At 43.5% G+C, this 60,948-nt stretch overlaps 10 protein-coding genes across 20 annotated transcripts in view; 5 read left to right on the top strand and 5 right to left on the bottom strand.

The window, feature by feature from the left end:
• The first annotated feature begins 3,982 nt into the window (after positions 1–3,982).
• Positions 3,983–6,102, top strand: LOC100121747 (splicing factor 3A subunit 3). Its single transcript, XM_001606221.6, has 2 exons — positions 3,983–4,362; positions 4,442–6,102. Exons 1-2 carry the CDS (start codon positions 4,150–4,152, stop codon positions 5,729–5,731), a joined length of 1,503 nt encoding a protein of 500 aa, XP_001606271.1. The 5' UTR covers positions 3,983–4,149; the 3' UTR covers positions 5,732–6,102.
• Positions 5,951–6,889, bottom strand: LOC100121768 (cytochrome c oxidase assembly protein COX20, mitochondrial). Its single transcript, XM_001605324.6, has 2 exons — positions 6,686–6,889; positions 5,951–6,425 (listed from the first exon to the last, which is right to left on the bottom strand). Exon 2 carries the CDS (start codon positions 6,418–6,420, stop codon positions 6,085–6,087), a length of 336 nt encoding a protein of 111 aa, XP_001605374.1. The 5' UTR covers positions 6,421–6,425; positions 6,686–6,889; the 3' UTR covers positions 5,951–6,084.
• Positions 6,860–15,916, top strand: LOC100121803 (GPI transamidase component PIG-S). Of its 2 annotated transcripts, none has more exons than XM_016990031.3 (6): positions 6,860–7,230; positions 13,100–13,339; positions 13,619–13,822; positions 14,224–14,616; positions 14,806–15,454; positions 15,784–15,916. In XM_016990031.3, the coding sequence occupies exons 1-6, from the start codon at positions 7,179–7,181 to the stop codon at positions 15,875–15,877; spliced, it is 1,632 nt and encodes a 543-aa protein (XP_016845520.1). In that variant the 5' UTR covers positions 6,860–7,178; the 3' UTR covers positions 15,878–15,916. The 2 variants fall into 2 exon arrangements, with proteins under 2 accessions (XP_016845520.1, XP_031786772.1); XM_031930912.2 differs by lacking the exon at positions 6,860–7,230 and adding an exon at positions 11,409–13,031.
• LOC100121785 (protein I'm not dead yet) lies at positions 7,248–12,835 on the bottom strand. 3 transcript variants are annotated; one of them, XM_001605340.6, is made up of 10 exons: positions 11,160–11,422; positions 10,106–10,204; positions 9,818–9,977; positions 9,304–9,569; positions 9,104–9,218; positions 8,971–9,026; positions 8,770–8,895; positions 8,371–8,700; positions 7,915–8,293; positions 7,248–7,849 (listed from the first exon to the last, which is right to left on the bottom strand). In XM_001605340.6, exons 2-10 carry the CDS (start codon positions 10,156–10,158, stop codon positions 7,598–7,600), a joined length of 1,737 nt encoding a protein of 578 aa, XP_001605390.2. In that variant the 5' UTR covers positions 10,159–10,204; positions 11,160–11,422; the 3' UTR covers positions 7,248–7,597. The 3 variants fall into 3 exon arrangements, with proteins under 3 accessions (XP_001605390.2, XP_008216939.1, XP_008216934.1); XM_008218717.4 differs by lacking the exon at positions 11,160–11,422 and adding an exon at positions 12,722–12,835 and having other exon boundaries at positions 7,259–7,849; XM_008218712.4 differs by having other exon boundaries at positions 7,259–7,849; positions 11,165–11,421.
• An 85-nt stretch (positions 15,917–16,001) lies between the features above and the next one.
• LOC103317982 (ER membrane protein complex subunit 3) lies at positions 16,002–17,418 on the top strand. The gene is made up of 3 exons (XM_008218769.4): positions 16,002–16,328; positions 16,408–16,664; positions 16,744–17,418. The coding sequence occupies exons 1-3, from the start codon at positions 16,180–16,182 to the stop codon at positions 17,115–17,117; spliced, it is 780 nt and encodes a 259-aa protein (XP_008216991.1). The 5' UTR covers positions 16,002–16,179; the 3' UTR covers positions 17,118–17,418.
• LOC100121839 (deaminated glutathione amidase) lies at positions 17,204–19,035 on the bottom strand. 2 transcript variants are annotated; one of them, XM_008218753.2, is made up of 6 exons: positions 18,645–19,035; positions 18,411–18,552; positions 18,175–18,348; positions 17,917–18,120; positions 17,624–17,836; positions 17,204–17,543 (listed from the first exon to the last, which is right to left on the bottom strand). In XM_008218753.2, the coding sequence occupies exons 1-6, from the start codon at positions 18,692–18,694 to the stop codon at positions 17,379–17,381; spliced, it is 948 nt and encodes a 315-aa protein (XP_008216975.1). In that variant the 5' UTR covers positions 18,695–19,035; the 3' UTR covers positions 17,204–17,378. The 2 variants fall into 2 exon arrangements, with proteins under 2 accessions (XP_008216975.1, XP_008216983.1); XM_008218761.2 differs by having other exon boundaries at positions 18,193–18,348.
• Positions 19,036–19,758: 723 nt separating this feature from the next.
• Positions 19,759–25,125, bottom strand: LOC100116941 (HBS1-like protein). Its single transcript, XM_008218779.4, has 10 exons — positions 24,644–25,125; positions 24,483–24,548; positions 23,974–24,270; positions 23,857–23,898; positions 22,108–22,358; positions 21,718–22,034; positions 21,421–21,650; positions 21,148–21,346; positions 20,875–21,080; positions 19,759–20,787 (listed from the first exon to the last, which is right to left on the bottom strand). Exons 1-10 carry the CDS (start codon positions 24,684–24,686, stop codon positions 20,333–20,335), a joined length of 2,106 nt encoding a protein of 701 aa, XP_008217001.1. The 5' UTR covers positions 24,687–25,125; the 3' UTR covers positions 19,759–20,332.
• A 5,353-nt stretch (positions 25,126–30,478) lies between these two features.
• Positions 30,479–40,390, top strand: LOC100121856. Of its 7 annotated transcripts, none has more exons than XM_032596206.1 (14): positions 33,403–34,288; positions 35,732–35,875; positions 35,998–36,099; positions 36,493–36,563; positions 36,652–36,761; positions 36,836–37,050; positions 37,169–37,277; positions 37,445–37,539; positions 37,644–37,707; positions 37,796–37,874; positions 37,952–38,182; positions 38,567–38,672; positions 38,908–39,136; positions 39,210–40,390. In XM_032596206.1, the coding sequence occupies exons 3-14, from the start codon at positions 36,047–36,049 to the stop codon at positions 39,348–39,350; spliced, it is 1,503 nt and encodes a 500-aa protein (XP_032452097.1). In that variant the 5' UTR covers positions 33,403–34,288; positions 35,732–35,875; positions 35,998–36,046; the 3' UTR covers positions 39,351–40,390. The 7 variants fall into 7 exon arrangements, with proteins under 7 accessions (XP_031786809.1, XP_031786815.1, XP_032452096.1 ...); XM_032596208.1 differs by having other exon boundaries at positions 33,829–34,288; positions 37,952–38,092; XM_031930949.2 differs by lacking the exons at positions 33,403–34,288; positions 35,998–36,099 and adding an exon at positions 30,479–30,997.
• A 756-nt stretch (positions 40,391–41,146) lies between these two features.
• LOC100117013 (cysteine--tRNA ligase, cytoplasmic) lies at positions 41,147–44,784 on the top strand. The gene is made up of 9 exons (XM_001606382.6): positions 41,147–41,362; positions 41,477–41,667; positions 41,785–42,127; positions 42,218–42,358; positions 42,438–42,648; positions 42,870–43,493; positions 43,574–43,779; positions 43,858–44,232; positions 44,316–44,784. Exons 2-9 carry the CDS (start codon positions 41,489–41,491, stop codon positions 44,442–44,444), a joined length of 2,208 nt encoding a protein of 735 aa, XP_001606432.1. The 5' UTR covers positions 41,147–41,362; positions 41,477–41,488; the 3' UTR covers positions 44,445–44,784.
• Positions 44,785–59,075: 14,291 nt separating this feature from the next.
• Kr (kruppel) overlaps positions 59,076–60,948 on the bottom strand; it is a 7,499-nt gene continuing 5,626 nt past the window's right edge. Inside the window, exon 3 of the mRNA XM_031922190.2 lies at positions 59,076–60,948. This exon is cut by the window's right edge and continues 3,014 nt beyond it. The gene's annotated coding sequence lies outside the window, so the exon portion shown is untranslated.

Raw genomic sequence — 60,948 nt, 5'->3', positions numbered from 1 at the left:
AAACGAATGGTTTCTACCCTAGAGAGAGCATCCGCCACTACGTTGTCTGAACCTTTAACGTGTTCAATGCGGGTAGTGAACTGAGAAATGTATCCTAACTGGCGCAAGCGACGCGGAGGAGCTTTCTCGTTGTTTTGTACAAGGGCGTAGATGAGTGGCTTGTGATCGGTAAGAATTGCGAAGTCACAGCCCTCAACAATGTAAGAAAAATATTTCACTGCTTCAAACATTGCAGTGAGTTCCCTGTCGTAGGTGCTGTACAACTGCTGAGCTGGGGTAAATTTTTGAGAAAAGAAAGCTAAAGGTTCCCACTCGTTCGAGAGTGATTTCTGTTCTAGCACGGCGCCCATCGCTACGTCAGAAGCATCTGTCACGAGGCGAAGCTCTGCACCACAGCGAGGATGTACAAGCAAGGAAGCATTGGCAAAATCAGATTTGATTTGCTCGAAGGCTTTGCTGGTTTCTGCAGTCCATTCGATTGGACGCTTGTCATTTTTGCGTGACTCGCGAAAGTAGGCATTAAGAGGGACTTGGGCCTCAGCCGCATGAGGGAGGTTGCGGTGATAAAAGTTCACCATGCCGAGAAAGCGACGCAGCTCAACTACAGTGTTGGGTTTGGGAAAGTTCAACACCGCTTTGACCTTCTCCTGAGTAGGACGAATGCCTTGCGAGTTGATTGAATATCCTAAAAATACAAGTTCCTCAACAACAAATGTACACTTATCGACATTAATGCGCAAACTAAATTTGTTTAAACGTTCGAACACTATACGCAAGTGTTCGAAGTGTTCTTCTACGGATTCTGAGGCGATCAGGATATCGTCAATATAGATGAATACAAATTTCAGATCTCCTAACACTCTGTTGATGTACCTTTGGAAAGTTTGGCTGGCATTGCGCAGACCAAAGGTCATGTACATGAATTCAAATAAACCGAAGGGCGTGATAATCGCAGTCTTTTCAATGTCTTCGGGGGCGATAGGAATCTGATTGAAAGCTTTTAAGAGATCTAGCGAAGAAAAAATTTTCTTTCCATGCAACTCACTGGTACAATCGTATAAGTGCGCTGTAGGGTATTTGTCAGGGACGGTCTGTGCGTTTAGAGCACAGTACACGCCACAAGGACGATAAGATCCATCTTTTTTTAAGGCCATGTGTAACTGGCTAGCGTACGGACCGCTGCCAGGCCTACAGATGCCGGCATCCTGCCAGGCTTTGAATTGAGCTTTCGCTGCTCTGAGCTTTTCCGCGGAAAGTCGACGTGGACGCTCAGAGACAGGAGGGCCTGTGGTATAGATGTGGTGAACAATGTCCGGTTTGAACTGGGGATCATGCGGACCTGAGCCAGTTATTTTCGGAAACTGGGCTAACAGCTGAGCGCATTTGGAGCTGGAAGCTACCGAATGGATTCCGAGAACTGGAACTATTTTGATTAAACCTACGGATGATAGTGACGTAACCGAGTCAACGAGACGACGGTTGCGAATATCTACAGTTAAACCGTAGTGGTATAAAATGTCAGCCCCGATGATCGCATGAGGCACGGACGCGATAACAAAATTCCACGAGATGGGACGGTTTAGACCTAAATCTAGCAATAGGAACGTTTCCCCAAATGTGTCAATAGTCGTGTCATTGGCCGCATAAAGCTTGCGGGATGAGGGTTTTGAATTGACTTTGTAACTGGCTGGCAGAACAGAGATTTCTGCACCCGAATCTATAAGAAACCTGCGACCTGATTTTAGGTCCTTAAGGGTGAGACGTTTCGAACCGGAGGAACCATCCCCTGACGTCTCAGCAAGGAAAGGTTCATTTAGTTTTTTGAAGCCCACTTAGAGTACTCTGTACACCACTTCTTGCATGAAGTGGGACTGTCTGGATACTTTCTGTGTGCAAAACACAGTCCTGATGAATGTCGAGAACTGGAACGCGAACGTGAAGGACGTTTGAATTCGCCTGAATTGGAACCTGATCGATCCTCACCTTTGGAAGCTTTAAACGAGTTTTCTAGCTTTCCTAATCTAGTGGAAACTTTGTCGAAGGAGTCAGCAAGGCGCTTGACTTCTGAAGCTAACGACGCGATGTCTGAGTTGACATTGACCGCCGACAAGCGAGAATCGGACGGTGAGTTCTCAACAATTTTGTCTGCCAAGGTCGCTAATTTGTTGAGATCGCTGATGTCGGACGCGAGAACGATTGCTCTGTGGTTGGGCTGAAGCTGTTCAAGAAAGACAGATCTGATAATTGCGTCATCGCATTTGGCGCCGTCGTCTAAGCTTCTGAGCCTGTTTAAAATGAGTGATGGTTTGCCATCATTAAGGACTTGGCCTTTGAGAAGCCTACGGAGCTTGCTCTCTGCCGAGGCCGCAAAGGAAGAAACTAATCTCTGTTTAATCTGCGTGTAAACGTCAGGAGGTTGGGGATCTGTGAGAGCAATGTCTCTAATGGCAGTCATTGCCTCATGATCTAACGCTGCGATAATGTGATCTGCTTTGGTTCCCTCAACCGTTATGTGCGCGTGACGAAACGAGGCTTCCACCTGTGTAAACCACATGGCTGGATCCGCCTTAATAAACACCGGGAGTTTTGGAGTACGGTACGCCTCAACACGACCGGGTGCCTGGTTCGCAGCAGCCCTGGCCGCATCAAGCTCTGCCTGCAGGCGATCTGCTCTTTCCTCTGATGATTCCGGCATTTTATGGATTGCTACCTATATACGTCGCAGTACGTAGTACAAATTGACCTACTGCACGCACGCAGGCGTATCACAAATGTGAGAAAAGCTAACTTAAAACTAGAACTAACCTTAAATTTACGATCAACGTGCGCAGACGAGATCGTGAACAAGAACGCACGCCCGGTTACAAATTCTTAAAATTAAAACGCCGCTGCGTGAAATTTGCGATGGTTGGGGAACCGCTACTCTAATTAAATTCCGCGAAGAGTGAGCGCTGAGCGCAACCCGCGCGAGCACGCGCCTAACAGCTGCAACCCGTGATGCACGAGCGCCGCGCCTGAACACCGCAACCCGTGAGACGCGAGCGCCACGAGAAAACCGCGCGCTAAAATCCAAGATGGCCGCCCAATTCTCGGAAGCGAACCAAATTCAATTTGAATGAATTCTTGGAATCGAACTTAAAGCTAACACTGAGATACCTTGCGAGAATGCGCTGAAAGCCGCTAACGATGCTTGAAGACTCGTGGATGATGTCCAGGTCGAACTGCTGCGAGATGTGCGCCGCCGACCGACGAGAAGTAGCTGGTAGTGATGCTGCAGGAGATGGCTGCGAGGCAGTCGCCTTGAGAGGCTGACCGCGGCTAAAAAGCCGCTAACGATGATCGGCGAAGCCGGAGAATGCGGTCGCCAGGAGAGGCTGACCGCGGCTTATGATGCCGCTGAAGAGCTGGACGATGATGCTGCACAGGCGGTCGCCTCTAGGCTGACCGCGGCAAGGACGCCGACGAGACGCTGCACTACGTTGCTGCAGGGGCGGTCGCCTTGAAAGGCTGACCGCGGCGTGAACGCCGTTGACGAGGAAGAGCTCGAAGACTGGATAAGGCGGTCGCCTGAGAGGCTGACCGCGGCAACAAGGCCGCTGAAGAAAATGATGAACACGGCAGCGGTGCACGGCGATCGCCTAGCCAGGCTGACCGCGGCAAGAAAGCCGCCGGCGTGGATGATGCAATTCCGGAAAAAGCGGTGCTCCTGGAGACGGCGGGGCGAGAGTCCACTCGCTCGTCTTCTTGAAGTCGGGGTCACCAATGTAGGATTATGCGTCTGGGATGACGATGCCGAGAGTCCTACTCTCTCGAGGATGGGGTCCAGGATGAATAAAGGCCACCAGCTTCCTCTGGAATAACACTTTCTTTTATTAGAATATCCCGTTAGATCAACTGTCTCGAACGTTATGCGGCTCGCAGGCCGCGACATGCGCTCGTTCGTTCTCTCTCTCTCTCTCTAGCCAACATGGCCGACATCCCCACTCCTGGCTTACGCAGGGCTGCCAAGGGAGCTCCCCACACAAGCGCGCATCAATAAAGCCACAACACACGCGCATAACCTCCAAAATCAGAATTCCAAGCAGAGGAGTTTGTAAATTTTGTTTGGTATTAGTTTAGTAGCATTATTGTATCTCCCAACCATCCAGGATGGAGACAATCCTGGAGCAACAGCGTCGTTATCACGAGGAGCGAGAGCGTCTGATGGACGCGATGGTCAAGGAACAGTTGCACAAGAAACCCGGTCACAGGGAAACCATCAACTCCGAGCATCGTCTCAAAATGCTGCTGGATCAGTACATGGAGAGCACCGCTCATCTGCTGGAGCTGTACGAGGACAAGGATGGCCAGCGAAAAGAGGAGGTTTGTTTACAAACTTTGTTTTATACGCAATACGTTTTGTTTCACTTTTCGCACTTGCTAAATACATTCCTTGTTGCAGGTTCAAGCTCTGTCTGGACCAAACGAATTTTCCGAGTTCTACTCGAGATTGAAGTCGATAAAAGAATTTTATCGTCGTCATCCTAACGAAATAAGTGTGCCTATGTCAGTGGAATTCGAGGAATTAGCAAAAATGAGGGAGAATCCCACAGAAGAAACAGCCAACCTTGTTGATTTTACAGACGAGGAAGGTTACGGAAAGTATTTGGATTTGCACGAGTGCTATGAGAAGTACATTAATTTGAAGGGGATTGAGAAGGTTGACTATATCACATACTTGTCTACGTTTGATCATCTGTTTGATATTCCAAAGGACAGGAAAAATGCAGAGTACAGACGGTACGTTGAGACACTGTTGGAATATTTGATGGATTTCTTGGGAAGAGTGAGACCCCTGCTTGATTTGAATGCTGAGTTGGAAGAAGCAAACAAGGATTTTGAAACACAATGGGAAAACAGCACTTTTCCTGGATGGCCCAAAGAGGCAGGTAGTGCTCTGACAAACGTAGGTGCACATTTAGAATTGTCTGCCTTTTCTTCTTGGGAAGAACTTGCATCCCTTGGCTTGGATAGATTGAAATCTGCCCTTATGGCATTGGGATTAAAATGCGGAGGAACACTAGAAGAAAGAGCACAGAGATTATTCAGTACAAAGGGTGAGGCATCCCTTGACCCTAACTTATTAGCTAAGAAAAAACAGAGGAAACCTGGAAAAGGCAAGAATGTTGAAAAACAAAAGGAAATTGCAAGATATGAAGCTCATGTTTACAAACTTGCAGAACTGGTTTCTAGTCAGAGAGTAGCGACAAAAGAAAATGTACAGAGAAAACAAGCCAGGACAGAGGGAGAAAGAGGAGACTCGGATGCTGAGGCAAGTGCCAGTGAGTCTGAGGAGGAAGATGACAATGATGTACCTTACAATCCCAAAAATTTACCACTTGGATGGGATGGCAAACCCATACCCTACTGGCTGTACAAATTGCATGGTTTGAATATTAGTTACAATTGCGAGATATGTGGCAATTTTACTTACAAAGGTCCAAAAGCTTTCCAACGTCACTTTGCTGAGTGGAGGCATGCACATGGTATGAGGTGTTTAGGAATCCCAAACACAGCCCACTTTGCAAACGTCACACAAATAGAAGATGCTCTTGCATTGTGGGAAAAATTGAAGGCTCAAAAGCAAGCTGAAAGGTGGCAGCCAGAACAAGAAGAAGAGTTTGAAGATTCTTTGGGTAATGTTGTGAATCGCAAGACATATGAGGATTTGAAACGCCAAGGACTTCTGTAAATGTGCAAATACTTTCAAAGCGAAGCGACCTATTGGTTACTATCTTGGCATTTTTTGTATTTTATTTCACAAACTGATGTAAACAACTTTGTATCGCTAATATAGTATAAAAAGTTATATGACCATTAGAATAATGTTTTGTAACAAATGATGTTAGCAAAATTTTATATGATTATTATTAGACAGTTTTTTAAAGTCTAAAACAATATGGAACAATAATTAGTTTACTATCGCATTTTATTACTGACATAAACTTGCGTAAACAATAAATTGTAAGTATTACAAATCAAAAATTGAAGTCAACTTATTTACACTTTGTACAAAAACTATATTTAAACAAGAATATCATATAATTATACTTCTTCAAGCATTGGTTTTGTTTTTATAATTTCTTCTTCCTCAGTACCTTCCATAACTGCTGCTTTGTGCATCGCTTGCTGTATCTGTGCCATTTGAAATTTCTGATTCGCATAATTGATTCGGCAATTGGTGTAATAACCAAGTGTAACAACAATATATGATGCAAATCCAAGATGAGATGATAATTTGGGTTTACTGGTCACTAAAAAAGTTAGTAATCCAACGCCAATATAAGACGACATGGAATACAAAAACGATTCTCTGATGCATGGAATTTTCAGGACGTCTCGGCCGAATATTCTGAAACCAGTCTCTTCATTTTCAGTCATGATTCCTACAAAGAAAAAACGAATTTCAATAAGTACTGATGTGTAAAATGTAAAATTGCGACAGAAATCGTTAATAATTATATAAGAAATAGGATCAAAATTTGAAATATTTTGAAGACAAAAATGTTGTGATCAAATTCAAAAAATAATAAAATTTTAATTTTTGTCTTAAAAATTGTGCATGAAGTGAATGCTAAATAGTGAATTTTTCAATGCATCAAAACAGTTTTGCAACTTAAAGAAATTATGCTATTATTAATATTACCGTTTTTCTGCCGCAACAACTATTACAGTTTTAACCTAAAAAACTGTATCGTATAGTCAGCTGCTTGAGCCTTGAAACGCAGCGACGATATACCTATATTATATAGTCCGGATCCGGGCGTTTCTGTGATTCACGTTCCGCAAACACAACGCTCGCGCAGCTCCAGCACTCATCGCACAGTTTCGCGGAATTGACGCGGCTACTGCTAGTAGTGCTGCTTGGGATCAGCTGAATCTAAACAAATCAAAAACACACGTCACAAATAGTGACACATTTTTGATGGTTTGACTAAATTTGCATGAGCTTTATAAAGACGTCGAAAGTACCTCGTCGTTCGGATTGTGTATCGTCGTGAATTATGATTTTCAAAGTGAGAAAGAGATGACAAGACTTTTAACCTAAAAAGTATTCATCTAACGTTAATACCCGTGATATACATTACCAAATTTACAATAATAAGACCGTTGAAGAGGTTAAAAACATAAGTGCAACAATGGCCGAGGAATCGACTGATGGGGTGATCGGACACGACAGTCCCATGGAGAGTAAGTGGACGAAATAATTGCTTATTTTTTCTTTCAAGTTTATTTATCTTTACTGCCTATATGTACACATACACTCTCTTACTCCTTACCTTAGATTGTCAGTCTATCAATGTATAATTTCATATATACAAAAGCGCGGATTGTCGAGTATGTCAATAATCAACACTACCCAATGTACAAATTCGGTAAAACGTTATATAAAAAATATCGTTGGAATGATTCGTATGTATAGACAAGAACGACATTAAGATTCGTACATGATCGTCATCAGACAATAGCGACAGTCTGCGTAAAATACAAAAATAGCGCGTATATATATATAACATGTATGAAAATAAATAGCTAAAGAGGCACATCATCTATCGATTCAGACAGCCCAGGCTGGGAATTCCTGTAAGCCGAAGCTGTAGACACCCCACGTAGCGAACGATGCGGTGGCGACGATGGCCGTGATGATGCTGGGCCCGATACCGGCGATTATGAAGTCCTTCGTCTTGATCTTTCCGGCCGCGCTGACGATGGCGTTCGGGGGTGTTCCCACCGGGAGGTGGAAGGAAAACGAGCAGCCCAGGGCCGCCGGGACCATAAGGTACAGCGGATGAATTTGGATAGCCACGGACTGTGAACGACGAAAAGATTATTGGGAATATCCAAAGTTAAACAGTCCGGCAAAGAGATACTGACCATTTCCGCCAAAACCGGCAGAATTATGTTCGCGACGGCGACGTTGGAGGTGAGCTCGGTGGCCGTCTCGGCGAAGAGGGTGACGACGAAGAGAATCCAAAAGGGATTCATAGTCTTGAGACCGATGAGAGCATGGCCCAACATGCTCGAGAGTCCGGACGACTGGCTGCCAGCGGCTATGGCGAAACCACCGCCCAGCACGAATATCAGGCTCCAGTGCATCTTCTGGTTGATGATCTTCCAGGAGATGAGACTGGGCGAGGGTTTGGTTGGACGTTTGCTCGGGTCGCGGCTGAAGCTGTGCAGGAAGTCCAGTCGAGCGGGTAGTATGAACAGCAGGATTATCAGACCGGCTGCCGATGTCGAGTCCTTCACGGTTCTGTAGCCAAGTATCGAAGCGATAAATTATAGGATGAAGATCGCAGGAGTTTCAAGCAAATAAAGGGTGCGGCTTACAAATTGGTGATGTAAGTAGGCCAACCCCGAATGAAGTCAGGCTTCCTGAAGAACCAGAGGAGCACGATGCTGACGAAGAGGAATCCAACGGAGGACTCGTGCCAGGTTATCGGCCCCAGCTCCTTGTACTTGCTCTCTATCACAGTCGTCGCGATCTTCTCACCCTCGGGGCCGATGTTCACAGCCTTGGCGTCCTCGCTGTTGGGCCTGAACATTCCCATGTACATGACCTGGAGCCAGAGCCAGATGAGGGTACCCATGATCAGCATCGCCGGTACCGCGTACACCATCCACGCGGCGAAGTTGATGCCCGGGCTCTTGGTGAACCGCCTATGTGAATTGCGACGATTGCAATTAACCGAATCATCCTGAGTTTTTCTCTGATAATCCAACACTTACGCCTCGTAGATCCCCTTCATCGTGAGATTCGTACCGCTTCCAACCAGAGTGCCGATCCCACCCAAACTCGAGGCGTAAGCCGCGGCCAGGTAGTAGGACATCGTGAGCTTGGTCGGTCTCTTCGGACTGCGTAAGGATTAGTCAGACTCGTTATATAGTATACAGCTCTTATCTAATTGAATTTCGCGCCGCACTACTCACCTTTCCGACTCCCCTTCCGACTCTTTCTCCTGGACGAACATTACTCCCAGACCTTGCTGGAAATTCAATTGCGCGCGTTACTCCCTAATTGGCCGATAACTCGACGATTATACGATAAGATCGTCATACTCACCGCTTCCAGCTCCGTGAGGACTTTCTCGACGATCGGCAGCATCATCGCCGTGGCCGCCGTGTTGGAGATCCACATGGATATGAACATCGTCACGAAGAACAGGCCCAGGCTCAAGCTATATTCAAAACGAGAGACCTGTGAGATGAGAGCATCGAGAGAGAGAGAGAGAGAGCTGAAAACACGCGATAGATTCGACGTACTTGCGATGGCTGCAACCGATCGTCTTGATGATGAGCAGCGCCACCCTCATGTGCAAGCCCGAGTGTTCAATGGCCACAGCTATTACCAGACTACCCACGAACATCATGGTCGTGTCGTTCATGTAACAGTTGCAGGTCTGAGCCGTGTCCATGACACCCATGAGCGGGTAGAGGAAAATCGGGATGATACCGGTAATCGGTAGCGGTATCACCTCGGTCACCCAGAACATCGCCATCAGCGCGACCGTGTACAGGCACCGAAACATCTGCGGACAGGAGAGAGAAATCATTATTGCTGACGTTCGATCTTTGTTCAACCGCGGCGCGGATATACAAATATCCCGATCCCGATCGATTGACCAATTAATCACGAAAGTCTCTTGTTTGACCAACTGCAATGAGGCTATTAAATCGATCACCTTCATATACGTTTTATATTATTAGTACTGCGACTTTTTTCGAAAATTTTCCACAGTGGCTTCGAAATTTGAATAATCAATTTACATTAATTTACCTTATCGTCGCTCAAGATTATCAGAGGAAGAAGGATAATCGGCCAGACGACGACGATGAGGGACTTCCAGTAAACCGACAGAAAGTTGGAGAGCAGCCCGGAAAAGTTCGCATCATTGATCGCTTTGGGCGACATTGTCGTATTGTTTTCCAGCGAACTCCTATACCGCAAACATATATAATATAGGCTCGGCGTATTGCAGCAGATGTACGATAAGCACACCGACCGCATTACATATACAATAAATACTCGTATATATATATTGAGAGAGAGAGAGAGTATACTAACCCCTTGTTGGACTCGAGGTCCAGGGAACTGCTGTTCGCCGCCTTCGAGGCCATGTCTCGTCGGGCTTTTTGCTCTCCTCAGACGCTCACAGCAGTACGTCTGCGGAAAAAGAAAATTTCGCGCGAGATGCAGCTTTAATACCCCTTCATTACGTCCCGTCATCATCTCTTTACTCCTCCGATGCTCATCTCGCTACTTCATACAATAATAGAATAAAAAGCATTGAACTTGCGGCGAGGGTACGCGTTACGAACGCGCCGCGAAAGTCGCCGTTTTTCAGGATGATTCAGTCTCGTTCTCTTGTAATTTTCATTTGATCGGCCTGATTCCACCGCAGCTAATTGCCGCCTCCGTCTACAGCTCAGCCGCGCACATTTTGTGTAATTACGCGCAAGCGCGTGAGTTTTTCGTGCGTGATTTTCGCCCGCGCCTATGCGTGTCCCGACATAAAAAAAAAAACTGGCCTTTATCGTACGGCTTTCCGGAAATCGCGATTGCGTATACTTATATATAGTATAATACAATATATTAACGCTTCAGAGAATCCGCGGAGATATAAGGGTTTACGGCTTAATCGTACTAGTTGACGTGCGGTGTGTATATTATAGTGCCGATTTGATGAGTTTGGCATTGAGCGATTTTAAAAAATTAAGCTTCTGTTACACGCTTTGTGTTATAGCAGAGCCACTATGGTATGTCGCGCAAGCCGATAGAATGATGTCAAATGATTGACCAATCGAATCATTTAGAAGCAGTATGAATCTTACATTCTTTAATGTGATCGATTGTTTTCTCTCGCGTATCCGGTCTGAAAATATGCAATAGTTTTAATGATCGCGCGACAAGAAAACGCTCTCTTTTTTAAAACAAAGAGTACATTATGATCGGCAGGCGCGCGCGTAGGTGTGCGCGTGTATAAAAATAATGCAATTGCGCCATCGTCTTTTCATTAGAAACGTTCTCCTACTCAGCCAGGCTAATAATTTAATCGCTCAATATCGTCGTTAAAATTTTACCACCACGACCAGTGCTAAAAATCACCAAAAAAACTCACCTTACCACTATCGACACGTGCGCGTAATAATCCAATCCCTCAGCTGGAGTCTTATAACAAAGACGAAGCTTCCCTTCCGCGGCAGGAGAAGAACGAAGAATGAAAATAAAAGAGAAACAACAACCATACAAGCCCCTGGCTCACATGTCTAGTACAGGATTTACTAAAATCGATGGCCGAAAACGCGGCTAATAATCCCCGCGACCGACAGCCTATACCTGCGAGAGTCTAATGCGTCCGTCGCGAGAGCCGTTCGACTACTAGCGTTGTATTCCGCGGAAAAGGCGCGAGCCGTATACGTAAGTGCATATGGCGCGGCTCTCCCTCCCTTGTTGCACTGCTCTCATTGAAGAAACCGACTCGGTATGCGCTCGCACTGCCCCCGACAATGCATCTTCCCTTATTCCTTTGGAGCGAATAGCGACCCTTTTGCGCAAGCGCATGCGCGGTCAAAGTTTCTAGCATAAACGATTTGGCGGCCGGTTATTAAAATACTGGTTTTATCGCGCGACCGTTAAGCGGCTATAAATATACGCACTCGAATTATCCTGCAAGATATCATATACACGCGTATATTTGAAGTATAAATATTGGCTTCTAGATGCAGCCAGAAAATCTGCTGTACACGCGAATGGATTTTAATATAAACGCGCGTTTTTATATATTGGATACTGCACTCGCCTTCTCGGCGAGGAAAACAATTGCGGCTTCAATGAATCTATTTTTCCGAGAGAGCGCCTAATAGAACAGGATTGTTGATAGGCAAAAGTATTTATCCTTGAAAATAGTTATTTTATGCGTGCGTTTATATAAGTATGTAATAGACTTATAGGGAGTCACTGATACGTCAGTCGCTATATCGACTCGTCGTCGATTCCCGCCAATTATTTTGCATACCGAGGCAATGACCCGCGCTGATACTTCGTGTATGCGTATATATAGACGAGTTCTGCGATGTCGGCTTTTTTGAAAATCCCGCGCGCTTTTTCCCCGACTCAAATTCGACGACGAACCGGTGTGAATGAACTTTCGACACACTGTACCGCGGCACGCACACACACATCGTTGCGTTGCAGTGAGCGCGTCTTTTAATGCAAAATTTATTTTTGAACAGTCGATTTATAGATTGCATGTTAAGGAGCTTTGCGCAACATCCTCTTTTTTCTTCTCATTATTCGACTCTCCTCCTTCGCCGACGCGGAGAATCTCTTATTGCAGTATATACTTGGCCAATTACATAAGCCTCGAATCGTGTATATGCAACACACACACACACACGCGCGCGCGCGCGCGCACAATCGCGGCTTAATTGACCGATCGAATTGATTCGCCGGGGCGCGTAAGTGAAGCGTATCGCGTCCCCATCGATCTTCTTCTTGTCGTCGACTCCGATCTCTATAACACTGCTTCGGATTATCTCAATCTCGGTGAATAAAGTCGAAACGAATACAGCGCGCGATTTACGAATGAATATGCAGATCGAGCTACCGCGTTCGAGCGGGCTGCACTATTGTTTGATTTTAAAATCGACTTCGCAAGTTCAAGACACGTTATATACTCACGTATCGCTAAAATATTCTCGTCGCTCTTGACTCGCTGAGCTGATTCTTTTCTCCTTGGGACAGCACTCGGGGCCCGCGATTTTTCGACTTTATATATTTACTTTACATATGCAACGCGTTATCGGCGAAATATTCTCGAGGACTGAGAGGGACGCTTATAGACGAGCCGTATGCGCCAAGAAACGTATCGCGCGCGCTGCTGTGTTAGCGAATTGCAAAACGAGAAAAATAAAACTGGCAAACGCTTATACTGGCGCTCATACTATAGCCGCTGTTGATACTTCCTGCCTGGCGTTCGTCCGCGAGGCTGGTAGTGAAACTGAAAAAGAACGATTCTTTAAAAAAAAATAATCTATCTTTTTTTTTTAAACATAACAGAAAAATGCCGAGTCTACGCGAGCATCTCGTTCGCGGTGCTGCTGCTGGGCATAGGTCTGCCTCTCTGGTGGGAGACGACGGCCGTTCCTCGGGTGCCTCTGCCCTACTCCGGAATCAGCGAGCTAAGTCAGCATCAGCTGCGTATCCATCAACGGCTTCTTCTGGGATGTCTGGAGCCCGAGCGCAGTGGAATTTTCGCCGTCGAGATGATGAGCCGCCTCACGGATGACGGAAAGTCGGGTAAGAAAGAGCCGTTATTCTGTCGTTCGCTCGACAAAAAGAATTGATTTCGTTGCGACCTTATAGGCGGAGAGAGGAAGTGGATCTTTACTTCCGTTGTTGCTGATACATTCGATTGTTGAAATTGTGCGTAACTTACATAGTTGTGGATAAAAATAAGCCAACTTTGCAATATAGAATCGTTAATTTTCTCTCGATTTTCAGAACAGACGCTAAACAGACACAGCCTCTCGTTCGATTTAATATAACAATCTTTATAATAAATGTTTTCCCTATCAGACATCTTCAGGATAAGCCTCTCGCACTTCGCGACGAACAACACGTCGATCGGCCGAGCCAAGAAGATGTCGGACCTGGACAAGGCCGTCCTGGGCTTCGATCTGAAGGAGGGCGATATCCTCGTGCTCGAGGCACCGGAAGCTCTCGGCGAGGACTTCGTGCACGTGACTGCCGGACGGGCGATCTACTTCGGCAGTAAAACCGGTTGGTATTATAACGACTTTTTACTTCCTGCATTGTCGGTTTCAGGAAATCGTCGTTCTTCATCTCTTCGCGAGAGGCTAATTGTCGGCCGAGAAAAAAAAATGAAAATCTCGAGAGGGAGAAATCGTCTCTCCATGAGTATGATGACTTTTCGCGCGTGAACTCTATGTCCGTGGATATTCGATGCAGATTTATGCGTGCGCATATACATATATAGCGAAGAGTTTCTATTGAAGAGACATTTGCATTTCGTCGCCTTGTATACATTGATCGTCAAACAAAAAAAGTCGTGTAAATTCCCGTTACGAAAACCGTGACACCAAGTTTTACGACGTGAAACTGGAAAAAGCCTCGTTAAATTCCCTTATCCAGCCAAGCGTGATGCTCGATATTATTCGCAGACGGAGAAAAGCTCGCCATGGTCTTGCGAAGGTGGCTGATGCGCGACTCGGCGCTGTCCCTGACCCGCAACGCCCTGGCCAAGCCGACCGAGTTCAGCCTCGACGTGGAGAACAGGAGACGCTTCCCCGCGAGTCCGAACTACGACATCCTCCTGACGATAGTCAATCCCGAGCCGGAGAACATCGAGCTCGACTTCGACGTCGAGCGCATCGCTCGTCAGTACATCGAGCCGTTCACTCGGGAGCTCGGTATCGTCGCCAATTTCTCCGTCAAGTCCCAGTCGCTCTACATGATGCCCCTAGGAGTCAAGCCCACGAAGACGCCCGACGGGCATTACGCTCTGTCCGAGAGCTTGCTGCCCCAGATCATTACGCCGCTGGAGAAGAAATTAGGTGAGCTGCTTGCCTCGCTATTACGGAATAATATCTTTTTAATTAAGTCGTGCTGTGCGTTATGTTCTCCTCGTTAAGTTGCCATTAAAACGATGACTTTCCATCGCGCGCGCGCGCGCGCAACAAAGAAACTCGGCGCGTGACTAACTTTTCAGAAAATCTGTATGCAAATTAACGTTTCTCTTCCAGCCTCGCAAGTCAGCCTCTACCCGACCGTCAACCTAGTCATCTACGTGGTGCCCTGCAGCACAGCGCCTCTGCACATCTACCTCCGCAACGGTCGTCGCCACCGAACCAACATCGACCTGGAGACCTTCCACTCGCCCCGTTGGGGTGGCATAACCCTGGTCAACCCTCCGGAGGAGCACTGCCTCAGTCAGGCGAAAGCCGTCGTTCCTCAACAGCAACAGCGGGCTTTCCAACCGGACGAGAAAGCGATCGTCCGGGTGCTGTTGACGCAACTGCGTCTGCTACTGGGCATCACCAACAAGGAGCCGATCGAGGGCGCGAGCATAGCTCCGCTGGAAGGTCTCAAGCCGCGCGACTGGGAACTCGACGAGCTGCTCCGGATTCGCACCGTCGAGCAGTTGACCTCGGCCAAGCTGACGCTCCAGTCGTTGGCGCGGCTGCTGCGCGGAATCAGCAACATCGTCATTACCGATACCGTTGGAGATCGAATCAATGCCGCGCTTAAGCTCATCGAGATCGCGACGAAGCTTCTGGACGATGCCGATCTCGTGAGGGCGTTTTTGGCTAGCAAGGAGGCCTTCTGCGAGGCCGAGGCCGCCTTTACCGATCCGTCGCTGCTCGCGCTGCTCTACTTTCCCGATGATCAGAAGTAGGTTGATTTTTATAAGCTTTAATGTACGGGTCGATGTTTTGGACAAAAGTTTTCCCTGACGAAAATTGGAAATCCCACGAGATGTTTCCATATGTATAAAGCTCTTACGTAAAAATCGACTTGTCATTACGTATAATATTCGACGCATTTGGCGCCTTATAAATGAGTGTTTCGGTCGATCGTTATGTCCAAGTTTAATTAGGCTCATCAAGCCGTTTTATTTATTTCGCAGGTTCGCGGTTTACATTGCGAACTTCCTCTTATAATAATTATGTATACGCTGTCCAGTTCTGACAGCTACATAACGTTTGTTATTTATTTTACAGGTACGCCGTATACATTCCGCTCTTCCTACCAGTCATGATACCGGTACTCTTCTCGCTCAAGAACATCAAGAATTACTTGTTCTGCTCCGATTGATAAAATAAACTTTTTTAACTATGTACATTCGATCGCAAAGTGTGTGTGTATTGTCTTCAAATTCTTGCCCTCCGCCCCCACCATCCACTCGAAATCGTACACGTCATGCGCGCGCAGCTCAGATGCTCAGACGACGCACTCACGGCTCACGCACCGAAATTATGTGTGTCGTCCGTCTGTTGTGCACGTCGCTATAGCCCCCCTATATTACAACGGGAAAAATGGAGTAACTATTTGTGAAGCGTTTTTATCTGTATCGTGATTCGTCACAGTTTTAGTCAATTCTTATCACCGCCGGAATAATGGCCGAGTTACTCTTAGATCCGAATATTCGAGGATGGGTATTCTTGCCCATCGTAGTCATAACCTTCTTAGTCGGAATAATCAGGCATTATGTCTCGATTTTACTCTCCTCCCAGAAGAAAGTCGAGCTTCACCAGGTGCAAGACAGGTAAGAATAGTTTTAATCACTTTGTTTTAACAATTGCTCGTTGCTCGGCTCTTCGGAAATTATTTATTTTTTCTTTTAGTCAAGTAATGATACGCTCAAGGCTGCTCCGAGAAAATGGACAGTACATTCCAAAAACTGCATTCCTCTCGAGAAGGCACTTCTTCAATAACGAGGAAACTGGATACTTCAAGACCCAGAGGCGAGCTCCAGTTTCACAAAATCCAATGACAGATCCCAGCATGATGACTGACATGCTGAAGGGAAACATTACTAATGTCATACCCATGGTTCTCATTGGAGGATGGATCAATTGGATGTTTTCTGGATTCGTAACGAGTTAGTTGAACTATGGCATACTTATCTAGTTACTTCCAATGAATGAGAGTATTTCTAACAATTTTATTTAACTTTACAGCAAAAGTGCCATTTCCTCTAACTCTGCGATTCAAACCCATGTTGCAAAGAGGCATTGAACTGGTGACTCTTGATGCAGCTTGGGTCTCTTCGGCCTCCTGGTATTTCCTCAACGTGTTCGGTCTGCGATCAATTTATACTCTAGTCTTAGGAGAGAACAATGCTGCTGACACATCTAGGCTTCTGCAGGATCAAGTATCAGGAGCTGCAATGTCAATGCCTCCTGATCCAAAAGCTGCTTTCAAGTCTGAGTGGGAAGCATTGGAAATTTGTGAACATAACTGGGCATTAAATGGTGTTGATGCTGATTTGCTTGAATTAAAAAATAGGTGTGATAGCACTGAGGATCTTTACTCTCAAAGCAAATCAAGCTAATAAACTTTGCAACTAAAGGATTTTTGCAACAAAATTCAAAATCGCGTTTATACATCTGTAAGCAAGTGATCATTATTCAACATGAGTACAACGGTGTTTAATAGCAAATTTATTGTACAAAAATATTCACATTTGCATACTATGCAAAACTTATGGAATTCATTTTATACAGTTTTTGGCATGTATGCACTTTATACTTACATTTAGATAATTTCGTTTAATTAAAATCATATTTACATTGAATAAAAAAAAAATAAAATTTTAACCATCCAATGATAACATTGCTGGATACAAATCAGTTCGTCTATGTTGTTCATTCGGCATATTTCTCCTCACTTTATTTACAATGTCCAAGTCAATCTCAGCTACTGCAACACCTTGTTTTTCCATACATTGAGCAACAACAGTTCCCCATGGATCAACTATCTAAAGTTGTCATCGAAAAGAAATTTTGATGAAAATGTGAACTCCTTACTTAATAATACTTCAAATGCAAAATAACATACCATTGCATGACCCCAGCTAACTCTTTTTTTATTGTGGGTTCCAACTTGAGCAGCTGCAATAACATAGCACTGAGTTTCAATAGCTCTTGCTCTTAACAAGACTTCCCAATGAGCTGCTCCCGTTTGATATGTGAAAGCAGAAGGGAATGTCAGAATTTGTGCACCCATATTCCGAAGACATAATGATAATTCTGGAAACCGCATGTCATAGCACTAAAAATATTTGATACACTTGGATAATACATTCTAATACTATTGAAGATGGAGTCAATTCCTAAAGAATTCAAGCTTACAATACTCAAGCCAATTTTTCCTGCTGGAGATGCTACTGGTGGAACAATTTTACTACCCTTTAGAACATAGTCAGACTCCATTAGTCTGACACCCGTTTCTTTATTCTCCATGTCAAATAAGTGTATCTTTCTGTAAATGGAAACTAGCTCTCCCTTATTGTTGATTATGATATGAGCATTTTGGGTTTTTCCTTTCTCTGGAAGCTAAAACTCCGAGATTTTATTAAAAATCGTCATGGATTTATATGTAATTCTTACTTTCGGTTTAAAACATACAGCTTCGTGAACCCCACCAAGAGAAAGCCACATGTCTTCTTTTAAAGCAAGTTCCTTGTAACGTTGCACTATGGAGCCATCCAAAGATTCGGCCATTGACACAGAATCAGCCTTATTATCAGCTAGATAATCACATGCTTCAGGTAAAAATGCAATCTGCAAACATTTTTTATGACAAATGTGCCAAGAAATTTGAATAGAAATGAGAAGATTCCTACACAAGCATTTCTTCGTTTGGCCTCTGCAACTAAATTGCTGACAGCCTCAAAGTTTTTTTCCTTGTCCGATGTAGATGTCATTTGACAGACAGCAACAAGTGGATTTGACATTGTGCTTATCTGTAGCTTTGATATTTTTGGGCTGTAAAATAAAGAAAATATTATTGATGATGAACATGACAACAGATAGTCTTTTTAAATGAAATTCATCAAATAAAAACGTGAATTTATTACTTGAGGTTTTCACACAATTTAAAAGACACCTTCGAACATGCTCGAATCATCCTTCTACTGCTTAATTAATTTTTTTTGCCGTGGAGAAAACTTTGCACTTATAGTGGATAAATATCAGCTGACCTTATCACCTAACCTTAAATTTTGCTATCTTTTGTATAAACATTATTCAAAGACTATCTGATTTACTAAAGTTGATGGTCATAAATTGAACGGTATTTATATTCTACATGTATCAATCTGAGATGAAAATACTGATACAGAATTTTAATCTCCCTTATTGTATTTAATCATTTTGACGATAATAATACCAATTGGAATTTCCCGCAATCAAAATGACATTGTTACCATACCGGGTTTTACGTATTGCCAACCACGAATTCCCAAAACACACATAACGTCATCATCAGCTGCGATTCCATATCAGTTGCTTGTTGTGAACGTAAATACGTGGTCTCATATCATTTGCGAGGAAGTAGTAATTGTTCGCTATCAGTGTTTCGTTGTTTTAAGTGTACTTCCGACTATTAGGTACGTTTTTGATGCAGAAAAGTCGTAGATATACCTACAGGTAACAATGACGGACTCGTCCTATACGGATTCTGCTGTGGTTAGACCATTCCGAACAGTTTTTCGTTTTGTGGGAGCGCTTTTCGACGCTGTTTATTATTTGTAAGTATTTTTACGATTCGTACGAGATGCAAAGCAAATAATTCGTCCATTACGTTCAAATTGCGATTTGTTCTTGATATGAATTATTTATTTTGTAATCATCATTCAACAAAAAATATATAATCTATCATTATAATCAATCACTTATTCGATTCAGTGTTGAATCTTTGATCAATCCAAGTGCAGGGAGGTACAGCAGAGGACGTCTGACAGGGTAAGTTAAAATTGTCAAAATCATAGATTTGATAGTCGAATAAACATGTTCATCTAAAAATTATTGTTTTACAGTTCTGGTCGACCTAGTGGTCCCAGAATAGGCACCCTTCGACCATCAGGCTCTGGTGGAAATGCTCCGAATATGAGCATTGGAGGTTGTCGCAGTTGTGCAATGTGAAGTGGAATCTCATTTGGTTTAATGTAATATAGTGTATTGATATTTGTATTAAAATTATTAAAACGCATAACTTTATTTAATACAAGTAACACCAATATAACTTGTACAACCTTTTATAAATAATTTATCATTTTATAAATAACCATATTTCGTTTATTAAAATGGTTTCAGAGGAAAACAATTTTTTTGTAACCTATATACTCGCGTTTTGTAAAAAATTTAGCTTTGCAAAAGTATGGTAATAAAAAAAAGACTGATATTTATAACAGTGTTTCGACCCTTTTATGTCCAAGTAGTCTAGTAATAGTCTAGAGTATAAAAATCTTGTACTATAGTTTAAATAATATTGGCAACCAAGAATATATTCGTTGGAATTGCTTTTAAATCAAATAATTGTCCAGTATTGCAGTCCAGTATCAGTATAGAAAATAATGAGTCAAATATGTGTCTAAAGAAGTTTCTAGAAATTCATTTCTAACAAGATACTGAACTTGCCAACAAGCAAGGAAATAAATACATTTAAAAAAATCAGTAGTATTTCTTGTGCACAATAGATTGATATAAAAATGTTAGACACAAAAGGATCTCTTCGATATTATTATTAGCTAAGAAGAACAAAGTCTTATTTGATCTTAGTTACAAGCCCGGCAGCGACTGTCGCACCATCGATCCTCAACATGACCCTGCCCAGCTGTTTCACTTCTTTGTGCAGTTCGACACAAATTGGTCGTTGAGTCGTGATTTCCACAATTGCGCTAGAATTCTTTAACAAACATCTAGGCTTCTTTTTAATAACTTCGCCGGTGCTCCTGTTGAGCTGTGCTACAAGTTTACTTATAACTGCGGGTTCGACGAGCGATTGCTGATGCAGTACGACCGGCATACCATTCGTCAGTGGTGTTTTCACAGCGAATATAACAACATGCGCTTGGAAGCAGCTGCTCACCGGGACAGGGTTTTGCGGACTGCACACAATGTCACCGATAGCCAAATTCTGTTGGTCGATACCCGAGAGTATAAGGCTAGCTTGATCTCCCGCAAACGCGTGGCTGGTATTAGTTTCATCTATTTGTATTCCTATCGAGAGTGTTAAAAACAAAAGTTGAGTGTTGCAAAACCGGATCAACGATTACAGCATATAGATGCAGATGGGTTAGTTATTACCTTTGACCACAGCAGGCTCATTGCGAGGTAGGATTAGGATTTTGTCACCGACAGAAACCATTCCAGTTTCCATGTGTCCGAAAACGCTAAAACCAGAGCCGATGTTTTTGAATACATCGTTCACGGAAAACCGGAAGGGTTTATCTACGGGACGTTCCGGGCATTTAAAATTGTCAATGACTTGAATAAGCGTAGGACCAGTGTACCTAAAATATGAAATAAAATTAAAACAAAATCTGAGAGACGGACTAGTGGCTTCAAACGAAAACCTACCAACTGCTAAGTCCTTCCGATTCAGGCTTTGAGACAATGTTTTCACCCGAAAGTCCGCTGCAGGGCACATACGTAACGCTGTCTCTAAATCCTGCTTGTTTCAAAAAGGCACCTAATTTGTTAACGATTTCGTTGTATCTCTCTTTGGACCAATCCACTGTATCGAGTTTGTTGACTACAACCGCTATTTGCGAAACGCCTAAAGAAAAATACCGAAGTTAGAATCCACGTCTCGTATACCAGTACATGTACTGTATTAAACGAAATTCTCACCGAGAGAACGTAGTAATAAAGCGTGTTCCCTCGTCTGTCCTCCCATGTCAAAGCCACTTTCGAATTCTCCTCTGGTAGCATCAACGACTAACAAGGCCACATCCGCCTGGGTAGCACCCATGATCATGTTCGGTATGAAGTCTCTGTGGCCAGGAGCATCGAGAAGCGTGACAGATTTGGTGTTCGTCTCGAATTTGGAGTGACCCACGTCCATCGTAATACCTCGCTCTCTGTTGATTCAAATTCGTACATTTATAATTTCACGATAATAGCAAAAGAAAAAAGATTCGGTCTTACCTCTCTTCGCCAGTTTCATCGAGCACCCAGGCGTAGGCGAAGGATTGCTTGCCGATCTTTTTGCTCTCCTGCTGGTACTTGTGTATGAGTTTGGATGACACCTGGCCGAGGTCGCAAAGCATCCTACCAAGAAGCGTACTCTTTCCAGCGTCGACGTGACCAACGACGATCAGGTGTAGCTGCTCCTTGCATCCTTCTCGTTTGTTCTTGTACACGACGAGAGCATCACGCTTCTCTTCTTGCTTCACGCGCACCTCAACCTGGCTTTCCGAATCCGAAGCCATAGGCGATTCGCTCCTCGATGAACTGCTCTTGCCCTAAAGATAAAATATCGTTACATTAATCATCTCATTGTATAAAATTACTATGTTCATAGAATGTGCCACTTACAATAACTGATCCACCACTCGCCTGTTGCTTCTTGCTCTCTTTGCGAAGGGAAGTGTCCCTCGAAGATGGATCTGGAGAACTCCTTTCGGAAGACGGGCTCTGCGTACGAGGACTTCTCAGCAGATCCACATTTTCTGCGCTGACATCGAAGCCCTTCACTATCGTTTTCGAAGCTGCTGGAACTACCTTGACCGGTGGCATCATCAATTGCGGTACTACCTTGGCTGCCGTGGCACCGCCACTTCTCTTTCCTATCATAAAACCTCATTCGTTTATAATCGACAGTAAATAATATCCTCGTGATTAAAAATAAGTCTATATATTTTTTTAAAAATAATTTCATTACAGTATTGTACAATTAACTTAAATATAGTTCGTTTGCAATAACGCAAAACTTACGTCATATGATTACTTATATAAGAAAAAAAAGTTAAAATAAAATACTAAAAAGTATTTATAACGGTGTATGCATCGTTATGATCACGTCCGATTTCACACGCACGGTTTATTTATCTACAATTCATTCCGTTGCCTTTGTCGACAGCGTCGTCCGTCGAAGTCGCATAAGCACTATCATATCCGGCGAGGGACTGGAGAAGTCGAAATGATCGAGACTGTTCTCCAGAACCTTTACTGACTCTTTTCGTTGATACGGCGTTTTTCTCTCGTACTTTTTGCAAAGTACTTTGCCAAAGGCCGACACTGCTTTTCGCGGATATCTCGCGAGATTTAGAGCACATTCTCTTCTGATCGCCTCAAGAGTGGACTCCGACGGTTTACTAGGCTGTTTATCACACTTTGCTTTTTCTATTTTTACAGCTACTTTAATGAGCATGTCTGCTTTCGCCTTCCCTTCGGTTTTTATTACTTTGTTAGGATCGAATTTTTCTTCGCAATTCAAGTTTGATATGTCCTCTAAAACTAATTTGGATATTTTCGGCATCTCGTCTTTATCGATTTTTTCTTCTTTAACTTTCACGGCGAATTGAGGAAAGACAAAGGGTGTACTGCCAACGTTTTTTTCTGTTTTCACGCTAAAACTAGGAGGAGAACCAAAGGAGGGAATGTTGAATTTTCCCGATTTGGCGTCTTTAGAACCGATGCTAGGAATAATAAAACCAGACGGGGAAGAGCTGTCTTTTTCTTCCGATTTACTTTCGCTCCCACTTGATATCGTTAAATGATGCGCTCTCAAGTCAGCGAGAGACTTAAAAGTGGGCGCTTCAGTCGTACTAGATTGAGTATTTTTCGAAGATATATTTGGTATAATAAAACTTGATGGTGAGCCAATATTTTTCAGTCCTTCTTTTCTCTTATCAACGGATATTTTTAAATGGTGCGCAGTCAAATCGGCCAGAGAGCTAAACGAAGACGTTACGTCAGAATCGATTATTGGTTTATTATCGGCGTCGGTATTTTCTTTCTGGCTTTTGAAAGTCATTTTCGGAATGGCAAATCCCGAGCCCGGCTTTTTTTCAGACAATTTTAAATTATGCGCTGCTAAATCCGCCAGAGAGTTGAACGAAGAAGTCTCTTTAGAGTCAACTTGAGAACTATTCATCTTGTCACGAGTGCTCACGTCCGCTTGATTCGCGACCAACTGACTACTAAGATTAAAGTATTTTTTAAATTTGGAACCTTACCTTACCAACAAAATGATGCGTATCATGAAAAAAGAGAAAAAATATTATCTTAGACTTGTCGTCATCGTTTAATATATAAAATGATTCTAAGCTTGCGCAATCTCACCTGATTGTGCCTCAACCAAATCTTTTTCTGCAGGCTGCTTATCTGAAAGTAATAATTGTTTACTTTACGTGCTGTGTAATTACAAGTTAGACAAAGAAATTGGATGACTAATGAAACCTTGGTTGCTTCTTGTCTCATCGTTTAATATAGAATTGAGAACTGCTTCTGTATTGTAGTTGAATTCGATTATTTTCTTGTTCAATTCCGATTCCGGAAGTGTCTCTCCTATGACATTTTTAACAGCTTCCACACAGGACATTAACTTAGCTGCCTCCAAATCAGTCAACTCTGGCAATTTGTAACTGGAAGGTACCGCTACCTCCTCCTCCTCTTCGTTGGCTTCTAGTATGTCTGGCTCGGTAAAAAAAGATGACATGTTTGCTGACTTGTTTCGATCAAACATGAACTGCTCCGCTACAGGTACAATGACAAACATCAGTTTAACAAGTGGTGTGAGCAATCTTGCGAAAAAATATGAAATATCATGATTTGCTAATCGAAGGGCTAACGAGTGATTAGTCCGTCGTGAATCATATCGTAGACTCATTAAAAATGTGTGTGACGAAACGATCATACAACGTAACGAACGCTTTCGATCGCGAAGCCGTCATCAAAACACAACTCACCGCTTGGTGAAACGCAGTAGTCATCCTCGACGGAATGTCCATAAACGTCATCGTAGCCGTCGTATTCTACGGGAAAAGGAATAAACATTTCTCAGAAAATCGGTGCGTTAGGTGAATAAATACATCGGCGAGCATAACCTCAAATTCGAAAATAAACTCACCATCCGTGTAGTTCATGGATCGAACATCGCGATGTCGAGACATTTTGGCTGCAATTGTATTTTCCTACCTTTATGTACACTATTTTTCGTCTCTTATATTTACAATATGCCACAACGGAATCTCGCTGTGCCGTATGTTATTTATTTACGGCGAGCCATTGAAATCGATTGTGACGAATTGCAACTAGTCTCTGCATCTGCATCTGCATAAGCTGTGGAAAAGGTTGTTATACACAGGGTTTTCCAACGGTTTGAACATTGAGAGAGTCGAACATCGATCATTTGAATACAATAGGTATCGACGTTTTGGCGGGATATTCAAAAATTCACCACAATCCTGATCTACATAAGCATCCCATAAATGACAGCGAGTGAACAATTCGCTCGAACCCAAAAAAGTATTCGACACAAAGACAACATATAGCATATCGATCACAGTAAATCGCGTAAATCCAACACTTGTCATACGCGCGATTGATCGGAAACATCTAATAAAGGCATGTCTAACGCGTGAACCAATGCCTCGGATAGGAGCGTTATAACCGTGGAAACAATGACGAGAGTACAAAAATTAACTCTGACGTACTTTGCCACACGTCCAAACGACACGTCGCGATTATCCTTGAGAAGATCCAGGAAATCAAACTGCGCAACCGTTAGCGATCATAATTGCGTGCTTACGTGTCAACAAAAACCGCGTCTCGCTGCAATATAACTTTCGCGCTGAAAAAGTTTTCAAATAACCGTGTTCCACGCGATAGCGCGCATCCTTATTTCTGGCGCTTCTCGAAATTTTTTTTTATCCGCGAGAGCTACTATAGCATATAGCTATAAAAAGCCCGCCGCGCGCACAAAGCGGCGTTTGAATATAAGCGCCGCGCGCGCGCGCGCGCGACCTTCGAGGAGGCCGAAAACGGCAGCCGAACTTGTGGCTCGTTTGGACGTGAGGATTTTTTTAATTTCCGGATTTTCAGCTGGCTCTTGGCTATGCCGCGGATCGACCGCGAGTCTTGCGGCTTTTTCCGGTTTTCAACGCTTTCGCGTTGATGTGTGGGCTCGGAGAGACTTTCTGTCACGTGGATGTATAGCGTCATTCGAGATATGTTTGTTTTTTTTTTTTTTTTATATTCATGACGGTGCGTGGAGGAGTATAATTTGTAAGATGGTTGAGATTTTTCATAGCGGAGGAAATTTTTTCTTTTGTGTTAATAAAATAAGCGTTAAAACGATAAAGAGTACTTCTACACGTATCTCCTTTTTTTTTTATCGTTTATGGTTTCATTGCCCTTTGCTGCACATTTTTCTTCGCCGCGTCCTTGATGTATATAAGTATCGCGTCACTGCCCATTATATACGTCGCGTCGCTCGATCGAACAGCTCGTTTGTTTACGTTTAAAGGCGAGTCTCGGAAAAAGCGCGTAGCGTGAATTTTCAGATCAGCCGTCGCGGGTCCGATTAGGAAGCGCTTATTTTTCATTTTTCGCGATGATCAACGAGGCAAAGATAGAATTTAGATCACACACGATGATGATGATGCCGACTTTCGCCGTGATTTTAGGAAGGAACGTATCGTCGCTATTATAATCTTTGGACATATTTCGAATAACAATATATTTCGCAGTTGGCTTCGCGGGCTTTGCGCAAATATTACGTAAGTTTAAGCGTCCGATGTGTGTGTGTGTGTGTGCGTGTGTGTGTGCGTAACGCAACTTTGACACTTGGAACAACACGGCGGGTCTGAAAAGCTCCGCAGCGAACAATGGCCAATCGACGAATTTTCTTATGTAACCCTTTCGCGTTATAATACAGCTTCTACGCGCGAGAAGTTTTCACAAACAAATTGTTTGTCAAACACGCGGCAGAGAGACGCTGACGACAGCATCATTATCATCACCAGTACACAAACGTATGCACATATCACATTCAAGCTGAACCCACGGAATTAACGAGAAAAGCAAAACGTGATAATGAAAAGACTCGCGCGCGCTTAATTGAGTCACTGCGCGAGTAATCATAAAAGGTTGACTTGCTTTACAAACATCCATAGCTGCGCGCCTAGAGTACATAAAGTAATTGTATCTCCTTAACCCGAGAAGCACGTGCTCCGCGCTTACACAGCTATACGTAAAGAGAGAGAGTACACAAACACACGTATAAAGCCGCGTCGCGACTGCGATTTTCGGTCGTGATTTCATCCTCGAAACGCGTTGTAATATATCTTTCTCTCTTATATATACGACGCGAAGCTGTCCCGTCAGTTTCGAATTAGAATTGCGCGCGCGCGCGCGCGTCCGATTCGTGTTTTGAAGAAGAAAAAAAAAACTCCTCCTCTACTGTATGTCATTACGGATGCACGTATGTATATATAGATACGCGCGAGCGACGTCTGTGCCGCGGTGCATAGAGCGATAAACAAGCGAAACGCGCGGCACATCCGCGTGCGAGTGTGCCTCAGCCTCCTAAGGTCGTCGAAACAGAAAATTAACGTATAAACGAGCTGCTGCATCGAGCGTTATACGTGATAAAATATTCTCCTCGCGTATAGTCGTGGACGTTGTACTAAAATTTGATTAATGGACTTTTAACCGATAAGAGCCACTGACGTTCATTCCATCCGATCTGATTTAGTTTTATCGCTTCATTTTTCTCTCGAGATGCAGCGCTTCCAACTATGCTGCAATAACAACGCCTACACGTGTGGGCCTTTTTTCTAATCGGCTTCAACGATCGTTCTGCGCGATAAAATTGATTTAGGCCTCGTGTGAAAATCAGGAAATATATATATAATGCGAAGCGCGTGACACGCGGTGTGTTATATATATATATATATATATATATATATATATATTATAAGGAAAGGTTTGAGAAATTCGTCGGTTGCGTAACGAGGCTACATTATAATCGTGTTTTTAAGGCGTACAATATATATGAGCGTAGGCGAATATAACGAGGACAGTTTCAGCAGAAATCAACTTTTGCGCTAATTGCGCTCTCCGCGCACGATCGGCGATTCAATTCCGCGGAGAATAAGAGCTGTCCCGTCCACTTTAAAATTATTCACTTTAAACCGATTGGCCTCTCTATTGGGAGACTTGCAACTTAATCTGTCGTATATTCTCAGTGTACTTTATAACATACTCGAGTATCTATAAGCGAGAGGGACTGTGACGTTGTTGTTGGCAGAACCAGAGGATTTTCTGTGTCGTCGAGACGTTTACTCAATGAATTTTCGACGTAACTCGATCTATTGCGATAAACTTTTTTCTATCTCTTTCGCGTAGCTCTTGCAAAAACAAAGCCTATAGCTCGCGGCGTAAATCATCGCCCGAAAAAATAAATCTAAAAATTATTATCAAAGCCATACATCCTCTCCGACAAAGTCTGCACACTACACGACCATCAGCGCGTCATCGACGAGTATAGGTATAAAGCAACGTCGATTAGTGGGTGCGTACAGGCTTTTTTTCTTCTTCTTCTATCGGAACAAATCGATCTCCGATGCGTGAGCGTGTGTCTCGGCTCTAACCGCGCGACAATCGCCTTAAACATATATAGTAGGGAAAAAAAACCGCGGGAGAGGAACCACAGAGACGATTAGAAAAAAAAAGAAACTATCGCGACGGACACACGCGACAAGAATATATATATATTATACGTATACATATGCGCAGCACTTGTTTTGCGCTCCTTTCGTTAATTGGGTCCCGCGAGCGAATATGGTATCCGCCGCCGCGCGCGCGAGCACAATCGCTGCGCGTGGGCGGCCGAAAAACTCCGACGCTATAAATTCTCCGTAATTAAAATGCGAGTCTCGTATTCGATCTTCGTTATATATACCTACGCGCCCGCGCTTTTGAAATCGCTATATTTTTTTCGAATTTTCGTATATATTATGTACGATGAAAAATTCCGAAATGGAAAGTGCGATAGGCGGCTGCGTATTTAATCGCTGCAGCGGCGGTGGCGGCGGCAGCGGCGGCGACGGCGAATGAAGTCATAATTCAAAATAGCGCGGCGATATTACGGCGTGACGTTACATATGATAGAATACACAATAGAAAATCGTTATTTATCGATGTACCGCACGCGCGCAATGTGCCAGATGGAAGTGCCGATTATACGCGTTAACGAGTGTGTGTGTGTGTGGTTGGGAAAAAAGGAAAAAAAAATATAGACACACACGAGATCTCTTTCTTCTGTCAGGCAGCTCGCTCGAGGGTCTTACCGCGCGCGTATAACGCCTTTGACGGCTAATAATATTGATTCTGTCATCGCGCGCGTGAAAATCGTTTTTATCGGCGCGTGACACGATCTCGATTCGCGCATGTATATGTATGATGCTACTATGTACATACGTGTATTCACACGAGTCTCGATCGACGTAAAATCGCGAACTCGATCGCGGCACATATATATTGTTATTTCGCGCGAGCCTCAAGGTGGCGGCGCAGAAGATCCGAAGGCGACGAGGTCGTCGCTCGCGCGTCGCGGAAAAGAGAGAGATTTTATATACGTAGTGTGTGTACGTGACACGAAGTTGTGTATCAGGATGATGAAGAAAATAAAAAATTCTAAGCGCGTATGCAAATCGATGGATTTATGTCGCATTATACATCCCTAAGAATAGGTCGGGATGATGATATCGGTAACGTTATAGGAGATCACTATACTACCGGGACTAGTTTGCGCGTCGTCCTCAATTAAACGGAGGAATGTCGACGGGAATTCTTCAAGCGCGCCGGCTTTCACCTCGTCTCTCCCACGAATCGGCCGAAAACCGATGATCGAATCGACAGAAAATTATTTTAACTATAGAGGCTTGTCTATAACGCAAAAAATCGTTTAGTATAGCGGATACACGGGCGTTAAAAACAAAAGAAGGTTTATATTTCATAACGCGAAAAGCCGCCGAGGGAACGACTCGCAGCTGTATCATCGCGCGATCTCAGAATTATATCTCGTGATTTATAAGCGCGGGAGCGTTTAATATACCGCTCGAAGATTGAGCGACGGGAATACGAATATTTTCGTTTATTTCGAGAGCTCAAACTCTCGATGATAATATACGAAATTAAACGGCGCTACTTTATGTAATATGCTGAAGTCATCGTTGGGAATAAGACGAAAGCGTTTCCTCGCATCTATACGGGATCCTCTCGGCTTATTTTTTTCCGTTATCTCGAGAGGGTCGGCGTGTTTTTGCGCGATATTGTCGTGCATCATACGCGGAATGACGTGTAAAGATCGCCGGAATCGCGGATGATTTTCTAGGAAACGAAAGCGTCAGTGACTTACCGACGGATATCCCCGGGAGATTCGATCTCGCCTCGATCTACTATATATCTATACTGCGCTTACCTGTGCGGATATCGAGACATTTAAACTTAGATAAGATTTGCTTCTGCGTGTATATAGGTATATACCGATGTACGCGAGGAGTGCGGTGCGCGTCAACATGGAAACGTAAAGGGAATACCGAAATGATGTTTTGGATAATATTGCGTAGAATCATTGGAATATTTACAATTTATCGCCTAAGGATTTTGAGGGGTGATGCGTTATAAACACCAAAAGTGAATTTTGAAAATTAAGTTAGAGCATAGACCGAAATCTATTTAAAAAATCCTGCATGGAAAGTTTGTGACGCTGGGACAGTTGCGTCGACTCTTTGACCCGGTCTCCCACGAATAAGGTACAGCGCGCGATGGGCACCGATGGTGCAAGTCAACAACGACCAAGGGAATATACTCCTTGCTTTAGATGACACTGCATCACGCGTTGAATCATCTTAAGCTACGATATACTATATAAACCTCCGACCGACGGTTTCGGGATTCACAAGTGGTCCGTCTCTGGTCGCTTGTGTTGTGCTACGATAAACTCTATACATACAATACATTCCATATCTAGTTCAATCGGTCAAGCTATAAAGACTCGCGTCTATCGAGCTCACGGGCATCGAGGAGGAAAGAAAATCAAGCTCGCGTGTACATAGTGAAATCGGCGAAGATCGGCAAGTAGTAAAGGTGTCCGCTCTAGTCAGACCGCGGCGACGAGGCGGCTCGACATCGGCATAATTTACGACGATCTATATCACATACGCGAGTATTGAGATGTGAAAGTCAATTAATTTCTTTGATTTTTCCTTCTCTTTACATATAACAGTCGAGTTTCGTAACGCCGCAGAGATCGTCTTCCCTTAATGCCGGTCGATAAAGGCTGAAACTACATGACTGAGCAAACAAGAGACGCGCGCACCGTGACATCACGCAGTTCAAACATCGTCGAATCAATAGAGCGATAAGAGATCGATAATACACGCGCGAAAGAAGGACAACACAGCGGCAGTGGCAGGTATTTGACGTTATTTCCTAACAGTAGTAGTGATTTCATACGAGATTAAAACTATACAACCGATTTTTCTCCTTTTCCTTCAACTTGTGCATACATAATCGCGCGAGTTTAAACATGCGCATCAAAATAGTATTCACCCAAACTTTTCCGACTAGAGGAAAGAACGATCGTGCGTAAAGTTATCCCACAAACGATCTCTCTCCGCGGCGTTAAGTTAAAACCGCACGCGCATGCGCGCCGATAAGCCACACACGTACCTTTACCCGCCGGGAGCGCCTGCAGTGTGCGGGAGATAAAAAAAAAGATAAGAAGCGAGCGCGTCGAGTGGAAAAGGCTTTATCTCTCTCTCTCCCTCTCACGCGAGCCAGTCCAACTTTTGTCCGACCGCTATACGGACTGAGCTACAGCATCTCTCAGGAGCAGCCTATACAGACCACACACTCGACGACACATTATAACCCCGCGTGTGTACGAGCGAGACGGATAGCGGCCGTGTGACATCACGCCTCATTGTTGGAGCTTTACGTCATTGCCGCAGTAGTCGCGCCTCTCGCACACACACCTGCGCCGACTATACATCACAGGCTCGCTCTCCATCGCTCTCTCTCTCTCTCTCTCTCTCTCTCTCTGTGTGCGTGTGCGAGCGCGACTATAGAGTATAGACTGGCGGAGACAGCGTGCGGCCAGTCCTCGCGCCAACTCCGCAGCAGTACGACACGACGAGCGACTGTAGCTAGTCTCGTATTTATATATACTTACTGTATACGGAAAATGCACCGCGCGAACCTCGCTGCTGCTGCCTTATCGTCGCGGAAATATTGCTACTCCGCTGGGATGGCGAGTTTGGCTTTCGAGAATAGCGGAGCACTGTTCTAGCATAGATTTTGGAAAGAAAGAGAGAGAGAGAGAGAGAGAGAGAGAGAGAGGAATCGATATACTTTCGCATAGGATACGATGGAAGCGCTGCGGAATCTTGTACTGTAACAGAGAAAGGCGAGAAGCTGGAAAATGTGCTCAAGACTACTACCGAGTCCCTACTCGTCGGTTCACAGCAGCATCCGAAGCAGTTCGACGGTCTCGCGTGACGAGGGAAAGAGCAGATAAACTAAGAAACGTCCCCGAGATTGTTTTTTATTTTGTACTATAATAACGCTACTTTCGTACCTTTACCTAGTCATACACAATTATACACACAGTACGAGTGAAGTGCCTTTATATTTTCCAATCGAAAAACGGAATACGTTGAACGGTATCGACGCAGAGAGACAGCACGGAGAGAATCTCAGGAGAGGCGAGTAGCTTTTGTTATTTTTATTACGAGTACACTTGTAAGTCATTATTTATCTTAGTCTTGTAAGCCGCGCGAGTGGTGTATTATCGCGAAGTAACGCGGGGAAAAGGTTATGTTATTTTCCTCCTCTATATCTCCTATCGATTAAACATACCTACTTGCGTCCGTCTCTATCTCTCGAGTGCTCGAGATTCTTATCGCTCCTCGAGAGCCTCGAGTTGACAGCTATGTCTATGTGAAAGTTCTGCAATTGTAGCGTATTAGTCGAGGCGATTCTTTTATTTATCGTCGCGCGAGTCGCCTCTTTTTTAAGGGATTTCGAAGCGAGAAGGTACGAGGTTAGGGTAGGCTGCTCCTCTTCTATAAATGGGCAGCTAGACGTGCGCGCATAAACATTACTACTTATTATAGACGGAAAATCACTGTCGCTCTGCGGAACGTCGAACGATAGATAATGGGTTTATAATCGGATTTCCGTACGCACAAGGTGCTTATACACATTTGTTGTTGTTTGTGCGCACGCACATCGGTGCAGAGCGCCATTGGACTAAAAATACGTGTTTATATCAAAACTTATTCTCTATAGCCTCTACAACTTTATAAGTAAGCTACTTCGGATTGTTTTCCAAAGTTTCTCCGCCGCGCGCGCGCGCGCGAGAGAGAGAGAGAGAGAGAGAAGAGCTCTAAAATTAGTCGGCTACCCGTGTGACACGTGATTCTCGCTTATACTTGAATTATATTATAGATTCGAAAGTCTCAGTCGCGGAGAGTCAAACACGCACGCATTCGGTTTGTTGATACTCTGTACGTGTTTTGTGTATACTCGCTATATACGATGTAGTTTGGCACTGTTTATCTACGGAGATCAGCGTTACTACTGGTTTTGGGATCGTCGCCGCTTTATCGAGCAATCATCATCGAGAGCAAAACATTGCGCAATAAACGTATACAAACAGCGAAAAGGTTATGTTCGCTCGTGAGAGAGAAAAGCCTCGCAAACACACGCGCGCACGACTTTTCTGGAGTGGAATTTTTTTTTTCGCATAGAGCAAACATCAGGTATCTTTATATCGCGTAGGTGTTGTATACTACTCGCAGCAGCCGATTTTGACCTTTCGCGCGGCCCCGAGAGCTCTCGCGTTTAAATGCCTCCCTTCCCTCGCGACGACTCGTTGCTTTGCATACTGCGTGTGTACACATAAAAGAAAATAAAGCGCCGATGGGATATATACCTACACACAAGTATACGCAGGTTCGCGCGTAAGAGGGGAAATGCAAATGATGCGCTTTCCGTTTTGTCGTCTGCTGTGTTGGCCCGACGACCCGACCATTTGGTATAGATGTGTATATATCTCATCAGCGCGCGGTGGTGGTGGCCCGTATAGCAGCGCGCGCGCGCTCTTTCTCTCATTTTAAATATAACGGTGTATAAATAAGTATGAGCAATAGCGGGAGTACGCGAGGCTGTCTCGCTCACCGCGGACCTCTCTCTCTCTCTATCTCTCTCGCTCAGGTCTCGCGGAGGAGAGAAGAGTGTATATAGACAAGGAAGGAAGCTGTAGCAGCGGAGCAAGTATAAAAAGAGAAAGTGGGGAGTCGCAGAGTGGAAGCATATATATATATATATAGAGAGAGAGAGATACAGTATATAGGCATGATCCGGTGGATGCCCTCCCAGGCCTTGATACATCGGTTTCTGGAATACGATGACCCTGGCGAGACTGCTTGTCTCTTGTCTCTCTGTGTACAGCCTGAACTCGCTCAGTAAAAGAGAGATGCTCTGAGTAGCAGGTTCAGCTCTCTTTCTGGCTCTGGCTGGCTTGTCAGTCGAGTGGAGGAGCTTGCTGCGGGCACTGCTGCTGCTGCTGCTAGTGATCGTGCTCCACTGATGTGATAAGTTGTGTTGAGAGAGTTCCACTGTAGCTCACTTTTGGCTTGTAGAAGCCTGGCAGGTGTGAGCCGAGCAGAGCAACTCTTTGTACTAGCTGGAGAGTTTTTGCGTAGGTGGACTTTTATAACTTTGGTTTGAAAAGAAACAGCCAAGGAGAGCTGCTTTGGGATTCGTGTGTAGATGATTTTTTTTGGAATGGTTTATGACTTAGGAGAAACCAGTGGGTAGCCTTCTGGTTGAAGGTGGCATTGTTTTGTTCGGATTAGTTACAAATGAATTGCTGACAAACGTGTGTCTTTGACCTGTGGTGGAAATTCTAATAATAAGCTCTCTTTTTGTTCTTAATTTTCTTGACTTTGTTCTATATTTAACATCTGTCCAGTTTTTAGTTGGCTCCGTATTTAAAAATACAAGTGATGAAAAGAGTGGACTCTGTGTCAGTATTTTATTTAGAACACACTTCATGCCTTCTTTGTTACTTATTTTTTTTTTAATTTATGAACGTGAAGTAGGCACATTTTAAATCTGGTTCAGTCTCTTTATTATGTTTTAATTTAACATCTCGTGTAGTAACACCTGTAAAAATGTGCTTTCATTCATTGACTTTTCATCGCTTGCATTATGCCTCTTCTTTTGAAATTTGTGTTATTGAAGCGTAAGACTCGCATTACTGGATGCTGTTCAAGTATTCAAACTACGTTCAGCAGGCACTTATTATGTCAGGGAGTTTGATGATTGCTTAGACTATTATACGTATATAGATGCATAAGAATGCAGTCACTCATTTTTACACGATGCTTATCAAACTTCAATTTTTAGAATAGTTTTCACAGTTTAAAATTTTTTTCTGCTCACCTCATCTCAATCATTAGAGAAAACTTATCTCGACCCCGTTTTTCAAATTTATACGCTCGCCATGCGGTCAGTGTCTAAAGTTTCGAAACTCACCTCGCTATTAGAAGAAATTTCGTGCCAAACTAAATTAACTTATTTAAAAGAAGAAAAAAAAAGCGTGTCGAGCGAAACTCTGAAGAAAAAAGCTTCTGCAGCAAAGCGCAATCAAAGTATCAGTTTACAATGAAATATACGTGCGATGATCTCGCGCCGGTTTAGAAAACAAGCCCCGCGCGCGCGCATTTTTTCTTTTCAGCTCTTAGACCGATTTTCTTATCAGTTTACTTGTCATATATCTCAATGACGCTGTTTATTGCTCTTAAAACATTCAACCTGGGCTTTAAATTTGCGCGGCCCTCTCGGCAATTTTTACAAGCGGAATATTTATTGTTCTCCGCTACTTATAAAACAGTCCGATCTTCCCGCGCAAGAGCGAGTCGTAAGAAGGTTTATGTAAGCCATCGCTCTTGCCGATCATCCGACGACCAGCCCATGCGATATCTATATACGTTCGCACGTTATTTGCTAAAATCGCCGTCGTAAAATTTGAAATAATAAAAAAAAAATATATATATATATATATATTTCGACAGCAGTGTTTGTCGATTACAGTACAGCGTGTGGTCACGTGTGTAAATTCGTTGCATTGTTGTTTCAGGCGAAGGCGAGTGAAAGATTGCGCCAGTTGAAGCGCGATGCCGCATCTCACCGAAACTTCGCTACAGCTCGGTAAGGAGCCCGCCACGATGTTCAAGGAATTTTTCATATTCGCTGCGGAGCTGGCGTGTCTCTTCAATCAGGGGTGAGTGTTTCAATTTTAATTTTTTTTTCTAATTTTTGGGAAAACTGTGTTGTCTTGGGACTCGAAAACGGCAGTTGAGAACGACTCGCGGGCTCCATGTTATCTCGTTCTCTCTGTTGCAGGCGAGGAGCGTCGCTGCATCAGACATGAGCCGACGACTCTCAATCAAACATGTTCAAGCGTGGATTGTTTTATATCCCTGTAAAAGGATTTGATATTCGAAAGTACGTCTTTTTTTTCTTCAAAATTTACATACGCTCTTCTTTTATCGCTATATCTCTCTGCTATATCGTAGATGTATTTTCTTTTTCGAAGGATATTCTTTTTTTTTTGTTTACGATAAATATCAAATCCTGGTGTGTTTTGCATGTGCGTTTTGTGAATGTCGAGTAAATAAATCTCGCTGTTGTGGAGTGTCGCAAATCGTCAATTAGAGGAGTAGAATTGAACGTTCAGCGCTGTTTTATACGTCTAATTACATCATTACTTTGCTTGATGCATTTCAATCCTTGTGTCGTCGTGTATACAAGTCGCGCTCGTGTGTGTGTGTGTGTGTGTATGTGTAAGATACCTTAAAAGCGACCAGTTCTCTCATTCTGGTAATTCTCTGTTTTTAGAGTATCTGTTCCTATGAGCAGCTCTTGCTCGATACACTGTGATGGAAAGGACACTGACAAGGCTGGCTCAAGTACGTACATGCATAATGTCACATCGTCACGTGAGCGCTAGGCTTCGCTTTTTTTCTAACTAATCACTCGTGCGTTCTTGTCGTGCAGAGAGGATGGAGTACGAGGTGTTCCTGGGCGGTTCCTGTAACCCAACCACCTGGAGAACCGACATCGCCATCCCGGCGCTGCAGAGCCTCGGCATCACCTATTTCAATCCCGTGAGTACAATATTATCCACTTTTTTTGTAAGATTTAAAAAAAATCGAGACTCATTCGTTTAATCTCAATACAGCAAGTGGCGCAATGGGGTCCGGAGCTCGTCGCCCAGGAGTACGAGGCGAAGAAGACGGCCCGCGTGTTGTTCTTCGTCATAGACGACAGGACGCGCAACACCGCGGGCATAATCGAAGCCGCTGGTTTAGCCGGCACCAGGCGCGAGTCCCTCGTCATCGTCATTCATCCCTACAGACAGGGCCAGAGCATCTTCGGCGAGACCCTCTCCAACCAGTACGTGATTTTCATTCGCACGCGCTTACTCGTCGTGCGCGAGTTTGTCCATCTTTTCGCACTTCTCAATTAGCGCCGACGAAAAAAATAAATTTGTTCTCTTCTCTTTTCTTCGCAGAGAGTATTACGAGCTGATGAACGGACTGATGGTGCTTCAGTATCTCATGGAGAGGATGAGGATACCGATTTTCGAGAGCATATCGGCCGCGCTCAATTGTACGTCCAAGGTGAATTGCTGCATTCATTACTTGCATTGGGGGATTCGATATTTTTCTCTGTGTTGTCGCGGAATAAGCAGGAAGCTCGTTTTTAATGCGACTTGTTTTTGTTGAATTTTTAATCGGAAAAGGCGTCGACAATAATGCCCGTTTTTTTCTTCTTTACCTTTGCGCAGATTATTCGCAATGCCATCAACGTTCAAGATTTGCATGCCGAGGACGGAATCAGGCCACCTAGAATCTCATTCGGTCAACACGGAACTGACGTCACGTAAGTACTTACTCGTCGCCTTTTTTTTCACACAAGGACTCGCTGCGTTGGCGATCTCTTCCCTCTGCTGGTGCTTACGAAATTGTGCCTTCTTTTTTCTACAGAAAACTCAGAGAAGCCTTCAAATCTCTGGACTCCGGTGACACGGGAACGATAAGTTTGGCCGAGGTAAATACGCGAATATATATATATATATATAGCTCGTACTTTTTTCTCATTTTCAAGCATCCCGCTAACCATTACGTTAATTTTTCAGGCCTTGATGCTCCTGCAAAACAATGGCAAGTGCAACAATTTATCGATTTCCGATTTGCGCAACGTTGCTAACAAAGCTGGTACTTATTGCTTTTATCTCGACGAATGAGATTACCTTGAAGAAAGTTTGTAAAAAAAACGTTGATCTCTTTTGTAGATACGCACGAAAAGTCAGTGATAGAAAAATTGTCGAGCAACGGCGACAACCTTCGGGAGCAGCGCGTGAACTTCGAACAGTTCTGCGCGATAGCCAGCGAATGGTCGTGGCGCTTCAAGAATAATGGAGTCAACTGTGAAAGTGAGATACCTTCAGTTTGGCGTATATTATGTAGGAAGGCCTCAAAGTTTCTGCGCAGAGCTTTCGTACACCCTTTTAATCGTTTCCTAGGTATTTTTCAGAAATATTTCAGACAGATTCAGTTCGAAATTATAACTGTACCTCTGTAATTATGTGCCTTCTTTTAATATTTGCGCTCATTATCATGGATTGTTTAGAGATGCTTTTAACTTCGTATAATACTATTTCATAACAAATTTGCCGCACTATGTACTTATCTGTGATCACTTTATCTATACGCTAAAGTAATTTACTTATATATTCTTTGTTGCTACATCACGGTTTTAAGCTTTTTATTGGGCTTTATATTTTTTATTTTGTTACAAAGCACGCGCAGAAAAGTTCGAGATGGCGTTTATAGTCTATGTAAATCTAGATTGTGCTAGATGGCGTTCGTTTAGTTTTCTCGATGTAAAGTTAATTTTTTACTTTCAGACTGGACCAATTCCATTATATCAGATACCGATAAACGGGATCTATATGTCGGCGTCGTGGGCAAGGATTTGAATTGGTTGGAATCGTCCGCAGTGCCTTTAGTTGAGTAAGTAAAGCAATCTTTTAAAACTCTTTGTTTCAACGCACTTATAAAACGATAAAATTTATGTAGCATTTTTAACTTCTCTGTGAGTCATAGTAAGCCGTTCTCTACGATTACTCTTACGCAACAAAAGTAATAAATGCCTAGTTTATATTGATTTCTCGTTACGAGAGAAACTACGTTTTAATTGTATTCTCGCATACATTTAAAGTTGACTAATCATTTTTATCTGTTTCAGGTCCATGGGCTTAACACTTCATCGTCCAAGTACAAATGAGTATAGTGCTCGAGTATTACCTCTGGAGTTACAGCGCATGAAAAATTCACGATTGATAATGCTAGTCATACCGCATCACGCACGCGGTATTGCAATAATGGCATTAGCTGCTCACTTGATCGGATTGCGCGCTAAACTCGTCCTCTGTGTTCAAGCTCTCCCCGAGGGTTTTTCCGTGTCTGGCGAAAAAGTGAGTATCAACGAAAATTCGCTATTAAAATCCGTTCAAACCTATGATTAATGTGATGATGCATTTGTTTCAGTTGACGGAGCAGGCAATAAAAGACTACAATAGAGGTAGAATATATTTGTCAGACATGGCGACGCGCGAAGGTGTACCTGTTTATGAAAATATCGGCGATGCTCTGCAGCACGCGATACAAATAGTTCAAAGTCCATGCTGACTCTTAACAACACTCGTACTTTTTAATATTTAATCATGCAATCTTCACAAACACATGCACATTTACATACACTTACACAAACAAAACCTTATAGTATAAGCGTTACGAAGAATTTGACAAACTAATTTATTTTTTATTTTTTATCATTTTAATCGCTGCGACCATCTACCATTGAAAATTTTTTGTACTGATCGATGCTAATCTCTCTAAAATATTGCTAATAAGACCATCTTAAATTATAAGTCCTATACTAGCGATAATAATGTATTTCGAAAGTTGGACTTAAGTCTTTCATTGGAGTATCAACGGTAGATGGAGTTTTTTTAATCAAAACTTGTATTTGTCAAGTTGACCATTACACTGTAAACTTTTAAATTTTGTTTTGGATTGATTGATACTTTCTTGTACATAGTTACATTATCAATTAATTCTAACGGATTTAATAATCATTAATGATTTTCGATCTGAAAAATCAAGAGTGAAAGCGATCGTGTTAAAGATGTATGTTTTTTAGAAAAAAATTCAGATTTACGTGAGGGAACGTATGGGTGACAAATTTCGTAACACGAAGAAAACGCAATCTCAATTATTTTTATTTATAATTAGTATGCAGCGTCATCAATATCATCATATGTAAAATATTCGTACGATGTAAGGACGGTGAAGAGAAACATTTTTTTAGTGTTCGGTGGTTACGTGCTTAATTAATTAATTCATCAGACTCTATTTCGGTTCACATACACACAAATTCATAGTTCACGTGATTTTTGTATTTTATTTTTCGATTAATTTTTTTTATGCGTCCAGCAACGTATCAAGTGTCTTGTAAAATTAAACAATGTAAAAAATCAGCATTTATAACGTTATGTAAAAGGTAAATTATTTTCGGCTTTGGCTCGAATAAATCATAACCCAGTTTGATTAGGTTTTTTACCTCTGCATAATTTTGTACGCGAGGTGTTTTGTGGAACAAGCTTTTTATATTTTATTTGTATCAAATAAATAAAAGAAAAAAAATAAAGACACAAGTAGTGCACAAATTATCTTATCTTATTTGGAATACTTTAGAAATATCAGAGTCAATCGAATACTTATAGCATAATTAATTATTTCAACCAAAAGGAATGAATGGGTTTGAAAAGGAGGAATAATTGTAATGGCATAAAAAGTATGAAACAAGGACACAAAGAATATTCAAGTTAAAGAATTTCAATGAATTGTTAAATTACTACATTTTGTTACTAATTATTAATAATGTTTCAAATATTCTTTTTAAATCAATTAAACGAAAATAATATCGAATTTACTAATATTATTAATATGGCTAAATAAGTAATGACAAATGGAAAAAAATGATTGCAAGCAAACTTTGCTTATTGTAATGAATTTTTAAGAAAAAATTCCATTTTTATAAAAAGAGCGATTGTCATATAAAAATATAGAAAATAAATTTATATACATATACAAGGAATAATATTGAGGATATAAATCTATGTATAATAAATATACTGTTTATCATTTCTTAAGCGAGAGCCTTTTTATTAACAATTTTTTAAAACCTCCATTATTTTAATTCTTTTTTTATCTATGTAATGACGATGTTTTATTTTTCAATTTGTTCACCAACATAATTCAAGGTTATTTCTAAATTATTTAACAACGTTGAAAAAAAAAATAAAAAGCAAGAAATTATGTGACCTCGTGCGTGTTTTTATGCATAGGTAATGCAGCTATGAATCGCGCCGCGGAACGGTGGAATTGTGAAAGCCGAGCTGTCGACTCATAGCTAACTTCAGTTTCCGTTGAGATTCACACTTGTCAGTGCCGAGTGCGTGAGCTTTTCCCACGTGAATAACGTGAACGTCAGCATTTCACACTTCAAAAATACCCGATAAGGTGTGCCGAATGTTTAGCACTTTAAAATTAACGCATAAATACCTTAAAATAATAACCTAAGTGATATTCGCCGAAGTGGTTTAATTTGATAGCGTAACCTCTCGTAAATATTTAAGGTAACAAGTTACACTTATTTTGTAATTCACAGCTGCGAAATATTCAGCAACTACTTTGAGGAAAATCAAGATTAACATCATTTACTCATCAGATTTTCCAATTTGCCATTACAGAATTTAGCAAAAATGTCCAAGCGACTGCAGCCTTCCTGGAGTCCTCCAGAATGTAAAAGTGGTCCTCCTTTGAAGCTTTACAACAGTTTAACTCGACAAAAAGAAGAATTTGTTCCTCAATATAGAAACCGAGTTTTGTGGTACAGCTGTGGGCCAACGGTTTATGATGCATCGCATATGGGTCATGCCCGGTAAGTTCAATGCAGCTATGATTCATTGAATTTTAACCTCGCACAAGATTTCATTGAGTGCACAAGTTGCATCATCTCAATATTGATAATAATTTTTATTTATACTTCTTCTTTCAGATCGTACATTTCATTTGATATTTTGAGAAGAGTTTTATCCGATTACTTTAACTTCGATGTGGTTTATGTCATGAACATAACAGATATTGATGACAAAATTATAAAGCGAGCAAGGCAAAACCACCTCTATGAAAATTACCTTGCCGAAAACCACAGTCTTGATCAAATATTGAGCGATGCTAAAAGTGTTATGCAGACATTTGAGAATACTGTGAAAACTACTACAGATCCCGACAAGAGAACCATGTATGAAAGAATGTTGATTCGTGTAAAAGAATCTATTGAGAAACTCGAAGTAGCTGTAAAATCCAATAACCAAGCTCAAATCAAAGAATGTCAAGACGTAAGAATATTTTGTACAGCAGCAATGATGTGAAATAACTTAATTTTAACCTATCAGTAAGCATATGAAATGTAAAATAATTTTTTATAGGTTCTGCTCAAGGAATCTAAAGACCCTCTTTCCGACTGGTTAGATAAAAAGAAGGGGGATACCGTTACTGAACATTCAATTTTCAGCAAATTGTCTCAGCATTGGGAGAATGACTTTCACAAAGACATGGATGCCTTGAATGTAAAATAACTTTCAAATTGCTGTATAATTATTGATACATTTTTCTATTCCAGATGTTGACAAAAATGATCTGTTGCAGGTCTGGAGACCTAATGTGCTCACAAGAGTCAGCGAATACGTTCCAGAAATTGTTGCATTTATTGAAAAAATTATTGCAAATGGACTTGCTTATGAGAGCAATGGTTCAGTCTACTTTGATGTCAAAGCCTTTGACAAGAGTGAAAAACATTACTATGCCAAGTTAGTACCAGAAGCATACGGCGATACATCCTCATTGCAAGAAGGAGAAGGTATATGAATTTTTTGTTTGATTTCATGAAATGTGATAACAGCTTTCTGAGTAAAGCAAATAGAGAATCGATGATTATCATTTTAAGCAAATGTTTTCCTTGTCTGATGCTTTAAGTGGTTTTATCTTAAAATTGCCAAGTGTTTTTAAGAATATGCAAGCTACTTAGTTAATAGAATAGTTTTGTGAAAACGTGAATTAACTTAAAAACTATTATTATAGGTGATCTGAGTGTTTCCGCCGACCGACTATCGGAGAAGCGTTCAGTCACAGATTTTGCACTGTGGAAGAGCTCGAAAGCAGGTGAGCCTTGGTGGGATTCGCCTTGGGGCAAAGGTCGACCAGGTTGGCACATCGAGTGCTCTGTTATGGCATCGGCCATCTGCGGCGAGAGTCTAGATATTCACACGGGCGGTGTTGATCTCAAATTCCCGCATCACGACAACGAGCTTGCCCAAGCCGAGGCTTACTTCGACAACTCGCACTGGGTCAGGTATTTCCTACACTCTGGTCACCTTACCATTTCTGGTTGCAAGATGTCCAAGTCTTTGAAGAACTTCATTACGATCAAGGAGGCGCTCAAGAAGCATTCTGCCAGGCAGCTGAGGCTGGCCTTTTTGCTGCATTCCTGGAAGGATACCCTGGATTATGGAGATGCTACCATGGATATGGCTGTGCAATACGAAAAGTTCTTGAACGAGTTCTTTTTGAACGTCAAATGCAGGATCAGGAAGATTGGCTCTGCTGGTACCACGATAAACACCTTTGACAAGTGGGGACAGCAAGAAGTGGAACTGAATAATAAATTCTGCGCCGCAAAAGATGATGTTCACAATGCGCTCTGTGGTTAGTACATTCAAACGATGACATTTTCACTCCACATTAAATTTACAAAAAATTAAAATACATCTTTCTCTTCATCGCAGATAACATCGATACGAGAACCGCACTTGATATTATTAGAGAATTAGTCACGACTAGCAATATTTACATTAAAGACTGCCAAAAGCCTAATACTCTATTGCTCCGAGACATTGCGGTCTACATAACGAAGATATTCACCGTTTTCGGAGCTATCGCCACTCACGACTCGATTGGATTCCCGCTTGAAGATGAATCTAAGAACGTTAACGTAAGAACATCTTGACTTTCTTTCGTCATTACACTTGGATTCATAAAAATGTAAAATTGACGATGACGTGTTTTACAGCTCGAGGAAACGATAATGCCCTACCTGGAGATCCTATCCGAGTTCCGCGAGAAGGTGCGCGGCCACGCTCGGTTGCTCAAAGCCACGGATATTCTGCAGGAGTGCGACCGTCTGCGAGATGACATATTGCCCAACGTGGGTGTGCGACTTGAGGATCAGGAAGGCGCAAACGCACAGGTGAAACTCTGCAATCGAGAAGAACTGCTTCGCGAACGTGAGCAGAAGAAACGCCAGGAAGCCGAAAAGGCAGCCGAGAAGGAAAAGAAGAAGGCGGAGGCGGCTGCGGCTGCGGCTGCTAAGGAAGCGCAGAAGAAAATTCCGCCGAAGGAAATGTTCCGATCCGAGACCGACAAGTATTCTCAATTCGATGAGAATGTAAGTGATCGTTTGTATTTTCTTTTCTAATAAAACTTCTCTTTCCAACACGTTGCTGACTTTGTATGGTTGCTTTACTACAGGGTCTTCCAACTCACGACCTCGAAGGAAAGGAAGTCAGCAAGGGCCAGCTGAAGAAGTTGCAGAAGCTTCAGCAAGCACAGGAAAAGAGGTACAACGAATACCTAGCCAGTATTCAAAATGGCTCATGAAGAGGATCTTCGTGAAACTCAAGAAATCACTAGAGCACTAAAAGAGAATATGGAAAGAACTCGGTGATGTTGTCTATGTGTGAGAAACATAGCTTTGTTATAAAAGCTTTTTGGAATTGATGTCTCTTCGCGATGTTATTATTTATGATAATCATGCAGATGTAAACACTTTAATTTATACAAAAGATTAACAAAACATCGTCGCCAAGCCATCGCTCACCGTCATCTTTTCAATTAAAAAAAAAGTAAGCACTTCGATCGTGAAACAAAAAGTATTTTGTACAAAATATAAATTTATCATCGTTTATAAAACAGAAGTAATAAACATTTGTAAGCTTTACACGATGTTACAGTGCATTCACTCAGCGCGAAATCTCGAGTCGCACAGCAGGGCGGACTATAAAAAGCCCCGCAGCGCACTGATGTAAAAAAAGCTCCGCACGCGTGACAAGCTAAAGCGGCGGGAGATCGGTCGTCCGGAACTGACGGACGAACAATCGAAGCTTGCGCGCGCGGGAAATACGCTCGGCGTCGTCGCGCGAGGGAAGGGTTTTTATTTAAAAGTTGGAAAGCCCTGTCCAACTTCGTAGCGAGGCATTTCACGCGGTGAATTGAATGGCCGATGAATATATACATACATACACGGCGACCCTGCCCGCGCGCATGTGTATACTACGTGTACACACGTGTGCGAGCGTTTGTAAAGCCGTCAATGTCGGCCGCAAATGCGCGCACATGTATACACTTTTCGATAAGCGGCTGCAGGAAACGCCGCGCGTGGCTTTCAACCGGTTGAGGTGTGTGATTCCTCTTTCATTTTTTTTTTGTTGCTCGCGATTGATTTTCTCGAGCGAGAGAGCTGCGCACGGCTCGCGTATCTGCGAGAATCGTCTGCGGCAACCCTTCCTAATTTTCCATCCCCCTTCCAGGCGCGCATCTCATGAATAATTTTTTTTCTCGTCTCTCTCTCTCTCTCTCTCTATCTCTCTCCCTCCTGCGCGCCCGGCCAGTCCGGATTCTTTTTCTTATTCATCCGCGTGTGGGGTTGAGGATGTGGGAGAAGGGTGTCGGGGGTGAGAGACGCTAGGAGAGCGAAAAAAAGGGGAAAAAGTAGGCTGCAGTGAGACAAAGCTGACGCTGCGGATATTTTCAATTTGCATAGAAATTTTTCCGGGGGGTGGCAGTTTTTTCGAGTGAGAGAGAGAGAGAGAAAGAGGACTGGCTTTAATTTAGCTGGATTAGTTATATTGGAAGGCGCCGCGTGTAAATGTCCTGCGGGCTCTTATCCTGTTCGTTTCATCTTAACGCTTATTGCGCAGCGACTCGTATTTGAATAGAATATTCGTAACTGTGTTTTTATTTATTATTTTATTTAATTTCGCGTCTCTTACAGATTGTACAGCGAAAGCTTAAAAATCGCATGCAGTCGATATGTATACGCCAGAGTATATCGCGTGCGCCTAATCATTCTTTTCCACCCCCAAACACACACTAAATTCAAGTTTGAATTTTTAATTGCCTTCTACACCCCCGTCGAACTCTCTCTCTCTCTCTCTCTCTCTCTCTCTCTTCCAGACGGGCCGCGCTTCTGACCAGGCAGTGCATGAGGTGGCATAGGGTATGCGTACACGTATATATGTATATATGTATAAAAGGGATAGCGAAATCCCTGTAGATAAAAAAAGGGGTCGCTACCCCAAAGGAGGTTGACTCACGATATCTCGCCTCTACCCCCGAGGATTTTTTTCCGCTCGCGGAGCGAGGCGGATGAAAAAAAAAAATAGGGTACGAGAATCCTTTCGCTCGGCGCCCATAGCTATAATATGCGTATATACCTATATATACATGCCCGTGCGTTCTCCCCCTACTATATACGGTGGCGCGTGTGCGTCTTGAAAAAAGGGGTTCGAGAGACCCACGTGCCTAATACTGCCGCTTCCTTCGAGCTTTTCCTACTGAGCTTTAGGGAGCTTTCTATAGCTTCTTCGTTAAGTCTTGTGTTTTTTTTTTCATCGCGTGGATTTTCCCTGTCGTATGGTTGTCAGGCGGGTTATGGTGTTGGCTGATCTGACGCTCGTTTTTGACGATATTTCTCGAGGAGCTTTTCCGTATTGGTGAAGGGGTTGCGGGTTGTGAAAAATGGAGTTATCGCTCGTAAAGCTGAATTTGCAAGAGCTTCTTATAGTGGAATGAAAATTGAATTTTTCGAATAGTCGGCTCTAGGCCGAGCTTGCAAGCTCTCTGCAACTAAATCAACCTTTCTATATATTCGTTCGCTTGGATAAAACATGATTTAATTTGCTTCCACAGTACATCTCGTATACACGGGTATAAAAGATGTTTAAAATTTCAAACAAGCCACTCAGCGTCGTCCGCATCAGCATCTTGTACGTTCAGCCCACCCAAGAGCGCGCGCGAGAACTCCTTAATTACTTGCCGCGGTTTCTCCTCTTCGAGGGCGAGAGACTCCGCCCGAGGGGGTCCATCAGTGCGAAACAATGGCAGCACCAACGTAATACCTATACCTCGACGCAGTTTACCCGCGCCGAAGCGCCTCTGCACCTATACATATACAGTATACACGCACGATTCCTTCTATACATATCCATTCCGACTAATGTTTTTTGGGCTAACGAAGAGAAAGTCAACCGCGTAAATCGCGATTAAATCTTTACAACAAATGACTAATCTCTCCTCCGCGAGAAAAATCGGTGGATCGTCCTTCCATCCTCTTCTCGATTTAAATTCCTCTTGCCTCTCTCGCTGCGCGCGCTAAATTAGCCTTGGGATGAAAAAACAAACTATGCATAAGTACGCCTGGGGAGAGCGAGAGACTGTATGGATTTTTCCTCGCGCCGCGCGCGCGCGCGGAGTCCTGATTAATGCGCGCCGCTTAAAATGCACGCACATCTTCGAAACAAGAGCCGAGAGACTCGGAATTAGCGCTAGGGCAGAGAGCGAGCGAGCGAGAGAGTCGAAGGGGTTGCGCTCGGCTGTGGGGGTGAAAAAAAAAATCGTTACGGGCCATCCGCTTCTCTTTTTTTCTCTCTCTCTCTCTTTCTCTCGAGGGGTGCCCGGTGCTATCTCTCTCTCTCTCTCTCTCTCCGCCTGGGGTGAGCCCTGTGCCACCCTCGAACTTTTTTTTTAAGCGCCGCCGCTGCTCTCTCTCGCTTTTAAATACGCGAGCGCGGCCTGCGAAGCTATTACGCGGGAGGGAGTAATCTTGGAACTTGTACAACTTTTAATGTAATTACTTTTTTTTTCTTAGATTGGAGGGAGGCAGCGAGAGGGAGTGGCTGTTAGAGCAGAAGTTTTTAATGCGATGCGGCCGAGTATTTTGCGAGATTTCGCTGATGGTTATATGGTTGTTGAACGTCATCACCGTGTGTATTGGCGTTCGATCGATTTGAGAGTAAGAAAGAGGATTTAGCCGCCCACGCGGTTTTTCGGAAACTGTATGCGGGTATACGTATTGCGTAACCGGGAGAGTAAGCAGAAGCGATTTTATTGTTTGATGTATAGGTCGGTTGTTCGAGTGTGTGTGTGTAAATAAAACTCGCGCGCGATATATTTCAATCAATTAGACGGCGTGCAATGCTTAGCCCCGGAGAGAGAGAGAGAGAGAGAGAATAGATGATGTAGGCGGGGCACGTGGAACGAATCTAAGTAACAGGTGCACACGAGGCTTTTATCAAAATTTATTTGCCCCTCGCGGGCTGTCCGTGTGTTTCGCTGTATTAGAATAGTGCGCCGAGGATATTCTTAATTTTTATTTCTTTAAACCTTTTAATGTTATTAGCTGCTGAGGTATAGGACAAAGGATAGTAGCCGAGAAGAGCTGATGGGTAAATATTTACTCTCGATCGGTTATACGCAGTGCGAGCCCTTTCCTATATAAAAGCCGAAAAAAGAGAAAACATGATCGATCTGGTATGTAATGAAATCACATCCTGAAAGCCTGTACTTTGGGCTCGACGGAGTTTACGAAAATTCATCGGTCAATCGGCCGTCCGAATGCAGGAGTGGTAAAATGCTATATGCGAGTAACGCGATCGGGCAAACAAGCCATAGCGTTCGATTTTAATAATGCGCGGGTATTTTTAGGTATTCCGAAATCACGAAATGATTTTTGTTTTACTGTTCCGACGAGACTGACTGTAATTGCAGTTCGTCTTGATCGCCCCGGCGACTTTCGTGCGATGTTCACAGGCTTATCGGTTCGGGTATCTTAAATCGAGCCGCGATAAGGGCAGCGCCGTACAATTTTATTAAATTCAGCCGTAGCGTCAAATAAGACTCGCGGAATTAAATACCAAGGCAAGATTTAAATAATTAAAACATCAGCACGACACAAGCCTAGATCACCTGAAATATCGTCGCATCGCCTAAATCCAACTCTCCTCTCCCGATTCTCCCTATATTGATTTTCCCAAAGGCTAAATAATTTCTCGCGATTCTCTCATTCGGCTCTCCAGAGCGCACTACACCTCTTTTATACACGCAGACGGGGGCGCGCTCGTTAAAGACGCGTCGCGACGGGGCGTGTCCTCCTCATCTTCTCTCTCGCTCTGCTCCTCCGTTTCTTTGAATTAAACATCCCGCCTCAATCAGCTCGCGCCAATAACAACCTGTCCCTCTCTCGGCTCTGCGAACTAACGTCATTGTTCATATCCCTCGCTCGCGAGTATATTTATATAGCTACACACCTTAAATTCCTCCAAAGCGAAAAAGTAAGAAGAAGAAGCAGCATCGTGCCCGGCGAAAAGGGAAAAGCTCGTTGCAGAGAGACTTTAATTCAAAAGGGAGATATATAGAGAGAGAGAGAGAAAGAGAGGGTCTTCCTTATAGCATATATACAAGGGTTGGAGCTTTTCTCCAAGGCGGAGACGGAAAAAAACAGCCTCGCTACTACTGGAAAAAAGGGTGCGCGCGCTCGGAATTTTCAGAGACGCTCGCCTTCATCCCCTCGAGATAGAGAGAGAGAGAGAGAGAGAGAGAAAAAGTCCCAAGATCTATTTCTGTATAAATACGTAATCAGCGGCGCACTTTGCTCGCCCTCCATCCCTCTCTCTTCTTCGCTAATACCTCTCGCAGGTCGATTTTTTCCTATTACTTTTAATGTCCCTGATCAAAGAGGAAAGAGAGGCTTCTCTTCTCTCTCCTTCTTTCTCTCGTCAAAAGCAATTTATTTATCGAGCCGTAGGCGCTTATTTATTCAGTCACTCGCTACTTCGCATTTGTGTTAATTAGACGCGAGAGTATATACACGAGAGCCGATTGTTACTAATGACCGCGGCTTTTCGGCGTTGCTTGTTTTTTTTTTTTTTGCTTCTTCTAATACTTTCTCTGCGCTACTGACGCGGACTAATCAAGCCGGGGATTTATACACGCAGAGTCGATCCGCCCACCTACATAAGCCGCACAGACTGCGCTGTCGTTATATATATTAGCTTCTCGTCGGAATTACTTTTTCCTCCGCTAATCGCCGCTTTCTCCCTCTTACTGGCTGCCAACAAAAACACAATCCGCGCCGTGTAATCGTGCTCTTTATGCTAATCGCGGCCGCGACAACCCTTCCGCCGCGTTTAACCAGCTGCCAGTCACCCCTGATGCCTTTTTTGCCCTCCTCGTCACTATATACTATATACTGTTTTTGTTTTTTCTCGATACGCGCAAAAAATTCACAAAACGAGCCCTCATTCACCGTATAATACACATACACGCGACGACGGCGTATCGATGCACCTCGGGAAAATCTTTTTTTCCGTCTCTTCTAATGAGCCTTGCTTTTTTACGCGCCGTAGCGCACGCGTCGCGAGAAAAAAACGAGGGGGTGAAATAGACGAGAGAGAAAAAGTAGGGTCGGCTGAGCTAGTGTAGGAAAAAAGGGTTGAGCGCGCGTATGCTATCGACTAGAAAAAGTACACTGAGCGCGTGTGTCTATAAAAAAGGGCGGCGGCACGCGCGTTTTTCTCTATTATCCCTTTCGACTGCCGCTGATTTTTTTCTCTCTCTCTCTCTCTCTCTCTTTGTTTCTTCGACGGGCTTTGTGCATTAGAGACCGATAGCAAAAAATTATATTTATCCCGGCTAAAGTGTTTTTGGCCGGATTTTGCATAATTGCGCTCGCCGGGGATTTTCGGCATCTGCGACTTGATATGTCATTCATCAATTTGACGATTCGATCGTTATTATTATCGCAAAGAAGCCGTGGATTCGGATTCGAAAAAAATCGACAGCTCGAAGCGACAAAGACCTCCGGGATGTCCCGCGCACACATAGCCACTCGTATACACGCGCAACATCCCACGGCGAAAGGGTAAAAAAAGGGGAGAGAGCTTAGCATCGCGCTCTAGGGCCAGAAGAAAAAAAGGGTCACACACGCCGCGCGCACACGGGGGAGTTGGGAAAAAAATCGTGAGCCGGTGCGACGCCTGCGCGTTATATGCATCGAGATAAAAAAAAAATATATGCGCAGACGGCGCGCGCGGTTACAAATGAGCCTAGTCTCGTTTCGATTTTTTTTTTTTCATCCGAGATCTAACAATGCGGAATCGGGCGCTTGTATCAAAGGAGGATTCGAGGTTCGCCGTTGGACACTTTTCGGGATCGGATTAGAGCATAGGATGATGAAACGTGAGCGATTTTTCGAGCTGCACGGTTTGAATTGCGAGTATATTATAGCGAGTATGGTAGAAAAAAAAAATTAAGCTCTCGATTTATTGGTCAGAGCGATAACGAAAAAATTCAAACATCTGCGATAAGGATCTCGCGTATACCTATACATAACGAGTGGAAAATCCGCCATCGTGCAAATAACTCGCGCGCCCATTTTGTCCCTTGTATACTCGCGCGCGTACAGCTAACGAGGTCGCACCCACGCTCTTCTTTTGCATCGCACGTCTTTCCGCACAGGACTCTGCGCATGTGCTGTATACTAAGCGTAAGTGTGGGGGGACGAGTAAAGGGTTAAACGCCGCCTGCATCTGCGCCAGGGTGTCTACTCCCACTTGCATACGCGTATACGCGTAGCTCGAGTGTAACGATGTGCTGTCTCGTTCGCTTTCTTTGTTAACTGTGTGAAATCGCGGCGCGCGAACGTTGGAATGCGGGAAGTGAGCGCGAAAACGCTCCGAGAGCGGCGAAAAAAACATCGGTTATGTATTTACGAGAGTATAATATTATAGCGAGAGTAAGAGAGAGAGAGAGAGAGAGAACACCCTGGAGCGCTTTGATATTTCAATGGACGCGGTGTATGAAGTGGGCTTTGATCGACTCTAGCTATATCGCTTTACTTGTGTAATAACGGTTGGATGTTTTTTATACGCGCTTGGGATGATAACTATGTCGATGATTATATCGGTTTACTTATAACAATAATAAAATTCCAATCCATCCAGATGAACAACAAAAATGTTCATCATCGCATATCCTATGCATGTAATAGTTTTCAAAAACATAGCTTCTGCGCGCAAAGCCGTCAGTCTCAAGGGTCCGCGCGACATCGAGAGCAAGAGCCTCGCGCGTACAAGAATCGAAATAAAAGAAAGTCATCGTCTTCTTCAGCTCTCGAAGAAGTACAGCAGAAAAAAAAACCGTATAACACACCAACTCCGCAGCAGCAGCTCGTTATCCCGACTCGCGACGGTTATGATTATTATTTTCTCGCCCCGCGAGATTGAAGGGCCGATTCCGGAGAAAAAGAAGCAGCGGAAAAAAACGTCGATACACGCGTTCGCTCCGCGACACTTTCGACAATCGCGCGCGCATATATATGCATATATACCTACGGAGAGTACATACGCGCGGGTATTGAGCCGTCAATCACCTGGCTACATGGGCGTCGATCGAGTTTCGATGGCCGTTGACTTTTTTTCCGAAATATTCGGCGGCGGCGGCGGCGGCGTTTATTACTATGCACCTATCGCTCGCTCGCTTTCATTTCCTGCTGCTATATGCGTTTTTTCGCTCGCCGGGGCTTTTCGACTTTTACACGCGCAAACGTATATGGCAGCAGCAGATCGAGTTGACTAGGAATGAGAGGAGAGGATTTTTTTTCTCTCCTCGGCCAACCGTCACGCATTGTTAACGTCACTTTTCCACTTCCGCGTGCAGCGAAGCTCGTTCATTTCGTTGCTTTTTTCCACTGCTGCCAGTTCGACTGTATAGGCTTTTTTTCTTCATTTTCTTATACGCTCTGGAGCTCGATTTTTCCATCGAGCCCTTTTCGCGCGGTCTGTCAATTCGACTGCTATGATAGAGACTTTGATGGACTGGTTTGATTGGATTTTTTTCACCGCGCCGCGAGATTATTATTTCGTATAATCGGAAAATCGAGCAAAGATCCGCCGGTGAATGGGATGCCGACGAGGCTGGGATATTGTATAGGAAAGAGTTGAGCCGCTGTGTGAGTGTGTAAAAAGGAGAGTGAATATTGAATAGCCGCGCGGCAGCCAGTCGGCGGGGGTCCGGAGTGGCATTGTAAAGAGCTCGCGGTCGGCCTTGAACTTGAATACACGGATGGACTCCAACGCACGTGCAAAGGCTTTTCGATGTAATCGATATCATTGATTTTTTCTTCGGCTGTGCGTTATAGGATTGTGCTCTCTCTCTCTCTCGTATAATTAGACTCGCGCCAGTGAATAATTCGATCCGTAGAATATCTTGGAATAGCGCAGCCTTCAAGCTCGTAGATCGAATAAGGAGGGAAAAAGCAGGTCAGCCTGACAGCACTTGCGGGAAACTATTCAGGCCAGACGCGCGCGGGTGATGTCGCCCGAATTTTGAAAAGCATCTACCCAATAAAAAGCTGCGGTTCACTTGGGAGGGCAGAAGAAGAAGTCTGTAAGTCTCGGAATGAAATTCGTATTTGTAACGTTATATATGCAGCTCCTCATTCGCGTATATACACGCAGAGGATGCTGCGCGACCTGTGAGTAATCAAGCCCCGAAAGCGCGGAACTCCGATCGCAAATATTGATTCGAAAATATTTGCAAACCGATGGGAGAAAAAAGAAGATTCTTCCATGCGCAGCTGTAACGCGCACATACTGCAACAAACAGGGCTCGATGTCCGAGAGACTGTCTAAATATTTTCGCGAGAGACAGACGCGCAACAAACTGCGCTATAGGAGCCGAGGACTACTACGTCGAATCGATTTTTCCGGGGCTCGAAGTTAAGAGAGCTTGTTTTCTTAGGAGCCGCCGCCGCCGCCGCCGCCGTCTCCGACTTTGTAATTCCATAGCTCGAGAGTCTGAAGGAGGAAGAAGTCGGAATAAGGAGAAAGAGAGAGAAGGAGTATTGAACGCTTCCCTTCCGGCCTTTGCCGGACGCGCGCGGTAGGCAACCCTTCTTTGCATTTGCTATACTACTGTTGCTATATATGTATACCTATACTGGACGCTGCGTCCCTTCGAGAGATTTTTCTTCTCTCCCGGCGCTCGCAGAGCGATAAGACTCTCTATACGCTCCACTCGCGTAGAATTTTATTTTATTTTTATGCCAGAGCATTAGTCATATAAAAGAAAACCACATCGATTCCCAGCCGCGATCGAAGATGAGTATATATCTGAGAAAAATTCAAGGGAAATGAGAGCAGAAGGGGTAGTAGCCATACACCCCCTCGTCTTCGTCTTCGTTCGCGGCGCAACAGACAACCCGCTCCATAGGCCAGAGCAGCACAGAGTTGCTATAGAAACACTAATTCCTCCTCGGCAAGAGAGAGAGAGAGAGAGAGAAGGACAGAGCGAAATCTGCCGTGCAGCTCTCGGCGGCGTCGGCCGCGGCGTCGTCGGGGGAAAAGAAAAAATAGCGAGGGTGAAAAAAGAGCGCGCAGGGGGGGGGGGGGAGAAGAGAGAGAGAGACTCCAGCGGCGGTGAAATGAAAAAACGGATCAATATTAACTCTTTTTTCCCCGCGCTCGCCCGAGCTGCAGCTTCCTACGACGCGTGGGTGTGTGCGTGTGTGCGTGTGCTATATAGCGTTCGATTAACGGGGAGCGGTTTTATACGCCGGAATTTCCTCGTATTTTTTATATTACATCCGACGCGCGCAGGCCCCTGCGCACAGGCAGCCCTTTGTACGGCCGAGTATAGGTAAGCATGGGACTGTTATCGCTGCTACAACTACTGTGCCCTATTATTATATACTTTGGAAAGAATAAACTTTCGCACCTGCGCGCGCGCGTGTTTACTCCGAAATCTCTTTCCGCGATGCTCCTATACCCAATATGCACCTCGTCATTCTTCCGAGTTTACGGAGAGAAAATCCGAGTGTGACGGAAAAAAGCTCGGAGCGCGCAGGTGCCGTCAATTTTCGGCTGTATATATAACGCGCGCTCGTAGACACGGCTCGTAGAAACGGAGGCATTAATTGCGAGCGGCTGCGCACCTGCTTAGAAGAGTGTGTTATAACAACGGGCTTGAGCGAGCCGCGCAGAGACACGTGTATTAGGGAAGCGTCGGCTTGCCAATTGCGGTGAGCTGGTTAGAGGCTGCTTAAGACGTGAAATTATAATTTTGTCTATAAAAAAGCTACACACATCCTCGGTCGACTCCTTTCCTGCTCCGATAAAGCAAAAGGCCGGGCACAAAGGCTCCTCTCTACGAAACTCCATATACGCGGCCTCAGCTGCATAAACAAGTGATAAGCCTCTCCCAAAGAAGAAGAGGAAGAAGAAAAAAAAAAGAAGAATCAACCCGTGTCTCGCGGAGGGAAAAGGAAACGCGCGTATAGAGAGAGGTGGCGCGTGCCAAGAGGGCGTACGCTGCAGAAAACACCTGTCGCTCGCGTGGCCGGACGCGTGTCCCAGAAAGCTCAAGGCCTCGCCGATCTGTATATACATGCGTGTCCGTGTGTGTGTGCCTCGTTACTCAAGAGAACATTTAACCGCATGTATCGATACATATACGCGAGCATATAAAGGACGCGTTATATTGCCTCAACGCCGTGCATTTACGGATAGTTCACCTTGCGCCAAAGGATTCGCCATATGGTCCCCTGCGAGAGAGCGAGAACTTGTTCTTCTTCTTCTTCTTCTTTTGGCAGAGTCGCTATACGTATAATTATATATATACGGGCAGAGGATATATATCTCTAGGCTACTGGTGTCTGTGTTCTCCTTTTTTGACCTCGTTTTTGGCGCGTCCTTGCGTCATCATCATCATCATCATCATCATCATCATCATCATCATCGGTGTCGATGCATCGTATCCGTCGACCCTTTTTTGCCGGTCTGTGCTGTATAACCCTTTCGACATATGGCCCCCGGTCACCTTGAGCCGCGATCCTTTTCGAATATATAATGTGCGGAATAATAACCCCCGATTTATCGCGGGCTAATTTGCGATTCCCGAAAAAGGAGAGAAAAAAAACACGCATATACGCACGGACAGTGTGCCAAATGTCGGGGGGCACCGTTTTTGCAAAACTGAGGGATACCTACCTATATAGTCTGCGCGGAAGGGTTCGCTCGTTTTCGTGTCTGTAAATTTCGACCTTCTTATAACCATATGTCGAAAATTGGCCGTTTCCGCGAGGCGATATTGTTCATTTGAATATATACGCGTATACACTTGGCGATGGACGAGCTTCTAACGCCGAAAAATTCGAAACTCAACTCTCTCGTAGAAGTGTCTTCCGAGAAAACTGAACTTTCGGCTGCGAAAAAAAAAACGAAACGACGCCCGGGGAGCAGTCCAGAGAGAAAAAAAGAGGAAGCGAGAGACGAAAAACGGCGCAACGGATAGCCGTAGGTGGTACACACAGGACAATGTGGTGGTTATAACGTATACACCGCATAACAGAGGCGAAACGCGATACACACAGCCGTTTGGCTGGTTTGCTGTACTGGATTCGAAGCTCGCTCGAAATTACAGTATAGAGCAGTCGATGGATGTAGGCCAACGATTCTTCGTTTCCTCGGGGGATGACGATGCTGCGCCGCGCGCGCCGTCTTTGTTTCTTCATTAGAGCCGGAGGATATAAGTCGAAAGGGGTTTCTTCTCCCTCTCGGGATGAGATATCTTTCATTCCGACTTCTGCGGACGTTGAAAAAGAAAGTTGTCGGCACGAGTAATGGAAAGAAAAAGAAACTATATCGGAAATTAAATCAAGTTGAGCCTCGAGTCGATCTCTCAATTATATATCCTGCGCGGAAGCCTCGCGGGCTGCATCATCGGACGAGGAGATGAAGCGATCGATCGAGAGCGGCCCGTCGTACTTATATATCTGGAAACTCGATTTGGAGGAAGAGATTTGCCGGCATCTGCCGGTCCCCCACATTACGGCGTAATGTGTCACTGTGCCACGCGCGCGCGCGCGAGCGAGCGAGCGAGCCCACCTTTGCTTGTATACTCTCTGGTGTGTCGTCTGTGCAGCGCAATGGGTATGCTGTATATACATTTTAACTTAATTGATTACAATTGCGAAATTCCATTAAAGATCAGGACACGAAGGACCAAATAGCTCGAATAAGAAGGAAACACACGACCGAATCAAGCCAACGATATACATCGGGAGGGAGTATAGAGGGTAGTGAAAAACTAGGACTCACTCTCTCTCTCCCCCTGTGACGACGGCGCGATTTCAGCTGCGCGCGTACCAGTTTCCAAAAATCTGGCATACTTTCCGTCCCCGCGCATTCGAGCCGCGGTTTCACGCACGTGCACAGGCTCTCTCTCTCAGGGCACGCGCCCCTCTCTATATGATGCTGCTCTGCGTCGTCGCGCGCGCGTGTGTGCTATATATACACTGATCGAACTCGAGCGAGGATATATTATTTGCTCTATACTGTGCGGCCCCTGCTACTGCAACTGTTGTTTACCGACGACTTGCCCGCGGCCCACTCGACAATGCGTCACTTTATTTTTTAGCGATTTTTGAATTCGGGCCGAGATTCCTGTCGATATGATGCATCGTTCGATCGTATGATGTATTGCTTATGTAGGGAGGTAAGTGGATGTTTGGGGACAAGTATAAAACAAAGGCGCGGTGCTGTGAGGGGGGATTTTTCAACTTTTTTAACGTACTAATCTTTTCTTTGCAAATATTTGAATAATGCAAATTATTCAATCAATTATGCAATATTATTGTATTGTCGCAAAAAAAAAAAACAAAATAGAGCAACTTGGCTCCAAGTTGGTATACGTGAGGTGCAAGGAAAGCCGTTAAATAAAAGAACACGGAAAACGGTTAAACAATCACCTTTTAATAATAAAAATAGTTGTTGCTTGAAACCAGCCGTGACTCCGTTGTTATTACATTACCTCCCAACGTAACAGTCATTTCCCGATTTTAAACGCTTGACACATTGCGAAAAAAGTCTCCTAATGTGTACATAATGTTGAATTATCATACAATGCACCATCTTCGGAACTATTCGTACAACTTATGTAACACAATGTTTTCTTGCGTACCCTATACTCGAAATCCAGCCATGAGACTTTTTACACACACACACACACACAGATCTATGGCATATGATGGTATCGCACGCTTATTTTTTTTAATCGTCTGTCACTTACACTATAATAGTTATACTCAATGATATCCTCTTCTATATAATATATTATATATTTTACCAAAAATTCCTGATATCTTTTATTATCATCATAGTAGCTTCGTCCCGCTGATTATTCATTTTTATTATTCTTAACCTGCTTCGTCCTTTGATAAATTACAAAAATCTGCTCTGCAAAGTCGCCGACTTACGCGTTATACATCCTATTATCGTCTTATTTGTACGAAAGGAAATCAAGAACTCGCGTCGCATAAAAACTTGGTGTCTACATTCTACAGCGCAACGCCAAGTTCTCGATCTCGATTGCCTATACCGTCCCTTCATATTATACTATACAAAGTTAGTGTTCGCAGCTACATTCCTTTTTTTCTCATTTCCTGTGTACCTATGTTCCTCGACGCTATTTATTTTTCTCTTATTTATAGGAATACTATGCAAAATCAGTCTTGTGCTTGAGATATATTCATTACATAGGTGTCCGGTGAGGTAGTGGCAGTTTCATATTAGTATACACTTGTAGAGAGCCGTCGATATTATTTTTTTCTTTTCCTTTTCAATTGTATAAACTATATACTCAAAATATTATGTTGACCGTCGTAAAACGATGTAATATTGTCGCGCGGAATAGTCATCGGAGGAGATAAACTGCGTCTATAATAATTCGATCATCTCTATGATACGCATAGGTGTAAAATAGTTGTTATTTGACTTTCGAGTATGTATGTACAAGATAGAAAATATGCCGCTTATTTCGTCGCTCGAACGAAAGGAATCGTTTTATTATTATTTTTTGCTTTTCGACGGCGTCGACGATCGACGCGCGAGGTCGTTTGAGTTTTAGCGAGAGAATTATCACTTGTCGTACGTTACTAATTTTGCGAATTATTAATTTATTCCCGTATTTGGTATGTATATATATAATAGTTAGGTGTATCGTAATATATATGTAGGTATACAATAATTATATTATACGTAAGGTCTGAATTTGTACCGTGAGTCTCGTCGCTTGTGAAAACTCGACAAATCGCAACATATATTATATTAGCGTTATATTTTTATAGCGTTTCAACACTTGGACACGGACGATCGTTAAAATTCATAGGACACGTGCCGGATTCGCTGCGAAGTGTCGAGTTTTCGAAATGCGTTATTTTTTTCATTTTTTTTTTTTTTTGTTCACCCATACCCAGCGATTTTTGTTCGCTACTTTTTTTAGGACTTTCTTATTGAGGATCGGAGAGCTGTACAAAACTCTTTTTTCTAAATCTAGAAACGTATAGTATTCTTTGGTTGAAAATGCAATTCGATTGCACCTTTTTCGAATAGGACCTGTCGCTCGAGTTTTTACAGCGTATAACGTATTCTTAATATTTATATATAGTTTCAATGTAATATCGATTGCGTTTTATATCTTACAAGTATTCGTGTACACGAAAAATACGAAGGTTTCTTGCACGTTCTCTAATAGTTGATTAGTTTTTAGTTACACGAATTTTTCCCAAGTACGCTTTATGATTCGTCGCTTATTACCGATTAGATATACATACGAGCATACGCAAATATATATATATATATATATAGATATATGTATAAATATGGTTATTACGCATTTAAATTCGTCTCGCAATAATATATCCGCGCAGATATAGTTTTAGTTTCTTTTTTTTTGACCAAGACAACAACGACGCTTATTAGTGCTTCGAGTGCAAACTATCACTCGCAGTATATACGATATAAATAATAGGATTCGTGTTTTTTCATCGTAGGAATAGAAATCGTATTATTATGTTTCTTCGGTATTGTTATAGTAGCGAACGTCGAGAGAGTCGAAACAATAAATTCGAGTTTTTATATAAAATATCCATCGTCATATCAGTTGAGAAATATTAAATACGGCAGGAACTCAAACCGATTTTAGTACCTTCAGTTTCAGTATAACATGTCCCGATCAGAATCTGTTGCATATAAAATACAATAATCGGATACAATCGAATAGCAGCCTTTACAAGTGAACCTGAGTTTCGGTAGTGTAGTGTGGCATGTTGAGATTTTTATTTTTCATTTTTTTTCCAGACGTCGCGAGAACGAGGCCCAAGTATAAGCGTTACACATATGCTACAAGCATCGAAAACTCAAACAACGAGTGTCGCCACGAAGACGAGCAAAAAACAAGTGGTCGGTGTAAAAGAACACGACCTTGACTCTCGGAGCCCAAAAGTGCGGTTCTCTCTCTCTCTCTCTCTCTCTCACTGTAACTCGCGCAAAAAAGGACGTGCGAATAATAATTCCTCGTTCTCGTACTTCTCGCGTTACACGCATTTTTCCGCCTTTTTTCTCTCTCGTTGCGCAGAGGGTATATGCTACGATATATATATATATTATATAAGTTTTCTAGGAGAGCTCGACTATACATATAGCTCGTTGTCGCTATTCATCGCGCTTTCTTATGTACAGGTCTCTCTCTCTCTATATATATATAATATGAGTAGCGGGTTGGTCGGAGTGGCTTGCCTTTTTGTCGGGGTCGAGAGCTCCTCTGGTCTACTGACCTCTGTCGCCGCGTCTCTCGCGCACTTTGCGATTGGGTTACGAGTAATGTAAGTAACGTAATGGATCTTCAATGATCGTCTATAGCGAGGTCGAGGATGAGCGAAAATTCACGAAAAAATCGTTCTGTCAAAAACGCGCAAAATAAAAATAAAATAGGAGGAACTGCAGAGAAGGAAGAAAATTCGGGCAAAGCGTGTCAGGGATCAATAGCTCTGGTGCGCGTCGGGATAAGCAGGCGATGCAGGAAAGAAATGAAGCGTGTCCCGCGGGCGCGCAACTCTCCCTTTCTTTTCTCTTTCTCTTCCCTCCCTCTTATCCGGCTCCTTCCTCCTCCCGGGAAAGTCTCTTTAAATATCCGTCCGAGAAGACTTTCGCTTCCCTCTCTCTCTCTCTCTCTCTCCTTCTCTTTTCGCCCATGTAGTACAGCATGAAAG

Source organism: Nasonia vitripennis, chromosome 1 (genome assembly GCF_009193385.2).
Source record: "Nasonia vitripennis strain AsymCx chromosome 1, Nvit_psr_1.1, whole genome shotgun sequence".
Classification (NCBI taxonomy): domain Eukaryota; kingdom Metazoa; phylum Arthropoda; class Insecta; order Hymenoptera; family Pteromalidae; genus Nasonia; species Nasonia vitripennis.
This window is presented reverse-complemented; position numbering and strand designations above follow the sequence as displayed.

Coding starts and splice junctions, on each gene's coding strand:
- LOC100121785 (XM_008218717.4), bottom strand. CDS start 10,158: ATGGCCTCGAAGGCGGCGAACAGCAGTTCCCTGGACCTCGAGTCCAAC. Junction 9,570..9,817: donor TAATCTTGAGCGACGATAAG/GTAAATTAATGT, acceptor TCCTGTCCGCAG/ATGTTTCGGTGCCTGTACAC. Junction 9,027..9,103: donor TCCTCACGGAGCTGGAAGCG/GTGAGTATGACG, acceptor TTGAATTTCCAG/CAAGGTCTGGGAGTAATGTT.
- LOC100121747 (XM_001606221.6), top strand. CDS start 4,150: ATGGAGACAATCCTGGAGCAACAGCGTCGTTATCACGAGGAGCGAGAG. Junction 4,363..4,441: donor ATGGCCAGCGAAAAGAGGAG/GTTTGTTTACAA, acceptor TCCTTGTTGCAG/GTTCAAGCTCTGTCTGGACC.
- LOC100121856 (XM_031930949.2), top strand. CDS start 35,769: ATGCCGCATCTCACCGAAACTTCGCTACAGCTCGGTAAGGAGCCCGCC. Junction 38,673..38,907: donor TCCGCAGTGCCTTTAGTTGA/GTAAGTAAAGCA, acceptor TATCTGTTTCAG/GTCCATGGGCTTAACACTTC. Junction 39,137..39,209: donor TTTCCGTGTCTGGCGAAAAA/GTGAGTATCAAC, acceptor CATTTGTTTCAG/TTGACGGAGCAGGCAATAAA.
- LOC100121768 (XM_001605324.6), bottom strand. CDS start 6,420: ATGACTGAAAATGAAGAGACTGGTTTCAGAATATTCGGCCGAGACGTC.
- LOC103317982 (XM_008218769.4), top strand. CDS start 16,180: ATGGCCGAGTTACTCTTAGATCCGAATATTCGAGGATGGGTATTCTTG. Junction 16,329..16,407: donor CTTCACCAGGTGCAAGACAG/GTAAGAATAGTT, acceptor TTTTTCTTTTAG/TCAAGTAATGATACGCTCAA. Junction 16,665..16,743: donor GTTTTCTGGATTCGTAACGA/GTTAGTTGAACT, acceptor TTAACTTTACAG/CAAAAGTGCCATTTCCTCTA.
- LOC100121803 (XM_031930912.2), top strand. CDS start 12,830: ATGCAACGCGTTATCGGCGAAATATTCTCGAGGACTGAGAGGGACGCT. Junction 13,823..14,223: donor CTACTTCGGCAGTAAAACCG/GTTGGTATTATA, acceptor TATTATTCGCAG/ACGGAGAAAAGCTCGCCATG. Junction 15,455..15,783: donor TACTTTCCCGATGATCAGAA/GTAGGTTGATTT, acceptor TTTATTTTACAG/GTACGCCGTATACATTCCGC.
- LOC100121839 (XM_008218753.2), bottom strand. CDS start 18,694: ATGATTCGAGCATGTTCGAAGGTGTCTTTTAAATTGTGTGAAAACCTC. Junction 18,349..18,410: donor CCAAACGAAGAAATGCTTGT/GTAGGAATCTTC, acceptor AAATGTTTGCAG/ATTGCATTTTTACCTGAAGC. Junction 18,121..18,174: donor CTGTATGTTTTAAACCGAAA/GTAAGAATTACA, acceptor TCGGAGTTTTAG/CTTCCAGAGAAAGGAAAAAC.
- LOC100116941 (XM_008218779.4), bottom strand. CDS start 24,686: ATGTCTCGACATCGCGATGTTCGATCCATGAACTACACGGATG. Junction 23,899..23,973: donor TGAGACAAGAAGCAACCAAG/GTTTCATTAGTC, acceptor TATTACTTTCAG/ATAAGCAGCCTGCAGAAAAA. Junction 22,359..23,856: donor TTTGGTTGAGGCACAATCAG/GTGAGATTGCGC, acceptor GTTTTATGATAG/GAAAGAGAAGTGGCGGTGCC.
- LOC100117013 (XM_001606382.6), top strand. CDS start 41,489: ATGTCCAAGCGACTGCAGCCTTCCTGGAGTCCTCCAGAATGTAAAAGT. Junction 43,494..43,573: donor TGTTCACAATGCGCTCTGTG/GTTAGTACATTC, acceptor TCTTCATCGCAG/ATAACATCGATACGAGAACC. Junction 43,780..43,857: donor ATGAATCTAAGAACGTTAAC/GTAAGAACATCT, acceptor CGTGTTTTACAG/CTCGAGGAAACGATAATGCC.